General features: G+C 45.2%; 7 protein-coding genes and 2 pseudogenes across 10 annotated transcripts; 7 read left to right on the top strand and 2 right to left on the bottom strand.

The window, feature by feature from the left end:
• The first annotated feature begins 11,171 nt into the window (after positions 1–11,171).
• On the top strand, positions 11,172–18,018 carry LOC125511586 (uncharacterized). Of its 2 annotated transcripts, none has more exons than XM_048676995.2 (15): positions 11,172–11,420; positions 11,739–11,833; positions 12,019–12,137; positions 12,209–12,267; positions 12,507–12,589; positions 12,800–12,918; positions 12,990–13,045; positions 13,373–13,458; positions 13,651–13,769; positions 13,838–13,890; positions 13,977–14,084; positions 15,084–15,236; positions 15,318–16,227; positions 16,976–17,114; positions 17,321–18,018. In XM_048676995.2, exons 1-15 carry the CDS (start codon positions 11,264–11,266, stop codon positions 17,519–17,521), a joined length of 2,457 nt encoding a protein of 818 aa, XP_048532952.2. In that variant the 5' UTR covers positions 11,172–11,263; the 3' UTR covers positions 17,522–18,018. The 2 variants fall into 2 exon arrangements, with proteins under 2 accessions (XP_048532952.2, XP_048532951.2); XM_048676994.2 differs by having other exon boundaries at positions 12,507–12,592.
• A 1,312-nt stretch (positions 18,019–19,330) lies between these two features.
• Positions 19,331–21,149, top strand: LOC125511585 (DNA-directed RNA polymerases II, IV and V subunit 9B-like). The gene is made up of 4 exons (XM_048676993.2): positions 19,331–19,487; positions 19,607–19,682; positions 20,108–20,266; positions 20,851–21,149. The coding sequence occupies exons 1-4, from the start codon at positions 19,459–19,461 to the stop codon at positions 20,929–20,931; spliced, it is 345 nt and encodes a 114-aa protein (XP_048532950.1). The 5' UTR covers positions 19,331–19,458; the 3' UTR covers positions 20,932–21,149.
• A 196-nt stretch (positions 21,150–21,345) lies between these two features.
• On the top strand, positions 21,346–23,277 carry LOC125511583 (2-oxoglutarate-dependent dioxygenase 11). Its single transcript, XM_048676990.2, has 4 exons — positions 21,346–21,627; positions 21,732–21,979; positions 22,352–22,676; positions 22,817–23,277. Exons 1-4 carry the CDS (start codon positions 21,403–21,405, stop codon positions 23,057–23,059), a joined length of 1,041 nt encoding a protein of 346 aa, XP_048532947.1. The 5' UTR covers positions 21,346–21,402; the 3' UTR covers positions 23,060–23,277.
• A 302-nt stretch (positions 23,278–23,579) lies between these two features.
• On the top strand, positions 23,580–25,425 carry LOC125511582 (2-oxoglutarate-dependent dioxygenase 11). Of its 2 annotated transcripts, none has more exons than XM_087522315.1 (4): positions 23,580–23,862; positions 23,951–24,198; positions 24,440–24,764; positions 24,871–25,425. In XM_087522315.1, the coding sequence occupies exons 1-4, from the start codon at positions 23,632–23,634 to the stop codon at positions 25,159–25,161; spliced, it is 1,095 nt and encodes a 364-aa protein (XP_087378441.1). In that variant the 5' UTR covers positions 23,580–23,631; the 3' UTR covers positions 25,162–25,425. The 2 variants fall into 2 exon arrangements, with proteins under 2 accessions (XP_087378441.1, XP_048532946.2); XM_048676989.2 differs by having other exon boundaries at positions 24,908–25,360.
• A 118-nt stretch (positions 25,426–25,543) lies between these two features.
• Positions 25,544–27,363, top strand: LOC125511584 (2-oxoglutarate-dependent dioxygenase 11-like). Its single transcript, XM_048676991.2, has 4 exons — positions 25,544–25,956; positions 26,133–26,380; positions 26,483–26,807; positions 26,945–27,363. Exons 1-4 carry the CDS (start codon positions 25,744–25,746, stop codon positions 27,185–27,187), a joined length of 1,029 nt encoding a protein of 342 aa, XP_048532948.2. The 5' UTR covers positions 25,544–25,743; the 3' UTR covers positions 27,188–27,363.
• Positions 27,364–27,463: 100 nt separating this feature from the next.
• Positions 27,464–35,655, top strand: LOC125511580 (2-oxoglutarate-dependent dioxygenase 11-like; annotated as a pseudogene). The gene is made up of 6 exons (XR_015603079.1): positions 27,464–27,729; positions 27,868–28,115; positions 28,626–28,950; positions 29,052–29,801; positions 33,589–33,674; positions 34,272–35,655. The product of XR_015603079.1 is annotated as a 2-oxoglutarate-dependent dioxygenase 11-like (transcript).
• A 6,588-nt stretch (positions 35,656–42,243) lies between these two features.
• LOC125511579 (uncharacterized) lies at positions 42,244–49,031 on the bottom strand. Its single transcript, XM_048676988.2, has 20 exons — positions 48,850–49,031; positions 48,489–48,760; positions 48,302–48,395; positions 48,118–48,200; positions 47,799–48,019; positions 47,509–47,647; positions 47,195–47,277; positions 46,849–47,061; positions 46,407–46,763; positions 46,161–46,332; positions 45,731–45,922; positions 45,441–45,647; positions 45,253–45,345; positions 44,952–45,151; positions 44,310–44,837; positions 43,986–44,066; positions 43,809–43,894; positions 43,083–43,736; positions 42,828–42,978; positions 42,244–42,703 (listed from the first exon to the last, which is right to left on the bottom strand). Exons 1-20 carry the CDS (start codon positions 48,947–48,949, stop codon positions 42,610–42,612), a joined length of 4,020 nt encoding a protein of 1,339 aa, XP_048532945.2. The 5' UTR covers positions 48,950–49,031; the 3' UTR covers positions 42,244–42,609.
• Positions 49,032–58,409: 9,378 nt separating this feature from the next.
• On the top strand, positions 58,410–60,215 carry LOC147973987 (uncharacterized; annotated as a pseudogene).
• A 3,397-nt stretch (positions 60,216–63,612) lies between these two features.
• LOC147973986 (uncharacterized) lies at positions 63,613–64,703 on the bottom strand. The gene has a single exon (XM_087522314.1). The coding sequence runs from the start codon at positions 64,507–64,509 to the stop codon at positions 63,889–63,891; it is 621 nt and encodes a 206-aa protein (XP_087378440.1). The 5' UTR covers positions 64,510–64,703; the 3' UTR covers positions 63,613–63,888.
• Between the last annotated feature and the right edge of the window lie 3,780 nt (positions 64,704–68,483).

Here is a 68,483-nt window from a genome sequence, read left to right as displayed (position 1 = left end):
TGCCCTAATAGAGAAAAGTTTCACCTAAATTCATAGTGAATTTCTCTGAAATTCATAGAAATTTACTAGGAATTTAGGTTGAATTTTCTCTATAAGCGCACCTATTCTCATTTTTTAGTAAGTTAATCACAAACTTGTGATTCAAACAATTTTCAAAGAATTCAAATTTTAACTATTCAAATTTGAAAACTAATGGCACTAACAGAAAGTTTATAATTTTAACTATTCAAATTTGAAAACTAATAGCAACAATAAGTATTTTGTTGTAAGTAGAAACAAAATAAAATAAATAAAGCAACAAAGAAAACAAAAAAAAGTGTTTTCAAATTTGAAAACTAATGGCACTAACAGAAAGTTTATAATTTTTCTAAAACTAAAAGCAAAAAAGAATTAAAAAATAAAGCAAAAAACAAAAGAAAATAAATAATGCAGAAAACAAAACAAAAAAACTGGGAAAAAAATTAAATATAGCAACAATAAGTATTTTGTTGTAAGTAGAAACAAAAAAAAGTGCCACCTACTGGGCACCCACGGCCTGAATACGACTAGAAACCCTACCATGGGCCAGGATTCAGGCCCGCGGGAGGCCCAGTAGGCCCACAGGCACACATTGCACGGTTAGGCCCGAAAGCCTGGTTTAGAGAGGAGCTCGAGAGGGAAGGCGCACCGCACCTTATAAACAGGTGCGGCTCCCTCTCAACTAGCGAGGTGGGACTAAACATTTGGGCGCGGGGCGGCACAAGGCCTTTGGTCCCGGTTGGTGGCACCAACCGGGACTAAAGAGGGCATTGGTCACGGTTGGTGCCACGAACCGTGACCAATGCCCCTCTTTAGTCCCGGTTGGTGCCACCAACCGGGACAAAAGGCCACCGCTTCCCGCCCTTTGGGCTGCTGAAAATTGGCCTTTGGTCCCGGTTGGTGGCACCAACCGGGACTAAAGGTGGCATTAGTCCCGGTTGGTTTCACGAACCGGGACCAATGCTCTTGCTATATATACACACTTAGCAGTTTTTGACCAAATCACTCACTTCTCCCCCGACGCCCCCTGCTCCTCCTCGTCGCCGTCGCCGCCCAACGCCCCTGCTCCTCCTCGTCGCCATCGCCACCGACGCCGTCAGGCTGCTCGCCTTCGCCGTCGCTGCCGCCACCGACGCCGTTAGGCTGATCGCCTTCGCCGTCGCCGCCGCCCCTGTGAGCACAACCCCTCCCGTCCCGCGCCCCTGCGCCCCTGTCCTGCGCGGCCGCCGCGCCGCCGCCCCTGCCCTGCGCGGCTGCCGTGCGCCGCCCCTGCCCTGCACTGGCGCCACGCGCCGCCCAGCCGCCACTGCCCTGTCAGGCCGGCGCCGCCCCCCCCCCCCCCCCCCCCGATCTGTTTTTTCATGTATATATGGTGTTTTTTTCAGATTATATGTATATGTGTGAGTATATGATTGTATGTATATATGTTCCCTGTGTATATATATGTTCATGTATATATGCAAAATATAGATGCTTGTTTTATATATATGCTTGTTTTTTATATATATGTAATGAGTTTTTTATAGAATATGATGTTTTTTTCATAGATGATCCCATATATGATGTATGCACAAATGTGGATGAAATATAATGTTTTTTTGTTCACAGAACATGATGTTTTTTTAATTCACAGATTTTTTTTGTTCATGATCAGGCGGGACGTTGAGGGATAATAGATGTATTTTTTCAGAATTTTCTATCGTGCATAGACGGATTTTAGACCACGGGAGCACCCCCTCCCTATCGTTGCAAAATTTGCTAAGTGATATTAAGAAAGGAAGGAAAAGAAGGATAGGAAAGAAGAAAATAAGAAGAGGAAAGAAAGAACAAGAGGAGAGGAAGAAAAGGAGAAATAAATAAGAAGAAAAAAGAAGAAAAAGAAGAGGAAAAGAAGAAAGGAATAGTGGAGTAGAAGAGAAAATAGAATCGAGAACTAGGGTAGAGGGTCGAGGGTTCAAGGGTTCTATAGGGTCGAGGGTTCCAGGGTCGTATGGGGGTCGAGGGTTCCAGGGTCGTCGAGGGTTCGAGGGGTCTGGGGTCGCCGAGGGGTCGAGGGTCGTCGAACATGAGAGGAAGAAGAGGATAAAAAAAGAAGAGGAATAAGAAAAAAAGAGGAGAAGAAAGAATAGAGGAGAAGATCTCCTCTATTCTTTCTTCTCCTCTTTTTTCTTCTTCTTCTTCCTCTTTTTTTATCGGGAACGAGGGTCGTCGAGGGTCGCCGAGCGGTAGAGGAGAAACCCTAAATAGAAAGTATCGTCGGTGTGAGATACATGTACCGTCGGTGTCGGACACTACATCCACGTCCCACAAGTGGCGCGGGCTTCGACGCCCACGTCACTTGTGGGACGTGGATGTAGTGTCCGACACCGACGGCCACATGTATCTCACACCCACGATACTTGCTATTTAGGGTTTCCTCTACTGTTCGGCGATCCTGACCCTCGACGACCCTCGTTCCCGATAAAGAAGCAGCGTCGAGGCCACCCCAAACCCTAGAGAAGCAGCGTCGAGGCCACCCCAAACCCTAGAGAAGCAGCATTGAGGCCACTAATTAATATTAGTTCTACGTTTGCCACTAATATATCCATCTGTCATGTTTGAATAATAATTGCCATGTTGTCAATATTTGTAGAAACTATGGACACCGCCCGAGATGAAGTACAAGAAGAGTTGTTGGGGGACATAATCGCACGAGGAAGTGATGCCGTCTGCTTGTTGTTTCTCAACGACACCGATGGTCTGGAAGTAGCTGGCTATGATTATGATGGCTCCGGTGACCTAATGCCGACGCAAGAAGGAGACCGTGAGGACGGCTCCGGTGACCCAATGCCGGTGCAAGAAGGAGACCGTGATGACGTCTCCAGTGACCGAACCGAGTCCGGCCAGGTATATATATTAGTTAAGCTTCTGGTGACTAGCTAATTGATGCATTCATTGTTTTGGTATGTACACATATTAATTAAGTCTTTGTTCTTTTTTCTAGCCCTCCGGATCGAGCACAACTTCGGTAAAGAGACGAGGCCCGAAGAAAAAGTTGAGCTCGGATGAAAAGTTTGAGATCATAGCAATCGCGCCCGACGGCCAACCGATTGAACCCCTCCGGACAAAGAGCGCATTTGTTGCTCAGTGCGGGGTTTTGGTTAGGGATAAGATCCCGATCAGCATCCAGCAATGGTTTAAGCCGGCTACAGAAGACCCTGAGGTGTCTTATGTCAATGATATGCAGAAAAATGATCTTTGGACTGAGCTGAAGTCAAATTTCACCCTACCGCCAGAGGATAATCCAGAGAAGCCAGTTAAAGAGCAATTAATCAAGTCTTTTGCTCTTAAGAGGATGGCAGAACTATTCAGGAGGTGGAAGAAAGAGCTGAATAAGTTTGTCGAAAATAATGAGACCAGAATTCAAGGGCAGATATGAGAAGATCAGAGATCACTGGCCCGCATTTGTGGCCCACAAGACATCGAAAAAGAGTAAGAAGATGTCGGCGACAAACAAGAAAAATGCTGCGAAGAAGAAGCATCACCATCACACGGGGTCAGGTGGCTACCTCGTAGCCGGCCTAAGTGGGCCAATACTGAGAATGATCTGGTTGATAAAGGGATCGAACGAGAGACAATTAACTGGACAGACCGTTGCCGGACTTGGTTCTTCGGGGCTGGCGGAACCTTGGACCTTGTAACAGGGAAGTGCATTTGGACGAACGATCAAATGGACATACCAGTCAGGAAGCTTCAGCAGTATATCGAAGCAGCGCAGCAAGGGACGTTCTTTCCAGACAGAGAGAACGACGAGCTCACAATGGCCCTCGGGAATCCTGAGCACCCTGGACGGACACGAGGCACGCCAGGCTCCATTCCGTGGAAGGTTGGGTTTCCGGACGCAGGCGGTTACAAATCCCATGAGAGGAGGAAAAAAGTGCAGCAGACCCAAATGGAGGCACTGCAAGCAAGGGTACAAGCGATAGAGGAACGAGAAGCAAATCGCAGCAAACGTACTGCCGAAGCTTCCCCCGAAGCTACCCCGCCATCTCAGCGGAGAAGCAGCGTGGCTTCCACCGAGCTGCTTCAGCCGGAGCATGCCTTGACGGCTTCTGCCAGCTATCCCGTGGATGCTATCATGGAGTCTCAAAATTGCCACCTTATGACGCAATGGATGAATTTGAAGGTCAAGGCGGCTGTTGGCTCTGTTTATCCTACTGAACCTGGCGCAACTTTTCACTGCCGGCCGATTCCAGAAGGATATGCTAGGGTGATGGTGGATGAAATAACAGAGGGATTTGAGAACCTCCAGCTTGACCACCCTACCGGTGAAGGGGAGACTAGGCTGGGGTCTGCTCTGAAGACTCCATGCCTATGGCGGAAGGAGCTCATCAACCTTCCGAACTGGACGCCTCCGCCGCCTCCTCCTCTGGCAAGTCAGGGCAATCCGCCTCCTCCACCGCCTCCTCCTCCGGCGAGTCAGGGCACTCCACCTCCTCCACCGCCTCCTCCTCCGGCGAGTGACGATCAGGGCACTCGACCGGCTCCTTCTCCAGCGCGTGGCGGCACTCCGCCTCCTTCTCCGCCTGCGCCGACGCGCCCGAGCAGCCAGCCTCCTCCTTCTCCGCCTCGTCAGCAAGGGCGGAAGAGACCTGCCGCCGCTCCGGCTGCTCCGGCGCGTCGTAGTCCTTCTCCTCCGCCTCGTAAGCAAGTAAAGAAGACAACCGCTCCGTCTGCTCGGCCGGCGTCTAGCAGTACAGCCAAAGGCGGGAGGACATACAGATTCGGTCCTTCTCTGAAGACTCCAGAGAAGTTACCATACGAGAGGACCCCGGAGGAGAACGCCGAGATCGCGCGAGCCGAAGTGGATGACTGGTTTCAAGGGTTGAAAGCAAAGAGACATCCACCTCCGGAGGAGAAGGTAGATCCGGTGAAAGTGAAGCGCACTCTGGCTGCCCTAACAAAACCACCCAAGTCTCCGCCGAAAGGAAACTATGAGCGCACTATTGGAAAGGAATTTGCCAAAGCAGAGCGGTCGGGAAGTACGGTCAGTGATCAAAGGCTGAAAGAACGACGAGCTGGGAAACAAATTGTTGGAAATATGCCCTAGAGGCAATAATAAATTGGTTATTATTATATTTCCTTGTTCATGATAATCGTTTATTATCCATGCTAGAATTGTATTGATAGGAAACTCAGATACATGTGTGGATACATAGACAACACCATGTCCCTAGTAAGCCTCTAGTTGACTAGCTCGTTGATCAATAGATGGTTACGGTTTCCTGACCATGGACATTGGACGTCGTTGATAACGGGATCACATCATTAGGAGAATGATGTGATGGACAAGACCCAATCCTAAGCCTAGCACAAAGATCGTGTAGTTCGTATGCTAAAGCTTTTCTAATGTCAAGTATCATTTCCTTAGACCATGAGATTGTGCAACTCCCGGATACCGTAGGAGTGCTTTGGGTGTGCCAAACGTCACAACGTAACTGGGTGGCTATAAAGGTACACTACAGGTATCTCCGAAAGTATCTGTTGGGTTGGCACGAATCGAGACTGGGATTTGTCACTCCGTGTAAACGGAGAGGTATCTCTGGGCCCACTCGGTAGGACATCATCATAATGTGCACAATGTGATCAAGGAGTTGATCACGGGATGATGTGTTACGGAACGAGTAAAGAGACTTGCCGGTAACGAGATTGAACAAGGTATCGGGATACCGACGATCGAATCTCGGGCAAGTATCGTACCGCTAGACAAAGCGAATTGAATACGGGATTGATTGAATCCTCGACATCGTGGTTCATCCGATGAGATCATCGTGGAACATGTGGGAGCCAACATGGGTATCCAGATCCCGCTGTTGGTTATTGACCGGAGAGTTGTCTCGGTCATGTCTGCATGGTTCCCGAACCCGTAGGGTCTACACACTTAAGGTTCGATGACGCTAGGGTTATAGGGAATAGATATACGTGGTTACCGAATGTTGTTCGGAGTCCCGGATGAGATCCCGGACGTCACGAGGAGTTCCGGAATGGTCCGGAGGTAAAGATTTATATATGGGAAGTCCTGTTTTGGTCACCGGAAAAGTTTAGGGTTTATCGGTAATGTACCGGGACCACCGGGAGGGTCCCGGTGGTCCACCAAGTGGGGCCACCAGCCCGGAGGGCTGCATGGGCCAAGTGTAGGAGGGGACCAGCCCCAGGTGGGCTGGTGCGCCCCCCCCACCAAGGCCCAAGGCGCAAGGGAGAGTGGAAGGGGGCAAACCCTAGGCTCAGATGGGCCTAAGGCCCACCTAGTGGTGCGCCCCCCTCTCTCCCCCCTTGGTCGCCCCCCTAGATGGGATCTAGGGCTGTCCGCCACCCCTAGGGGTGGAAACCTAGGTGGGGGCGCAGCCCCTCCCCTCCCCCTATATATACTTGAGGTTTTGGGCTGCCATAGACACGAGAACATCTCCTTCTTGGCGCAGCCCTACCTCTCTCCCTCCTCGTCTCTTGCGGTGCTTGGCGAAGCCCTGCTGGAGTACCACGCTCCTTCACCACCACCACGGCATCGTGCTGCTGCTGGATGGAGTCTTCCCCAACCTCTCCTTCTCCCCTTGCTGGATCAAGGCGTAGGAGACGTCACCGGGCTGTACGTGTGTTGAACGCGGAGGTGCCGTCCGTTCGGCACTAGGATCATCTGTGATTTGGATCACGACGAGTACGACTCCATCAACCCCGTTCACTTGAACGCTTCCGCTTAGCGATCTACAAGGGTATGTAGATGCACTCTCCTTCCCTCGTTGCTAGATTACTCCATAGATTGATCTTGGTGATGCGTAGAAAATTTTGAATTTCTGCTACGTTCCCCAACATAAATTGCCCAGCTCGGCGAACAAGCGAAGCAATCGTGCCCCCCGCTCAAGGTGCCTAGTGATAACGTCGCTAATGATCCGAGGATGGTGCCCGGTTATAGCAATCTTGCCGATTACCTGCCCGACGATGTACATTATGAACCCATGGAGGTGCAGATACAAAGATACGAATACGGGAAGCCTCTCGTCAAAGATGAAAGATCTCTATCAACGATGATGCGAAGATTGCATGATTGGTACTTGAAAATCTGCAGAGACTCTGGGGGGAGGAGTACTTTGTATGTGAAAGTTAAAAAGGAGCATGACCTCATTGGAATTGAACTGTTGCCTGTTTCATTTGAGGAGTTCTTTCAGTTTTTCAATCAATTGGCCCTCGATAAAACAACGGTCACCTGCTACTGTCTGTAAGTAGTACTACTTCTGTCATTAAGTCTCACTATATAGCTCAGCTCTTTCATTGCATGTATTTATAATCATCCTCACTATATTATGCAGATTGAAAATCGACGAATTGAAGAAAAGACAAGTCGGTGATATTGGGTTCATTAACACATATCTCATAGATGTAACTCAGGTTAAATTTCATGCCGCAGATACCGAGGCCAACTTGCTACGATCGTTGGTAATAAATGAAAACAAAGATATAATACTCTTTCCTTACAACTTCAAGTGAGTGTTACTGTCTTGTGCGTATTCGGTTTCCCTTATATATATATATATATTAGTCAAGGTTATAGTAATGTAATTGATGAGTTATGCACGTGTGTGCAGTTACCACTATATTCTCCTAGAGATTAAGCTTGAGCAGGGACTAGTAACTGTCTTAGACTCAAAACGAAAAGATCCCCAGGACTATGCGGACATGACTGAAATGCTCGAGAAGTAAGTTAAATCGATCATTATCCACCATATCAGCAACTTTGTTCATTTCCTGATATATCAAGTAATTGTTTTCTTTGTCTGGCAGGGTTTGGAAAAAATTCTCCAAAAAAGCTCCAGGACTCCCGAAGAAGCTGCAATTTAGACACCCGAAAGTAAGTACTATAGTAGCATGTTCCGCACATCTCCTATTGATTTGGCATTCTTGCTTATCAGTTTGGTTGACCTCTATTTCTTGTAAAGTGGTTGTGGCAGGAAAAAGGGAATGATTTCTGTGGATACTACGTTTGCGAGTCCATCCGCCACACGACCTGTGAGCGGGGCTACACTGACGAACAATATGAAGTACGTAAATAACAACATTCACAATTTTATTTTATTACCATCATTTGTGTTGAGTTTCATTCATTCATATATATATATATATATATATATATATGTATTGACCCCCTTCTTCAAATTAGATGTTTCGGAAGCAGGATGAACTCCTAGCACCAGCTTGCATGTGAGCAATTCAAGAGGAATTGGCGGCATTCTTTCTTGACCACGTGATCGCTGAAGACAGAGAATACTATGTGGACCATGAGTCCGTATGATTATATTTGTAAGAGATAATTATTGTATATATGTAGCCGGTAGTGTCGGATAGATATACGAGAACTTGTTGTTCGACCAATCTTTCGGAGAAGGAGAGGTGGTCGATATCACTTCTCTCTGTATGCATATATGTTCATGACGATCTTCTGTTTCCTTCGTTTGCTTACTAGCTAGCAAGTGTGTCTAGTCCTCTCTATACGTATGTATACTACGTAGCGTCGATCAAGCATGGACATAAGAGAGGACACTTCTCTCTATTAATTATAGCTAGCTAACACAATATATGAAACACCTAAATTAACCCCCCAAAACCCCCAACCCCCCTCTTTCAAAAAAAACAAAAACCCCAGCCACAGAAATGCTGACGTGTGGATGCCTATTGGTCCCGGTTGGTGCCACCAACCGGGACCAAAGGGTCTCCTGCCTGGGCTCCGCGCACAGGCCACGTGGAGGCCCATCAGTCCCGGTTCTGGATTGAACCGGGACTAAAGGGGCAGGGCATTAGTACCGACCCTTTAGTCCCGGTTCAGGAACCGGGACAACAGGCCCTTTTTCTACCAGTGTTTCCCAGCTCGTCATTATCTTCTGTTACCTGCCCACTTGGCTTAGTAAGAGCTGTGATACGATTCTTCCTTCTCCTCATCGACGCTCTCTGCTGAAAATACTTTGTATTCTTGTCCCAATATGTAAGCCAATCCACTCTAGGCCTCTGCCTGTGCAATATCTCTTCCCGTTGGTACAGCTCTGCTAGCATGTCCGTTACCTTTATCTCTAAATGGCTAGGGCTAGTCCGGCCTCGTATATCCTTCAGAATTTTGAGCTGGCTCATAAGCTGTTTTATCTCCCTCTTAATGCTACCAAAGGTGTATTTGTCCCAGGTGTACAAATGCTCAACAAGTTCCTTTAACTTCTCCTGTACTTCTGCCGCCTATGACACCTTGTGTTCACCATTCCACTTGGCCTCAACAAAAGTATTTAAATCTGGGTGCCTCTCCCACATCACCTCACATTTAAAATTCTTTGATTGATGGCTCTCATTATTATCTTCCAACATCTTCAGAACTATAGGACCATGATTCGAACACGCCGCCATTTTGTTTACCACTTCTGCAAAGGGGGAAATCGAGTTCCACTCCGAATCTGCAACAGCCCGGTCTAGGTGAACGCGGGTGTATGATCCACCTGAGACCTTTCTCTCAAACGTCCACATCCTCCCTTTGTATCCAAGATCAGCAAGACCACAAATATCTAAGGCATCCTGGAATCCATCCATTTGTCCTTGCCCCCTCGGGTTAACTCCATCATGTTCCGATTGCAGGAACACTTCGTTGAATTCTCCTAGCGCCACCCACGGCAAATCTGGTGTTCCTACTATTGAGCATAATATTTCCCATGTCTTATAACGATCTATCACTTGGGCCTCCCTGTACATGCATGTTAGCCTCCAAGGTCTCGGTCCAAGCTCACCTATGTTAACATTAATATGATATCAAGAATAACCCTTGACGTCTAACTTTATTGCATCATTCCAATAGATTACAAGTCCACCGCTCCTCCCGGAGCTTCCAGCAACAAAAGATCTATCATAGCCAAAAGATTGAGCTAGCATCTCGTCACGTACGTTAGGTAATTGCATCTCCACTAAACACGGTATGGTTGGGGGCAAAATTGACCGTGAGAACATGGACCTCCGGGAGCTCCTGTTTGGCGCCTTAAGCGCCCGAACAGGTTCCTGGCGCCCGCTGCAGCGCCTTGATGGGCCGGATCGATAGAGAACATAAATCACCAAAAAAAGGCAAAACCGTGGCTGCTTAGGAATCAAACTCGGATCGATAGAAAACGCAAGGCTTGTTTGAGCTTACCTCACCACCACACCGATTGGTCACTTGTGATTTTTCTTGCGCGAACTATATATAAACTAGTATGGCCGCGAGATTTATTATCATTTTTTTATTTTACTTTTATAAAATTGTGAATTAAAAAACGTACATTAATTTTGAGACAAAAGTCCACAAACTTAAAAAAAGTTCATCAATTTTGAAAAATAGTTCATTAGCTTTGAAGAAAAGTTCAGAAACTTAAAAAAGTTCACCAAATTTGAAAAAAGAGTTTAAAAGTTCATCGTTTTTTAAAAAAAAGTTCATCAAAATTGAAAAAAAATCATTGAATTTGAAAAACATAGTTCACGAATTAGAAAAAAGTTCATCGAATTTGAAAAAAACAGTTCACCGAATTAGAAAAAAGTTCATTGAATTTGAAAAAAACAGCTCACTGAATTAGAAAATAGTTCACCGAATTTGGAAAAAACGTTCATCAAGTTAGAAAAACGCATTAGATTTTAACATAATCCACGCATTTAAGAAGAAAAAAGGAAAACAAAGAAAAAAGAACAAGAAATAAGAGAAAAGGAAAAGAATAAAAACGTGCACGCTTTGAAAAAACCCGATGAAGGAAATAATAAAATGAAGAAAAACGCAAGGTAGTGTTTCCACCTGTTACGTAGGAGGTCTGGGATTCCTAGTTCGACTCCCCCTCGCTGCGTCTTTTTTTAGGTGTTTTAGAACAAGGGAAAAAACGCCATATGGGCCGGCCCATCGCGTGCAACGCCCGTTTGCAGAATACACGTTAATGGGCGCCTGTAGCGTCAAATAGGATTCGCCACCCCCTCCGTCTTTTATTTTTTGAGAGTTAGGTCTCCTCATTAGCTATCGGGCCGAATGGCAGCCGCCGGCGCTGCTCGAACAGACGCCGCCCAGGCCCATGTGCAGCCCAGCCCAGGCCCTTTTCTCCCTTTCCTCTCCCACTGTCGTCTTCCCAATCTATTTCCGCAAGCGAAAAAAAGGTCAGCCGTCGCGTTCGTGTTCGTCCCGTCACCCAATTTCAAACCCCACTCTCTCCCCCCGCTCCACTCCCCACCTCATCCGATGGCCACCGCCGCCGTCGACCCGGTAGAATCGACGCCGGCCACCGCCGCGACGCCGCACGCCGGCCCCGCTCGGCCGGATCCCGCGCGCCTCGTCCCCGTCACCCCGCGCGAGCTAGGGTTTACGCCGTTCCGCGACCCCCCTCCCCCTCCTCGAGGTACGGCCGGCGCCGCCCTTCTTCCGTTTCCTCTGGGGCTCGAGCTCCTCGGCCGACTCGCGGCCGCCCGCTGCGCAAGACGCTCTCTTTCCCCCTTTTCTTCTTTTTCAAATCCCTCCGTGCTGTTCCGGGCGCAAGATTGGCCTTTTCTTGTTTTTTTTACCTGCCAAATCTTGGCCTGCTGTCTGTGTTGCTTGCCGGAGGCCGGATTCCTTCCCTGGGTTAGCTAGCCAGCGGAATTGTATTTTGGCCACCTGCCTTTCTTGCAATGAAATCAGTCGAGTGGTGGAGATAATTCAGAGAGCCTTTTGTTTGCAGAAGAAGAGGGGGCGCTGCCGAACTCGTCGGAGGGGGAAATTCAGGCGCCTGAGTGGAAATCTCTTGCCGGATCTCAAGCTGGTCCAGAAACCGAGGTAAACCCCTCCCCTCTCTCATCTCTCTCTGTATGCGTGAACAGATCATGTGCGTTCAGCTGTGTATGTCTTTGTTCTGCCCATGGGTCTTCCCTCCCTACCCAAGAGCTGTTTTTATTTTTCCATACTGGCAGGTTTATCATAATTGTTTTGGTTATATTGACATGGTTTATTATACTTTTTAGGGCGTGAGGACACCTGCAAGTTTGGTTAAGAGCACCCATGAAGCTTTGGCGCAAGAAGCATTCACCGATGAACGGCATGCGCAGTTGGATGCACAGATACTAGTCAATGCAGATCTTTGGTGAGTTATTATTACTTGCAAGTCTCAACAGTTATGTGAGTTTTTCCAATTTAATTTTATCTTCTTTGTAGCCAGGGAAAGCCACTAGCAAAGGCCGCCATACGCCCTGCACGCGACTCTCCTCCTCTAGGTACAGAGATGCCAGTCACTCGGCCTCTGCCTTTTAATTTCTGTCCGAACCTTGCCCCCTCTTTCTTTGGATGCAAATAGGGTTTTTTATAGCTGCCAAAGTTTGGGCTACTGATATTAGTACTTTCTTGAGGTTGGATTCCTGCCTTGCATTGGCTAGATTGCGAAATTGAATCTTGGTCACTTACCTTGCTCGAAATCAGTCCAGTCGATGTAATACAGTGAACCTTTTGTTTGCAGAGGGAGCACTGCCAAATTCACCAGAGGAGGTTCAGACCCCTGAGTGCAAACCTTATGCCAAATCTCAAGCTCTTCCAGAAACTGTGGTAAACCCCTCCCATCTCTGTATGCATGCACAGATCATGTGCATTCAGCTGTGTTTACTCATGTTTCACTTCCCTCCCACATGGTCTGGCTCCCTCCCTACTGAAGAACTGTTTTTATTTTTTAGAATTTATTTTTAATACTGACATGGTCTGTCATAATTGTTGTGGTTAGTTGTAATATATTGACATGTTTATCATAATTGTTAGCATGTGAGGACACCTGTAAGTTGGGTTAAGAGCACCCGTGAAGCTTTGACGCATAAAGCATTCGCCTATGAACTGCATGCACAGTTGGATGCACAGATACTGGTCAATCCAGATCTTAGGTGAGCTATTACTACTTGGAAATCTCAAAAGTTATGTGAGTTTCTCCAATTTAATTTTATCTTCTTTGTAGCCAGGGAAAACCACCAGCAAAGTCCGCCCTACGCCCCATGCACAACCCTCCTCTAGGTATGGAGACGCCAGCCGCCTGGCTTCTGCTTTTTCATTTCTGTTTGAGCCCCTCAATCGATAGCTTGTGCAGCGAGTTTGTGATTTTGCTGTGCTTGCTCACGTGCCCAAGTCACCTTTGCCGCCCCTCTTTTTTCTTTCAAATTCATATATACTTTGGGTGTAAAATAGGATTTTTTATAGCCTTCCAAAATTTGGGCTACTGATGATTTACCTGAGGTTGGATTCCTGCCTTGCATTGGCTAGATTGTGAAATTGAATCTTTGGCCGCTTACCTTGCTCGAAATCAGTCAAGCTGATATAATACAGAGAGCCTTTTGTTTGCAGAGCGAGCACTGACAGATTCATCAGAGGAGATTCAGACTCCTGAATGGAAACCTTATGCCGGGTCTCAAGCTGTTCCAGATACCGAGGTAATCCCCTTCCCCCTCTTTCCATCTCTCTGTGCATTCCATGCAGGTGTGTTTGCTCATGCATCACTTCGCTCCTACATGGTCTGGTTCCTTCCCTGCTGAAGAGTTTTTTCTTTCAGAAATTAATTTTTTATACATGTCAATCCTTTTGGTTAGTTGGAATATATTAACATGATTTATCATAATTGTTAGGGTGTGAGGACACCTGGAAGTTCGCTTAAGAGCACCTGTGAAGCTTTGGCGCATGAAGCATTCACTGATGAACAGCATGCGCAGTTGTATGCACATATATTAATAACTGCAGATCTTAAGTGAGTTATTACTTCTAAGTCTCAACAGTTATTTGAGTTTCTGCAATGTAATTTTCTTTTCTTTTTAGACAGGGAAAACCACCATCAAAGGCTGCCATGGTTCTGGCCTTTGGACAACCTGGTATGTGCAAATACATGTCGATGTAGATTCGCTGCTGTGCTCTGTGTTTACCTTTTCTACCCTTTAATGTTTGTGATAACACACAGTGGAGGGTCAGAAACATGCTTGGGAGGAGGTTTGGCGTGCTGCTGTTGACAGATACCAGAACCAAATGTCACCACTGGGCTTTGAGACACCTTTTAGTTCCCAGAATGGTAAGTTCGTTATATTTTGCGGTAGATCAACTGCTTATATTATTTTTGTTCCATCACTAAGTAAAACTAGCACAGTGGCACACACACATCTTTCCTGCAAAAAAATAGTTTCACATAGGATTTTAGTACCACCATATTTTCAAAAGACAACTACAGTTTAGATAACTGCAATAATTATAAGAGCGTCAATTCGTCTTATTTTTAAACTTTTTCTGCTGTTTTTGGTGCAGAAACTAAGAATCCATGAAATGGTTAATGATTTATGATGAAAAGTTAACATGAGAAATGTGCTGTTAAATTACCAATTATATTGTTTTGTTAGCTATTTTATAGAAAAGTTTTCATCATAAAATATTAACATCTGTCAGTGCCATCAAATTTAACAGCTAGTTTGCAATGTGTATCAGCTAGTTCGCAACTAGCTGTTAATGATTATGATGAAAAGTTAACATGAGAAATGTGCTGAGAAATGTGCCATCAAATTCAAAACCAAACAAGAGATCAAATATTCCATCTCAATGTGTATCAGCTAGTTCGCAACTACACATCGTGGTACATGTATTCTGTATTTCCAATTTTCCTGGGTTTTGTCATCTTGTTCTTTCATCATTTTTAGATAGTATTTCTCTTTTAATACCTCATATTACATTATTTTAGTCAAATATGTTGTGATTACCTCTTGAAAAAAAATATTTGGATAAATATGGGCACAAACTTCTGTGTACAACTTTGACCATTACTTTTATGTAAATATTTAGAACGAAATGTATAGAAAGTACTATATTTTTCACAGCAGATATACAGAGTTCTTGAGCTTTGGGATACTTGGACTACATGCTTTCAAAACTAGCTTCTACAAACAAACTTAACATATAATTTTCCGAATTAGCTGAATATCTTATTAGTAAACATACATATATTTGCAAGAAAGAATGAAATCTTCTTTAAGAAAAAATATCTTCACTAAACGTGCTGACAGAATGTGACATACCATTTTAGGCCCGTTAGAACCCTCTCCTAACAGCATGAAGAATTTTGAGGAGTTTGAGCTGAAGGAGGCACATTCAGAGCTCGTTGATGCACAGACTAGCAAATGGCAGAACCAGAAGTCACCAGTGACTGGCTTTGAGACACCCATCAAGTCTGTGATAGGTAAAGTAAATACCTTGTCTTATGTGATAAATCACATGCTTATATTGTTGTTCTATCATCACTAAATAAATGAGTTTGCAGGTAATTGCGCAGCTCAAGGTTTGGATGTTCAGAATGGCGGAGAGGTTCAGCTGGCAGTCAGTTGTGCTGACAAACTAGATCAAGAGCCACCTGATGACAGAAAGATAAATAATACAATCTATGGTGGGCTAGAGTCTCGTTGCGGCAGCACTCCCTTGGAAAGTTCAGAAAGCTTGACGGAACTGGACTCATGTGTGAAATGCGGTAAAGATGGGCAGCTGCTGAAATGTTCCAGCTGCTTCTTAGCCGCCCATGCTAGCTGTTTTGGTTCATCGGTGATATTTGATGACTCTGGCCATTTTGATTGTCCTGTTTGCTATTGCCGAAAAGCTGCTAAAGCAATGGAAAAGGCTAAGAAAACATATTCTGAAGCTAGGAAAAAATTATCTGTTTTCTGCAGCGGCTGGAAGCAATTTTCTAAGGAACACAGTGAGCTGATGAATGGCTTTCACACAGCTAAAAAGCAAGGTCAGTCTGAAGCAGCTGAGCTATGTCGCAAGGATGGAGAGCCTAGTCATCTGAAAGAAAATGGTACAAGTGATGCTTGTCCTGAGAAGGTAGTCACCACAAAGACAACCATTTTTTCGAGTTCTGAAAATGCAAAATCCCATGGAGACAGCAATAGCAATTTGTCTCGTGAAGCGCCATATTCAGCTCGGGATAGATTCAGTTCTGTTGCAAATCGCAACATTGGGGTTGGCAAAGAGAATTGTCTTATGAATTCTCCCAATTGCAATTTTTCTGATAGACTAGGAGCTATATCTTCGCGAAACATAAGCCGCCGCAAAGTAAGCTTTCAAGAAATGGGGACAGTGGCACCAAATAGTACTTGGAAAACATTGAGGTACCAGGATCAGTTCGTGCATTCACCAGCAAGGAAAAGATATTATCCATACCCACCCGAGCATTAGTAAGTGCTAAGTACTTCTTTTTCCAGTTGCACTCTTTGAATTGTTATTACTTATTAAGGATGCCTGTGACCTGTGGTTAATTTAGATTCAGATTACAGAAAACCCCCTGATTTATACTTGCAATTAAATAATGCTGTGCCATGGATGTTTGTAGGCTGGAACCTACCAAGTCACAGTTTCTCCTGCTTAACTGAATTATTTAAGGTTGTTAGTTCAGTATCATGATAGCATGATCCATTTAGCTTCGAGATGGTATAAGCCTGAGAAGAATAGAAATCTCTAGAGTGAGGGGTAACTATGCCATGTACTGGTACGAGGGAAAGTCAGTCTCTTCATTGATGGATAATTTTGGATTTGCAGTAGTTTTCACACTCGTGGTTAGTTCGAATGAATTTATATTTAGGACGGTGAAATTAGAGTGTACTCTACTCTGTACCTATCTGCATATGACGCTGGCCGCTGTGGCCTGTGGCATAGGTATGGACATGTTGTTACTGTTAAGCAGTTTTGCGTAGGCACATAAAGTAATCTGCATGGCAGTGTACCCTCTGCTGTGCAGTTTCACATCTGACGGTGCACGTACCAAAATAATCCACACACATGGAAAAGGGAAGCACACATTAAAATTTCTTTTACAATAGCAGTGTTTCGAAATGCAGACGCCCCATTTGTTGTGAAAATACCCTTGTTTCCATCTAATGTGATGATACATGCTCTGTTTTCATAATCTCAAAATCTGTGTTGCAGCTACAGTCCACACACACCAGCTATGAGGAGTCCGCTGGCGCCAAGTAAAACGCCTTTTACAGGTAAAACGCCTTTTACATCGACAACCGCGAGGCGCAAGATGATCTTCTGGACCGAGGCAGAGGAGGTGGCTCTGAGGGTATGCATCTTGGTCGTAATTTCATTGGAATACACACTGATCGATATGATGGATGGCTCAGGGAGGCTACCATGGAATTTCATTGCTAACTCTGAACCACCTCGTGATTGAGCTGGGCCAGCATTTTTCATTCAGTTCCCTGGTTAGTAGGTAATGTGCATGTAAACTGTGCGCGTATTCACGCACTATTTTTCCACCGGTTTCAGGAGGCGGTGGCGAAGTTCGCACCGAAGGGGGAGGCCGCGAAGGAGAAGAGGTCCATCTCATGGGTGCGCATACACGAGTACTGCAGGGAGTCAATCCACCCCACGCGCTGCCCGGACGACCTGCGGAAAAAGTGGAACCGCATGAAGAACAAGCTGGGTGTGTGTCCTGAAGACGGCAGCGTAGGAGACGGCTGCTTCTGAAACACCAATCCTCATCTTGCTGTTGTAGGTGGAAGGGAAGAGAAGTGGCCGCGCCCTCAGCGCTCTACGGGCGAAACGTCTCTGCCCTAGAGGTTTGTTTCGCCCTCTGTTGTATATGTGGCGCGGCGGGCGATCGTCTGTCTATATTTATGTTGAGTTGGTGACTCCCTCCGATATATGAACCAACAACGTATGTGGACATGCATGGTGGCTGGGGGGAGAGGTTTCAGTGAGATGGATGTGCATGGATGATGATGATGGCAGCTGGGAGGGAGGGGAACTGCACATCCGCCATGTGGACAAGACTCATGCTCCAGGCTATGTGTTGATGAACTGTATGATGGAAGACTTGTAGTCTCAGCTAATTTAATCTTATGTACTGGAGTACTAAGGATGGATTTCCATGCCTGACTGACTGACAAAAATTGTTGTTTCCAGCGGCTGTGCTGGGAGTGTTATATTGTTGTCTAATAATAATGGACAACTTGTTGTTCTTCTCCCTTTTGCTGACAGGCGAAACTGCTCTGCGAATTCCCGCAAAAAAAAAAAACTGCTCTGCGAATTTCCGCAAAAAAAGAAAAACTGCTCTGTGAATTGATTGGTAGTACTGTTTCTTTTTACTCTGCATATTAGGTTTGTCTTGAATCAAGCTTTATAAAGTTTGGCCACATTAATATAGAAAAATATTAACATCTACAATGCCAAATAAATGCAGCATGAAAATATATTCCATGATGGAACCAATGATGCTGAACTGGTATTGTGCATGTTGGCATTTTTTCTATGTAAGAAAACCTAATGCGTGAAGTAAAAAGAAGCGGAGGGAGTAGTAATATGTTGCATTCTCCTTTTGGACCCGCCGAGTTAGTTTCTGCCTCGTTCGTGCTGGGTCTGTGTGGGGTAAGCAACAATGATTGAAGAAATAAAGATATACAATATTATATCCTCTCTCCGGTCTTAAATATAAGTTTTTTTTTAGAGATTTCAATATGAACTACGGATCTATATTTATATTTAGGAATGGAGGGAGTAAATAATAAGAGAAGAAGACAAGAGGGGCAAAGTGGTCACACAATGCTGCAGAAAAAACCAAAGCATCTAACTTTTGAATTAGCAACCCGTAGGTGCAGGACAAATTATCAAGTGGAAAAGTAAAGTGTGGGTTGAGATCTGATATCCCATCGGAAAGGAGAGCCAAGGACACCTGTTTGTCCATGTAGAAATGTAAAATTATGGACGTTGACATGTCCTAATAAAAATTGACCGTTTTGTGTACTGGATTAGGGTCCACTCGTCCGGCCTTCGCCTTTCTCCTTGGCTCGACGGTCCACACGTTTCAGACCATCGTCGGCGGCTACTCCTGGCGGCGGCGTCGAGCGACTTCCTAGCTCTGGTGGGCGACACGGAGCAAGTGAGGCGCGGCATGGCACGCTACGCGTCGAAGAGAGGCGGTGAGCTTCAACCACTCTGTCTTCATGAGGAATGCTTTGCAGGGTTCGGCTTGTGGCATTCATTCACAAAGTAAAGGAAATCGATGGAAAATAAAATTTTCTCCTTTTTTTTTCGTTCTAAAAAGAAGATATATATAGAGAGAAAGCAAAGGGGTAGAGAAAAATACTCCCTCCGTCACTTTTGTAAATCGTTTCAGACAGCTTAAAAATAGGCTGTTTTGCACATTATCTGAAATATCTTCAAAGTCTTATAAAAATGAATAGAAGGAGCAATAAACAAAAGGGCAAAGGGGTAAAACCGGAATAAACAAACAAACAGAAACGACCTGGGCAAAAGACGGTGAGAGACCGACTCGCGTCCCGTCCCGTCCGTACATAAACCCGACACGACCAAACCCACGAGAGAAGAAGAGAAAAAAGAGACTCGGCTTGCTCCATCAGCAAGGAGGAAGCGGAACGCGCGAATCCAACTCCGCCGCCGCCGCCATGAGCGCCATGAAGTTCTGCCGCGAGTGGTACGCACCTAACCGACGCGCCTCCCTCCCTCCCTTCTTCCTCTTCTTCCTAACGACGGCCGGAGTTGATCGACCGGTCGATTTTGGTTAAAAACTGACGGAATTGGCGGTGGCGGCAGCAACAACATCCTGTACCCCAAGGAGGACAAGGAGCGGCAGGTGCTCCTCTTCGCCTGCCGCAACTGCGAGCACCAGGTACCCCCACCCTTCCCCCTCTCGCCGCCGCCCCCTTTACGCAATGCCGCGGTTCATCCTCGACGCCCCCAAATCCCAGCTAGGGTTTTCGTTCGGCCCCAATTCGCCGCGGCCTCGATCGATCGTACCCGTCTCACAGACCAAATCGCACGCACGTGTCACGTCTCTCGAATGCTGGCCGGCCGCGCGATCGATCCCCCGCCCCAATCTCCACCGGTTAAACATTTTTTTTTTGTTCCTGTCAAGATTGATAACCGGCCGTGTCATGCTTGCATTTCCCCTCCACACAACAGATTATCATTTACCGTTGCCCTACGGACAAACTATACCCGAAACAAACGTCCTCTGTTTCACCAATCTGCGGAAACTCGGAAGCAGAGCAAGTGTGTTTCACAATTTCTTGCTTGCTTGCTTGGTTGGTCCAGGAGGTGGCCGGCGACAACTGCGTCTACCGCAACATCGTGCACCATGAGGCCGGGGAGCGCACGCAGGTCCTGCAGGACGTCGCTTCCGACCCCACCCTTCCCCGCACCAAGGACGTCCGCTGCGCCGCCTGTGGCCACGGCGAGGCTGTCTTCTTCCAGGTCCATGCCACCAACCTGTTTGTTTATTTGCCTCTTATCTCTCTCTCTCTCTATATATATATATATATATATATATATTTTATATATATATATATATATATATATATATATATATATATATGGCTTCAAATATCATACATGATTCGTCATATGGCGCTGCACACTTTTTTTCTTGCAAAACCCGCACCTTGTTACTGTTGCTGTCGTGCACCAAATGTTGCCCATTTTGAACTTATGCTGAGGCATGCATCTATAACTCTTTACCCCTTGTATTCTATAGCCCCCATGTCTGCAGTCCAAACTGCATCATATCTCTGGTTTGTGCCTTAAATGATATGTTTATGCAACACTGCTAACTGATTGACCACAGGAACATAGCACTCAATCATGTACGTACTCTGTAGAATGAATGCAACTTTAACGAAGTTGGCTGTCAGTTATTTTTCCTCTGTTTTTATGGTACATCAACATCTACCTGCCAATCTTGAATGTTCTTAGTTACAAAATGCCCTTTGTATAATTTGACTGAACATGGCTGAATACAGCAATTATTAACTTGTTGCTGTGTTTATGATGATGTGCAGGCTACAGCAAGAGGGGAGGAGGGGATGACTCTGTTCTTCGTGTGCTGCAACCCCTCTTGCGGCAACCGGTGGAGGGAGTGAACGATTCGCATCTCCTTCCCGCGGAGGCTACCGTCGACCCGTGCCCTTTAGGATCATGCTCTGGAATTTAGAGTTTCCGATAGCTAGCGGTCTTGTTAGAGCACAAGAGAGCTGAACTTGTGAAACATATAACTGTGGTTTCAGTACTTGCTCGTGACCATGTACTTAATTTACAAACCCTTATGTCTCTAATCACATTTTATAGGTTGGTTCTTGCCTATCCACTGTTAATTCCTCTGTTTTTGATGTCCTGCACAAAGTGGGTTATGATCGTCATCGTGCAATTGATTCAATTTTGTATCCAGTGCGACTTCCCAGGAAAGAAAAGACAAGCTGGTTTGTAGTATTCTGTGATTATATGTGGACTGGATTTCTGAATGTGAAAGTACTGGATGCCTTGTTACCACCATCTAGATGTGTCAAAAGAGGTGAGGTAGACAGAAGACTTGAGCTATCCTGAAGAAACAGGAGATGGCATCTCTCCCTGTCCCAAGTGTGCAGGCCATGGTGGCGGCCACCGGCGGAGTCGACGTGCCGCCAAGGTATCTCCGCCCGGCTGAGGCGGTCGCTGGCGACGCTGAGGCCCAGATCCCCATCATCGACTACCAGAGGCTGCTGCTGGAGCAGGAGCTGGACCGCCGTGGCGAGGAGTCTGCACTCCTTCACAGGGCTTGCCAGGACTGGAGCTTCTTCCAGGTCAGTTCCTTGGCTCAAAATTTCCATTGCTTCATCTCTGTTGTGGTGTGTTGCCTATGTTTCCTCAACCCAAGAGAACTACTTCCAGTAACTGGTGTTTGCAGCTGATTAACCACAGCGTGCCAGACGATGTGGTGGAGGGAATGAAGGCCAGCATCCAGCAGTTCTTTCAGTTACCCATGGAGACGAAGAAACAGTTTGCTCTGGAGCCAGGGCAGCTGGAAGGCTACGGTCAACTATTCGTCTTCTCGGAGGATCAGAAGCTTGATTGGGCTGACATAATTTACCTCCACACGCAGCCACATGAGAGCAGGAACATCAAGCTCTGGCCAGACCAGCCTGCTAGCTTCAGGTATGATTGCGATTGTGATTCTTTGCTGCCTGCGGCTCACACACTACTGTTCAGCCTGATTACAATGATGGCATGATACTTTTTATTCGTTGTCTTCTTAATTGTTTTGCCCTACCTGGGAGGGCAAATTGGGTGGAAAATAACAGTTTTAAAAACATTTTTTGTTGACTGTACTTGTCTCAGTCTCTCAGATAACTTTTTGTTGTCTCTAATTTTTCCTACTTGAGAGCGTAAATTAGGTAGAAAAACTATAATATAAAATAACATCATTTCTAGCGCAAATTGTGGTTCCAAGTCTTACGGTACTAGATGGAACATTCTAGTGCAGTTCTTACCCATGATGTGTGTTGTTGCACTTTGAATCTCATTCAGATCGACGCTGGATAGATATTCTGATGCTGTGAAGGACGTATCAGACTCCCTTTTGGCCACGATGGCGAAGAACTTGGGACTGGAAAGAGAAGTGATCACTAACAAATGCATTCATGGAATGCAGTCTGTCAGAATGAACTACTACCCCCCATGCGCCCAAGCAGAGAAAGTCGTTGGCTTATCCCCGCATTCTGATGCTGGTCTCCTAACCCTTGTCCTCCAAGTGAATCATGTACAAGGCCTGCAGATCAAGAGGAATGGCAGATGGCTTCCTGTCAAGCCTGTCTCGGGCGCTTTCATCGTCAACATCGGAGATATGTTTGAGGTGAGCTCGCGCAGCCGAACACCGATATGCTGCTGTCTGCTGATGACTATATGTTGTATGGCGCAGTATGCTTGCAGAACTAACATATCATCAGCCAAATAAATTCATTCTCATTGTTTGTTTTGCTTTGACGAGGACAGGTCTTCACGAATGGGAGGTACAAGAGCATCGAGCACCGGGCGGTGGTCGACCCGAAGGAAGAACGGCTGTCGGTCGCGGCGTTCCACTTACCAAACATCCACGCCATGATAGGTCCTCTGAAGGAGATAGCGGCACATGAAGATGATGCCTACATGACGTTGGACCAAGAGAGCTTCATGAAGCTTTTCTACGGGACAAAGCTTGAGGGGAAGAGCTTCTTGGAGCGGCTGAAACTAAACTAGCTGGCTAGCAGCTGAATGCTCCCATACATCAGGTAATAAGCCATGTTGGTGCAGGTGGTTTGCAACCGACCATGCTCCGGAATTTAGTTTCCGATAGCTAGTCGTCTCATTCGAGGCAAATAGAGCTGAACTTGTCAAACATATGTTGTGGTTTCAGTGTGTGCTTTGCAAACCTGTATTTATGTCACCTAATCGCATTCGGTCCATTGTTTCTACTAGCCTATCCACTGTTAATTCCTCTATATGCTGCTTGATGATTTTTTGTACAAAGTGGATTATGTGCTGTGCGGTCATGAGGTAGCTCTATGGTTTCAGCTTCCATCCAGTGTCAAGTTGATTCCCATGAGATAGAAGAAAGTTGATCCCCAGAAAATAAAAGAAGAAGAGGAAGAAGAAAACAAACAAGTTGGCAGTTTTCTTTATGGTTGCTGTAGCTGGACTGAGTTTCTGAATATTATATTACTGGATGATGCGTCGTCTCCATCTATGTATGTGCCAAAAGGCGGAGGTAGATAGAAGACAAGACTGAACTATCAGAGGAACTAGTGGCATCTCAGGAGCAGCTACAGGAGATGCAATCTCTCCCCGTCCCGAGCGTGCAGGCCATGGTGGAGGCCACCGGCGGAGCCGATGTGCCGCCGAGGTATCTCCGGCCTGCGGAGGCGGTCACCGGCATCGTCGACGGCGAGGGTGAGGCCCAGATCCCCATCATCGACTACCGGAGGCTGCTGCTGGAGCTGGATCGCCGCGGCGAGGAGTCCGCGCGCCTCCACCGGGCCTGCCAGGAATGGGGCTTCTTCCAGGTCAGTACCGTTGGCTCACAGTTCTCAGTTGACTTCCTCTTGTAATTTTGCCTGTTCCTGATACCAAAAAAATGATTGGTGCTTGCAGCTGATTAACCACAGTGTCCCACACGATGTGGTGGAGGCAATGAAGGCCAACATTCAGCAATTCTTTCAGCTACCCGCAGAGACAAAGAAACGATTCGCGCAGGAGCGAGGGCAGCTGGAAGGCTACGGTCAGCTGTTCGTCGTCTCGGAGGATCAGAAGCTTGACTGGGCTGATATGCTTTACCTCTACACACAGCCACCTGAGAGCAGGAACACCAAGTTCTGGCCTGACCAGCCTGTTAACTTCAGGTACGATTGCTATGTATGTGCCTGTACTTGTCTTGTTACTGTTCAACCTAATTACAGTGAAATGATGCTTTTTTGCTGTCTCCTTGCCCTACATGGAGGGCAAAAATTGGGTAGGAAGTTGATTAAAAAAACATCATTAAGTGCTAACTGCAAACCTGTTGTTTCCAGCTCTTGCCTTACTAGATGGAACATTGGGTTCTTAACCGTCATAATTAAGTGTTGCACTTTGAATGACATTCAGATCGACGCTGGATAGATACTCTGGTGCTGTGAAGGAGATAGCGGATTCCCTTTTGGCGACGTTGGCGGAGAACTTGGGACTGAAACAAGAGGTGATTGCTGACAGATGCGTGGGCGGAGTGCAGTCTGTCAGGATGAACTACTACCCGCCGTGCGCTCAAGCAGACAAAGTCGTCGGCTTCTCCCCGCACTCTGATGCTGATCTCCTGACCCTCGTCCTCCAAGTGAACCATGTCCAAGGCCTGCAGATCAAGAGGAATGGCAGCTGGTTCCCCGTCAGGCCCGTCGAGGGCGCTCTCATCGTCAACATTGGGGATATCTTTGAGGTAACCGTGAACTCAATGCTGCTATCTGCTGATGAACAGATATTATGATAAAGTTCCTGGTGCCATACAATAAGAATTTGTAGAATTAATCAACCGAATAAACCAGATTCTCTTTGCCTGTTTTGCTCTGCTGAGGACTGCAGATCTTCACAAATGGGAGGTACAGGAGCATCGAGCACCGTGCGGTCATCGACCCCAAGGAGGAACGGCTGTCGGCCGCAGCGTTCCACTCCCCGAACATCCACGCCACGATAGGCCCGCTGAAGGAGCTTACGGCGGACGAAGACGAGGCATACAAGACGGTGGACCACGAGAACTTCATGAGGCTTTTCTTCGCGACGAAGCTGGAGGGGAAGAGCTTCTTGGATCGGATGAAGCTGAAGTAGCTAGCAGCTGATTGCTACGAACCCAGCATAGCAGGTAAACTGTGTTGTTGGTCCTCGCATTGTTGTCAGATATTCAGGTAGTTCATGCTGTGTAACCAGCCTTAATGAGGCCCTAACAGATCATGCTCTGGAATTTAGTTCCTGATGGCCGTCTTGGTAGAGCGCAAGAGAGCTGAACTTGGCAAACATAATAATATTGTGATTTCTTCAGTAGTTGCTCGTGAACCGTGCTTGTGTTCTGCAAAACTTTGATAGATTTGTTCCTGTGTGCTTGATGTCGTGTACAAAGTGGGCTATGTGCTGCTGTGTTATTTCAGTTTCTGTCCAGTGTGAAAACAGTTGATTCCCAGAAAATAAGATAAGAATGGAAGTTGATCCCCAGAAAATAAAAGAATGAGAAAACAAGCAAGTTCACACTTTTCTATTTCCATGGTTGTGGCTGGACTAATTTTCCGAATATTACATCACTGGATGATGCGTGTTCGCTACCATCTGTATCTGCCTATCTGTGCCAAAAGACATGAGGTAGCCAGATCAGAAGACTCTAGCATCCGACGAACCAGTAGCATCTCAATTATCAAGAGCGGCAAGAGATGGTATCTCTCCCCGTCCCGAGTGTGCAGGCCTTGGTGGCGGCCACCGGCGGAGACGATGCGGCAGCAGAAGCGGTCACCTGTGACGGCGACGGCGACGGCGAGGCTCAGATCCCCATCATCGACCACCGAAGGCTGCTGCTGGAGCTGGACCATGGCGGCGAGGAGTCTGCGCGCCTCCACAGAGCCTGCCAGGACTGGGGCTTCTTCCAGGTCAGTTCGTTCGTTGGCTCACAATTTCCATTGCACACCGGCCTCTGTTGCAATTGCAATGCCTATAATCCCCTCAACGCAACAAACCTAGCAAAGACAGTTAACTTCCTCCTCTGGTACTATATATGCCTCATCATCCTGATACTAGCTAGAATTGCTCTCCTGTTTATTTGCAGTTAGTTAACCACAGTGTCCCAGACGATGTGGTGGAGAGCATGAAGGCCAACATCCAGCAATTCTTCCAGCTACCCGCAGAGACGAAGAAGCGATTCGCTCAGGAGCAAGGGCAGCTAGAAGGCTACGGTCAACTATTCGTCGTCTCCGAGGATCAGAAGCTCGACTGGGCTGACATGCTCTTCCTCTACGCACAGCCACCTGAGAGGAGGAAGACCAAGTTCTGGCCTGACCAGCCTGCTACCTTCAGGTATGTAAGATTGCGACGATATTCTTCGTTGCCTGTACCTGGCACGCCGTTTTTGAGCCTAGTTATTACAATGGAATGATGCTTTTTGGTCGGCTCATTCAGATCGACGCTGGATAGATATTCTGGTGCGCTGAAGGATGTATCAGACTCCCTTTTGGCTACAATGGCCAAGAACTTGGGACTGAAACGAGAAACGATCGCTGACAAATGCATCCGTGGAATGCAGTCTTTCAGAATGAACTACTACCCCCCATGCGCCCAAGCAGAGAAAGTCGTTGGCTTGTCCCCGCACTCTGATGCTAATCTCCTAACCCTTGTCCTCCAAGTGAATCATGTCCAGGGCCTGCAGATCAAGAGGAACGGCAGCTGGCTCCCTGTCAAGCCTGTCCCGGGCGCTTTCATCGTCAACATCGGAGATATGTTAGAGGTGAGTGCGCGCAGTCGAACACCGATTCGATGCTGCTGTCTGCCAATGACGCCGTATGCTAGATTTTGCAGATCTGACATATCATCGACCAAATGAACCAATTTCCGTTGTTTGTCTTGCTTTGACGACGAGGACAGGTCTTCACGAACGGGAGGTACAGGAGCATCGAGCACCGGGCAGTCGTCGACCCCAAGGAAGAGCGGCTGTCGGTCGCGGCGTTCCACTTCCCAGACATGGACGCCATGATAGGTCCTCTGAAGGAGCTGACCGCGCATGAGGACGATGCCTACAAGACGTTGGACCTCGAGAGCTTCATGAAGATCTTCTTCGCGACGAAGCTCGAGGGGAAGAGCTTCTTAGGCCGGATGAAGCTAAACTAGCAGCTGCTGAGTGACAGTTAAACTCTGTTGTTGTCGGTTACGAATATCCGGTGCATCTGTGGTGTCTGTTATCGTTTCAGTTCCTATCCAGTGTGAAAAATAAAGGAATAATGGAGGTTGAGGTTGATCCCCAGAAGAAGAAAACAAGCAAGTTGGCATGATTGTAGCTGGATTTATTTTCTGAATATTAAATTACTGAATGATGCGTCCTCACCATCTTCTGTCTATATATGCCAAAAGACACGAGTTAGCCAGAACAGGGGAACCAGTAGCATCTCCATTCTCAAGAGCGGCCAGAGGGGATGGAATCTCTCTCCGTCCCGAGTGTGCAGGCCATGGTGGCGGCCACCGGCGGAGTCGATGTGCCGCCAAGGTATCTCCGGCCAGAGGCGGCAGCGGACGCGGTCACCGGTGCCGGCGACGACGACGGGGAGGCTCAGATCCCCATCATCGACCACCGGAGGCTGCTGCTGGAGCTGGACCGCCGTGGTGAGGAGTCTGCACGCCTCCATACAGCCTGCCAGGACTGGGGCTTCTTCCAGGTTAGTTCGTTGCGCACCTGTCTCTGCTGACTGCAACCTCTGTTGCTATGCCTGTGTTTTCCTGAACCCAACATTCAGTTAACTTTCTTTAGTAGCTGCCTCATCATCCTGATACTGGAATTGCTCTCCTGTTTGCAGTTGATTAACCACAGCGTCCCGGACGACGTGGTGGAGGGAATGAAGGCCAGCCTCCAAGAATTCTTCCAGCTACCCGCGGAGACGAAGAGACGATTCACACAGCAAGAAGGGCGGCTGGAAGGCTACGGTCAGCTGTTCGTCGTCTCGGAGGATCAGAAGCTCGACTGGGCCGACATGCTCTTCCTCTACGCACAGCCACCCGAGATCAGGAAGACCAAGCTCTGGCCTGACCAGCCTGCTACCTTCAGGTATGTAAGATTGCGATGGCATTCTTCGCTGCCTGTGCCTGTCACGCTGTTCTTCAGCTTAGTTACAATGGAATGATACTTTTGGTCGCCTCTTTTATTATTTTGCCCTACTTTGGAGAAAAAAATCAGGTACTCCCTCCATTTTTATTTACTCTGCATATTAGAGCTGACTGAAGTCAAACTTCATAAAATTTGACCAAGTTTGTAGAAAACAATATAGACATTTATCATAATAAATTTATACGATGTGAAAGTACATTCAATAATAAATCTAATGTTGTTGATTTGTTATTGTATATCTTAATATTTTTGTTTATAAACTTGGTCAAAGTTTGTAAAGCTTGACTTTGACCAAAGCTAATATGCGAACTAAATAAAAACGGAGGAAGTACTAGTAGAAAACAATCTCCAACACATCATCAAGTGCTAGCTGCAAATTAAACTTGTGGCGGCTTCAAGCTCTTGCCCTGCTATCGACTTCTCAAGTGCTGCACTTTGAATTTTATTCAGATCAGCGCTGGATAGATATTCCTGCGCTGTGAAGGAGGTAGCGGATTCCCTCTTGGCGACGATGTCGGAGAACTTGGGACTGAAACAAGAGGTGATTGCCGACAGATGCATCGGGGGGCTGCAGTCTATCAGAATGAACTACTATCCGCCATGCCCTCAGGCAGACAAAGTCGTTGGCCTCTCCCCGCACTCGGACGCCGATCTCCTGACTCTCGTCCTCCAAGTGAACCACGTCCAAGGCCTGCAGATCAAGAGGAACGGCAGCTGGTTTCCCGTCAAGCCCGTCGAGGGTGCTTTCATCGTCAACATTGGAGATATCTTCGAGGTCGAGCACCAACCATAGAAGGGCGATGAATGGATACTGTATATGCTGTATTTTGTAGAACTAAGCATTGCGTTGCCTGTGTTTTGCTCCCCTGATGACAGATCTTGACGAACGGGAGGTACAGGAGCATCGAGCACCGCGTGGTGGTGGACCCCGAGGAGGAGCGGCTGTCGGTGGCGGCGTTCCACTCTCCAAACACCTCTGAAGGAGCTCATGGCGCGTGCCGACGGGGAGGCGGAGGCCTATGCGACGGTGGAGCATGAGAGGTTGAGGGAGCTCTTCTTCGCGACGAAGCTGGAGGGGAAGAGCTTCTTGGAGCGGATGAAGCTCCCGAGTACTAGCTGAACCGAATGGTGCCCGTCGCAGCAGGTAATACTAGCAAACCACCGAATTTGTCGCTGTTTTCAACTTTTCCTTTGTGGGGAGAGGTGAAGCATTGTGGTGGATGATACCCTGCATATCCATACATACATGCATATATGGGAAAAGAAAACAGCTGCTGGGCTGATAATTAAGTAGAGTAGTAGGATGCATCTCATCTAGTGTCTCCGAGGTTTCGGGCTTCACTAGCTAGCATCATTCTATCGGAGGCTGAGGGAGCTCTTCTTGGCGACGAAGCTGGAGGGGAAGAGTTTCTTGGAGCGGATGAAGCTCCCAAGTAGTAGCTGAACTGAATGGCGCGTGTCGTAGCAGGTAATACTACTAGTAAACCAAACTTGTTGGTTCCGAATTTGTTGCTGTTTCCAACTTTTCCTTTGTGGTGTGGTGAGAGATGAAGCATTGTGGTGGATGATACCATGCATATATATGGGAAAAGAAAACAGCTGCTGTGTGATAATTTGCATTGCCAGGTACTAGCTCTGTTCACTTATATAAGACGTTTTAGACGTTCAAACACTGTTTAAAATAGTACTCCCTCTGTAAACTAATATAAGAGCATTTAGATCACTACTTTAGTGATCTAAACACTCTTATATTAGTTTACGGAGGGAGTACAAAGCAAGATGTCTTATAAAAACAAACGGAGGGAGTATAAGTAGAGTAGTAGGATGCATCTTATCTCTAGTGTCTCAGAGGTTTCAGGCTTCACTAGCTAGCATCATTCTATCTGACACTACTAGCTGATGAATTTGTGAGAGAAAGAAAGAAGAGTCAAGATTGGGGTGGGTGGGACGGGGGTCATATTAATTGCCTCGAGCCCTCCAATGCAGCTAGTAACGAGTTCACTTTCTGTTTGGTGAGAAAGTTGGCCGAGGGTAATACTAGCTATTATACTATCTTGTTTTGTTTTGGCTTATACGAAACAAAAGTAGTGCTCTATGAGGGAACAAGCTGCGGAAAGAAGCTGAGTTTGTTTCGCTAATTAAACCTGTGTCCGTCTAGTCTGATCTGGTATCTTAGATAAGGGTGGTGGAGGTACCATATGTAGATAGATTAATTGTATGAAGCTAGAGTAGTCCCTCCGTTCCGTAATAATTGTTATGGTTTTAGATTAAATTTGAAAATGCAGAAAGAAGCCTCGCTCGTCGTCGTCCCCTGAACTTGTCTGTCTGTCTGGTCTATTAGACTTTTTTTTAGAAAAGGAGGATGCACCCCCGGCCTTTGCATCTCGACAATGCATACAGCCACTTTATTAATTATTAAGCACAAAAGATCTTACAAAGTAGTACATCAGTGAGCCTGAAGTCACCACCTAGACAACACTTGTCGCTACTCCTATCCCCTTGATGCAGTGGTGCCGAATGTCCGAGCCTAATACCAAACAGACATCGCACCAAATCCTAACATCTAATGCTGAATGCCCCATTCTAGCCACATACCAGGACTGGATCACACACCGGTCCGGCACACTCACCGAGGCTACCGCCGCCCCACTGATCCATCTCCAGAGCAGGTACTGACGCGCAGACCTTGCCAGGCCTGCCGTCGACACCACCATGGCGCTAGACAGCTCGACCACCCTGCGCTCAACTCAACCTGACAGTCAGGTTTGACCGGGTCAAGCTTTCCCAGACCCGAATATTAAACGGGTATGCAGTCTTACCCATGACCCTGCCCATGGGCAAAGAAGAAGACCCATGCCCGAACCCAACGGGTTACCCGACCCAATAGGGCACCCATCGGGTCTAATATTTTAATTCATTTTTATCTTACCGAACTGACTGCATGTGTTCCTCCCTTCCTTGTCTGCTTTATAGCACAACCCAGCCTACCGTTCACTCATGCAAGCGAGGTGGGACTAAACGAGCTACTCCTTTGCTCAGTTCACGGCAAGCACGCACAACACACTGCACACGCCTCACGCATGGGCTTAAATCATTGGAGGCCCAATAGACCGAAATACTACACCATTTCCAAGTAGTAGTAGTATATATGGGCCTTACCATTCTGGAGCGGTCGGCAGGAAATAAGAAGCGAAGCAAAGATGCATCTCTACCGGCAGTGCTTGGCTGTGCTAAAGAAATTAATTAGCATGTATCTTTGCCAAAACGTCCACACATCATGTAAAATAATCAATATATTTTACTCACTAATATTAGTCGGGTGACCCATCGGGCGACCCATGGGCAGAACCCCATGCCCAAACCCTACCCATGACTAATCGGGTTACCCATCGGGCTTACCCATGGGTCAATATGCCGACCCATACCCTATCCATTCGGGTCGGGTGCCCATGGGCGCGGCTACCCATGGATCGAATTGCCGGGTTAAGGCTCAACCCACCAGAAAAGGAGGATCGAGAAGAACTCCTTGTAGATCTCCAGACGCCGAATCCGACGTGGCCAGCGACGATCATCACCACCCCGCGGCGGCCGACGGAATCTGAAGAAAGGATCCAGATGGATCCGATCTGGATCCGGCGGCACCCGCGACCACCGGTCAGGCCAACGCAGCCACCACCTCACGGCACGCAGGTCGCCACCGCCGTGCCGCGCACGACGCCGATGGAAGAGCCGCCCGCCGCGCCGCCAGACCCCACGTTCGCCCGGCGTTCCTCTGGATCCCGTTGTCCTGCGCCAGCCAAGACGGAGAGGATGGGGAGAAGCCCCGCCGCCGCCCAGCCGGCCAGGCTTCGCCCGGCGACGCTATGGACGGCGGCGAGGAGGGGGAGAGGAGGAGGAGACTCGAGGGGCGGGGGCTAGGGTTTTCCCCCAGGTCGCCCGCGGGGGCGAGGGGGGAAGGAAATATTCATTTTCTTTATATGCAAGTTCCAAATTCTTTTGAAGCAAATTATCATTTGTTGGATGCAAATGCCAACTGCTTCAGAAGCAAAGTCCCAATTTAACCGACAGAGCTACGTTGTTGTTGTTGTCAAACTATATTTTGTAAACAATTCTGGTTGTTGTGGCCATGGAAGCAATTTATAGGATGTGTTGAAACTATCAAGTTATAAATAGATCAAAGCAATCCCTGTTTACAGTGGAAGCAATATTTTACGGACGACTCAAATACACAAATTCTAACTAGATCGAAGTGATTGCTGGTTGTCCTGGAAGAACTTTGTGTGAAGGACCGAAGCACAGATTTCAACCAGATGTAAGTAATCTCCAGTTGCTTCGGAAGCAAATTTAAAGAGTGTTGAATGGAAACAAATTATCAAGGCGATCGTGAGTTGCTGTGGAAGCAAAAAAAATCGGCTGACTGAAGTAAACATATTCTAACCTGATGGAAGCAATCTGTATTTTCCATGGAAACAAATTCATAGGCTGGCCTAAAAAGGGTCACGTGTAGAAGGCAATTAAAGTTGGGATCATCCAAAAAATTATATGGAAGCAAATGGCATGCATGAAAAGCATGGCGCCTAATCAATTTGATATGCCCTGAATTATAGGAGCAGTTATTAGGAAGTAAATTGATTGAAATTAGTGTGGGATGACGCATGCTGCATGCAAACGACTGGGGCTGTACGTGCTGGATCCAATGGTCATCATGGCTCTCATCCTACTACGGTGGATATGCGAAGGATCAGTAGTCTGATCCCAATAAATTTTCTCAGGGGCCAAAGAGTAATTAAGTTTGAATGATGGTCATTTAGGACATATTATTCATGTTCTCTCGTAGTATGCGATCTTGGACTGGACGCATCTGGAAGACGAAAGTTGCGGCGCCACTAGTAGCTTGTGTGCTCTCCGTCGCTACCGGCACCACCACTGTACTTATTCCACTCTAATTAAGCAGCCTAGCATGATTGTGTTGCGTGGTCAAGACGTGGTGTATCACTCTCAGGCTCAGGCTGAGGCGGCTGGCGTGACTTGTCTACATATGGTAATTTTTTTTTTAGAAAAGGAGGATGACCCCCGGCCTAATCTCTACTCCTAATGAAGCAGTTGGTAGTCTCGCTTCCAGGTTTTCTTTAGTCCCACCTCTCCTGATTTTTTTGGTACCTCCTCCCACCTTTGACTTATCCACTAGAAACCGGAAAAACCTCCTCCTGAGGCCTCAACCCACACCCATCTATGGTTCTAGAAAGTTGTTTGTGTGGATTTGGGAAATCAAAGGGGAAAATAAATTGGTCATAGAAGAATCATCTATGGTTCTCCTTTCTCAGTTCTGGGAAAGAGTTCACTTCAAGAATTTGCTTTTCTTTTTGTTCACTTTCAATTCCCCTTTGTCAATCCCTCTCTCATTTGATTGCAGGATACAGGCTTTCAAAGGTGGGGCATGGGCTCAGAGGTGAGGCCACTAGCGGTTCAACTTTGCACATACAAGAAAATAAAATCAAGGTTCTGCTGCTGAATAGATATTATGTTGTAAACTTTAATATACACACACATGGATAAGTCAGTTAACGATTGCCTTCTGTGATCAAATTGGCTTGCTATTGTGAAGGAAATGAGTTGTTTGCTTCTGCTTCTGTGATCATGGGTTAGTTGGAATTCAGAATGTACGATTAATTATTAGAGAATGTCGCTCACAGTTAATTTCTATAAATCTGCACTACAAGCTAAATGTGTGCAATTTCTGTTGGGTCCGATCCAATATAGAAATTTGGACAATATATAAGGATCAATACAAATCCTGCTGCCTTCCTATGAATAAATCTTTCAAAGGACATCTTCTAATACAGCAGCCACACATTGTTCTTACATATAAATCATATAAATGGATTCATTCAGATTTATTTTGTTTCATGTCCCTGAAAGTTCTCTCATCTTTTGATGTGTGTTTATTGTAGGGACTTACTTGGTGTGAAAATTATGCTCCTGCTTTAATAGCTGATATCAGGAACTATGTTTTAGTGTTTATTCCTTACCACTTCCAATATACTAATGTGCCTACTTTTGTACAATGTTCTTAACTGAAGTCGATTGTTCATGTAGGCACAAATTGGACGGACAAATGTTGATAGAGGAGGAGAACACCATGCAAGTACGTATGTGCCAAAATTGATAGATTTACCTCTAGGCATTGCATTATTTGCCGCAGTTTAGGTGTACTCTTTAAAGAATTTGTAGAAGATAGCAAAGGACTAGATGAAGGATCCATTCCTTTTAGAAACAGGTGGAAAGTATTCAGTTTAGTAAATATTGTATATACCCTTCTCCTGAAAAGTTAAATGTTGTTGCTTGGGAAAAAGGAAAATGCTCACAGATCAAATCCTTTGGTACAATGATTACTTTTTAGGGATGCAAATTTTAAACTTCAGTCATGCTTTATTGGTCGTTTTTCTCTAATAATTATCTTCCATGTAGTATAAACATCTGGAGGTACTATTAGTTTTTATTTTATTTTGTACTATAAGATAATAACAATGCATACAGGAGACTGAATTAGCTTAGGACATCAAAGGAAGTTCCTTTTGTAACTTGAAGAGTGTTCTTTCATACGTGTTGATAACAGTGTGCCTCCAATTAGTTTCTAGACATCCTTTCCAAGTCTCATACCTTTTATATTCCTCTGTTTTCTCCTTTTAGTCCAATTATTTCTTGAGAACTAAAATAATCATATACTCCCTCCGTCCAGAATTACTTGATGCTGAAATGCACGTCTAGATACATCCATTTCAGTGTCAAGTAACTCTGGACGGTCATTTCTCTTGATTTTTGAACCAAGTGTTATCTTGTTTTCTCGATAGGCAAGAAAGGTCCAACTGGCAAAAGCATAAGAGGATGTTTCTGCACTTCTCTTCCTCTATTGAGTTTATAATGCATATAAAAAAATGTATATCTGTTTCTGTTCTTGCACCTACATTATTCATTTATGCTCCTTCGACTCCTTTTGAATGTCTTATACTCTCTGCAATCACCAAACTGGAAGACATGCGCTTTTTAGGACATCTTCAATGCAAGACTCTTATACACGCGCTTAAGAGAACTAATTTTTTTGTAAAATACAGTAAAAAGAAACACCCAAGCGCAGATCTATTTTAACGCAGACGGTACCTGATGCTAATATAATTTGCCGGCGTAGCAGCGATCCATCCAACACGCCAAGAGATACCTAGGCACTCGGTGCTATTTCTCACGTCAATGCACCCCCTATGCCGGGAATCGATGGCTCAACCGGCAATCGAGCAGGATGGATATCCTAGCGCCTCTATATTAGCACCCACAAGGAAAGTAAACATAGGCGCATATTGTGTTCAACGTGATGATACAAGCGAGAGTTGGCCTACGCCGCCAACTGATCTGCGGCAGCATGGAAGGAGTGTTCAAAAGCAGCATGAGCAGTTGTTCTACTGCTGGTCGGAGGGAGAGCTTGGCAAGGGAGATAGAGGGAGCTCTACAACCACGATCTTGGCATACAACCCGATGGCATCGTGCCCACGTAAGCTTCTTCCATGTTCCAATTCTTGCACTTGTTGGTCTTTTACTGTCAAAGCTTACGAAATCTTAGATGTTGCTGACAAAAGACCGAGATACAATATTTCAATTACAGGCTATATATTATTCAGCAAGTACGTTTGCAAAAAAATTGATCTCAGCAGGTTGGTGTTCATGTACAGGTTGCCATATGAGAATATACTGCGTATTGGTCAAATCTCAAAACAAATGGCCCATTCTGATCATAACTATTCCAAAAGCATTGATAGGCTTTTTAAAACATCAAGCTATCTGTATATTGATCTCAGCAGTGTCCAAAATCCAAATGGTTATGTTTGTTCAGATTTTCCTCATTTTTACGTTCTTTGAATTAAAGTAGTGCTTGAGGTTAATAATAAATGATTGTTGGTAACTTAACTAGCTCATGAGAATAATTTGTGATATAGCTTGCTCCTATATGTGTCATTGACAATGTTCTAATGTCACAACTTTTTTTATCATGCACTCTTACAAGGTCATTTCTTCTTGTTTGTTTTTGTGAGCAGAGCAACCTCCTTTTCTGGATGACAAAAGAATTAGGTCCAGATAATTTGTTCTTTGAGCAAAGCAACTTTGTTGGGGATGCCAAAAGAAGTTTCAGTTTTCTTACTAATTAATGCGGCAATTGGTAAGGATAGAACAATGTCAGTTTTCCTTATGTTGGTTTTGTACTAAACATAATCATTTATGAAAGACCTTGAAAGAACTCTATACAGTATGTTAATCAGGAAAACCATGTACTCCCTCCGTTCCTAAATATTTGTCTTTCTAGAGATCTCAAATGGACTATCACATACGGATGTATATAGACATATTTTAGAGTGTAGATTCACTCATTTCGCTCCGTATGTAGTCACTTGTTGAAATATCTAGAAAGACAAATATTTAGGAACGGAGGGAGTAGCTTTTTGGGCGTTTTCTCTTAGTATTACAACCTTAATCCTTGTTGGGTTTGAAAGAAATTGTGTTAAACATGGTTATGAGCTTATTGGATCTTAAACAAACTACTCCCTCCATTCCTAAATATAAATCTTTTTAGAGATTCCACTACGAACTACATAGGATGTATATAGACATACTTTAGAGTGTACATTCACTCATTTTGCTCCGTATGTAGTCCGTAGTGGAATCTCTAAAAAGACTTATATTTTGGAACGGAGGGAGTACATTACATGTGTAGTAATTTTAGTAGCTAGACATGCATACTCTGCTATGTTAGATTTAGGAGAAAGAGTTGTTTTATTCATTCATCTGGAATTTTTTGTCTATAATGCTGATCTATTTTTTCATCTTTTGATCTTCTTTGCTTCAGTTGTGCTCTTGTTACATTAACTCAGCATGACGGAATGTTTCGTGCTAACATGGTTCATGGTTGCAGGCTGCCGCGACAGAAAACTGGGAGCCCCCTAGGAACAAAATAAAAAAAGGTCCCAACCTCCTGTCGATGCTTATCTTAATAACTTGGCATGAATTTTGTTTCTTACATATATTTGTCCATGGTTACCTTTTTCAAACAAGCTTTAGCTTCTACAATGGGATAAGGCCTCACATGAGTGACTGAAAAATCGTCCCTTTTTAAAATTTACCTGATAGTGTTGGGATTTAAATATTTCCTTTTCGGTAACACATTCATGATTCATGTGACATTCTAAAGTAATGCAAATTTGTAATGAATGAATTACACTTTTGTGCAGTACAGAAAGATCCTGCCTTTGCCCTTAATACACCTGATGGGCAATGTCATCACCAGCATGAGTTTGGTCTCCTTAACGCACCCGATCGAGGCCATGGAGTCCATCTTCCCTATTCTACTATCTGTCTTGTTCCTCGGGCAGGTATTTGGTTTCAGACTTTATCAAGTGGTCTGTCCTGACAAATGAAATGTGATGAACACCCAGGGAATAATGTACCTATATAGGATTAGGAATCTTTTTGTATCAATGAAATTGTTGTGCATGCTCGTAGGTATATGTTCTCCTATCTTGACAAATGAAATGAGTGATTACAAAACTATTTTTGATCGATGAAATGGATGGATGTATGGACATCTTGTTATGCAAATGTCATGTGTGAAACTCTTTTCAGTTGTATTGTCTTGACCCGTTTAGGATGGCACAACCAGTTTCTACCACAACTATTGTGGTATCAAGTATCAAGGCGAGGCACTTATATGTGATTATCAGTCAACATGAGCTATAACAAGTTGAAGGTCCAGCTATCTCCAGGGGTTCACTACCACAGACCGATGGGTTTGAATTTTGATGTGTGTGTGATTGGGGTGTAAGAGGAAATTTGAGCTGACTGCATCATGCACAACTGCCAGAGGTGGCAAGTTTGGATAGATGGTGGAGAGACGAAAATAGTGGATGAAATAAGAAAAAGAAAAGAAGATGAAGAGTTATTTAATGGTCAAAGAATTGTCGATAACACCACCCTATTTGCACGAGTGTCCTAAAGGTTTATATTAAACTACAAAATATGTATGCTCTGTAGCAACGGATGGGCAATTAACTTGCGATGGATTCAGGGAAAGACCATCCAGTTAACGTCTAGCGGGGGCGAGCCAAGAACGTGGTTGCACAAGACACCAATTTACCCGGAGATCACCCTCGGCACCGAAAATCGACCTGGGAGGGCCAGGTCGATGACACGGATCGCCCGAGGTAGAAATCGTATAGTATGAAGCCCATGGCACCAGAAATCGCCATGGGATGGCCATATTGATGTCGTCGCTGAATCCGGCTACTCACCGTGACATATATGTGCTCACCGCAGCTCATCAGATCTGACCAAAACATATAACTGGGGAGGGGATGGGCGACATAGCGATTGATGGAGGGGAGGGGATGGTGAGCGTGGATGGGAAGGTGGCAGCGACATGCCACGATTGGGAGATATGGTGGCAGCAACGCCGTGGCAGAGAGAACGAGTGAGAGGGGTGGTTGCGGTGAGAGAATCGGTTGCGAGGGGGACACGAGGTCCATTATGCTAGAGTCAACACGAGGTTAGAAGTTTTGCGACAAGGAAACTATCCAAACGTTGGCAACATTATTTGATAGCTGGCTTGGGATAGACAACGACATCTCATCGTGCAACATGATAAGTAAAGTATTTTGTCTATTGTTATCGTGGTTTATTGTTGTTTCTAATAGCTCCACATGTAGATTTATCTTCCCTATGCATCCATCGGCCGATACATTTTATACGTCATCGACAAAGAGGCACGTCGTCTATATATTATGGAGCCTATTCAAACATCATGATCGTTAGAGGATAAAAATTTAAGGCATGCACTGAAATTAAAAAGTTTTGCAAGGGATTTCAAAGAAGCACTCGAAATAAAGCTACCTGGTTGAAATTCTGATATATCTAAATGGCAACATTTATTTCCGTTTGGTATTTCAACGAGTATAGATGGGTAATGAATTCATAATAAAAACATTTATTTTTGTTATCACCATATTCTTTATATTATCAATTTAAAAAATTGCAGGAATGTGTCTAGCTATTTTGTTTTTAATTTTATGCTCTGGTGGAACGGTAAAGAATTGGTAAGCCGGTGTGCGGGGTGAGTATTGTCCGTTACATGTTTTAAGACCTTCGGCGTGAAATTTTCATACCAACTACATATAATGTTTGTGCAAGATGGGTATGAGTTGAGGAAACAGTTTTTATTATACTTGCTAAAACATCGTGGGAATGAAGCTAAAGGCAACTTTTCTGATATTGTGAAAGAATTTTTTAAACGCATCATCTAGATATTGATAGTTTTGTAATAGATGTTAAGGTCGAACATCGCTCAGTTTGTTACATGCACATGTCATTAATCTTTTTTTTGTTATCAATTTACATTGCAAAATTGGACTTCAATTATTCAATAATTGTGTTTGTGTTATATTATTTGTATGTGTGAAATTTAACATGTAAATCTTGCAAACTATTTCAAAAGCCCGTGGCAACGCACGGGCACTCTACTAGTCTACATATGGTATGACTGCACTGTACTTATTCCGCTCAGTTAAGCAGCCTAGCTTTGACTGTTGACTGCATTGCATGGCCCAGCCGTCGTGTATCATAATCAACATTTTTTATGTCTAACTTATGATCGCTACTCTTTATCTCTTTATCTCTACTGAAGGAAATACGCCCTAGAGGCAATAATAAAGTTATTATTTATTTCCTTATAATCATGATAAATGTTTATTATTCATGCTAGAATTGTATTAACCGGAAACATAATACATGTGTGAATACATAGACAAACAAAATGTCACTAGTATGCCTCTACTTGACTAACTCGTTAATCAAAGATGGTTATGTTTCCTAACCATGAACAATGAGTTGTTATTTGATTAACGGGATCACATCATTGAGAGAATGATCTGATTGACATGACCCATTCCATTAGCTTAGCACCCGATCGTTTAGTATGTTGCTATTGCTTTCTTCATGACTTATACATGTTCCTATAACTATGAGATTATGCAACTCCCGTTTACCGAAGGAACACTTTGGGTACTACCAAACGTCACAACGTAACTGGGTGATTATAAAGGAGTACTACAGGTGTCTCCAAAGGTACATGTTGGGTTGGCGTATTTCGAGATTAGGTTTTGTCACTCCGATTGTCGGAGAGGTATCTCTGGGCCCTCTCGGTAATGCACATCACTTAAGCCTTGCAAGCATTGCAACTAAATGAGTTAGTTGCGGGATGATGTATTACAGAACGAGTAAAGAGACTTGCCAGCAACGAGATTGAACTAGGTATTAGAATACCGACGATCGAATCTCGGGCAAGTAACATACCGATGACAAAGGGAACAACGTATGTTGTTATGCGGTCTGACCGATAAAGATCTTCGTAGAATATGTAGGAGCCAATATGGGCATCCAGGTCCCGCTATTGGTTATTGACCCGAGACGTGTCTCGGTTATGTCTACATTGTTCTCGAACCCGTAGGGTCCGCACGCTTAAGGTTACGATGACAGTTATATTATGAGTTTATGCATTTTGATGTACTGAAAGTTGTTCAGAGTCCCGGATGTGATCACGAACATGACGAGGAGTCTCGAAATGGTCGAGACGTAAAGATTGATATATTGAAAGCCTATATTTGGACATCGGAATCGTTCCGGGTGAAATCGGCATTTTTCCGAAGTACCGGGGGTTACCGGAACCCCTCCGGGGGTTTATTGGGCCTACATGGGCCTTGATGGAGAAGAGAGAAGGAGGCAAGAGGTGGCCGCGCGCCCCTCCCCTTCCTAGTCCGAACAGGATAAGGGAAGGGGGGCGGCGCCCCCTCCCCTTTCCTTCCTCTCTTCCATCTCTTTCCCCTCTCTCCTTGTCCAACTAGGAGTCCTACTCCCGATGGGAGTAGGACTCCCCCTTGGCGCGCCCACCTTGGTCGGCCGGCCCCTCTCCCTGGCTCCTTTATATACTGAGGCAAGGGGCACCCCAGAGACACACAAAAAAGTTGATCCACGTGATCTATTCCTTAACCGTGTGCGGCGCCCCCAGCCACCATAGTCCTCGATAATACTGTAGCGGAGTTTAGACGAAGCCCTGCTGCTGTAGTACATCAAGATCGTCACCACGTCGTCGTGCTGACGGAACTCTTCCCCGACACTTTGCTGGATCGGAGTCCGGGGATCGTCATCGAGCTGAACGTGTGCTCGAACTCGGAGGTGCCGTAGTTTCGATGCTTGATCGGTCAGATCGTGAAGACGTACGACTACATCAACCAAACGCTTCCGTTGTCGATCTACTAGGTATGTAGATCACACTCCCCCCTCGTTGCTATGCATCACATGATCTTGCGTGTGCGTAGGAAATTTTTTAAAATTACTACGAAACCCAACAGGTACACCACAGAGGCACTCTTTATCTCTAGCGTTTCACGGGCACGCAATCAGCAGGTTGGTACACCACGGAGACACTCTTTATCTCTAGCGTTTCACGGGCACGCAATCAGCAGGTTGGTACACCACGGAGGCACTCTTTATCTCTAGCGTTTTACGGGCATGCAATCAGCAGGTTGGTACACCATGAAGGCGCAAGGCGAGACAGCGGCTCCCCATCAATCGCGCACTTCCGTGCCAGAACAAGAAGATGAGAGGAATCGATCCTGATGGATCAATACATGTCTCGTTCGATTCTTCTTGTTTTGATTAAACTAATATGCTAATCAATTTTGTTAAGTGGCTTTCATGCATTCGGAACAAGACCAGGAAGCCAACAACTATGTCGCTCCGGCGCTCGGCGACATCAAACCAGCGGTGGCCTCGTCGAGGACGCATGAACAGCCGCGGCGTACTTTTTCCTTGGTGACGCTCGACGCCGTCCACAGTGGTAAGTCCGACCGACTACGACCAATATCGGTGGTATTTGTGTTGCGACGGACGACGACACCCTCCATGGCAGCCAGGTCAACACGGTGGCGTCTTCATGCTAGTTTCAAAAAACGTCTTACATTATGGACTGAGGGAGTAGTTTGCACAACTGAAACAGAGGTAGTAGCTGCCATTTATACTTTTAATGTCTTGCCGGCATTGAAATAGATATTACATTCAGTATTTGTGTTTACCAATGTAGGGAAATTTGACAGGGATTAATTGATTCACATGGTTGTCAAGTGGAGAGTAGATCCAGATGAGAAACGACTTGAGGTTTCTCTCTTCCATTCAATCAAATCAAGCCAGCCTTCAATGCCACCAGATTTCCAGATCGCTGACTGTCTATAATTCATCCCCTCTCTCAAAAAGAGCTACACATCAAATGGAGTTACAAATCATCCAAAAAAACAGACTGCGCACCCTCCCGCCTGCAGTAATTCCACGACGCGCCTTCAGGCTGTTCTCACGCTATCTTCATCGAGTCGTCTTCAGGCGGCGAGAACTCAACCATCTGCATCCCTCTTCCTGCAACGGCGATGTGGTATATCCCGCTCCCACTGACAAGATAACAACAATCACCGTGAGAAAATCGTAAAGATGGAACTACGACAGAGAACATCACGTACACATTTTCATCGGCCAAGAAAAAAGAACATAGATGATGCTGTGAAGCCTCCTCACCGGTCATGGAAAACATCCAGAGTTTCCGGCTCGGGCACGCTGATGATAACATGGGAATGCTCCATGAATTTGCCGGACGGGCCCATCTTCCAGCATCTGATTCTCTGATCAAGCCCGGTGGAGAAAGCCCAGGCACCGTCCGTCCAGATACCTGACGGTAAAAGCGCAGGTGCTTGTATCATCAGCTTACAAGGACAGTTGCTAAACTGAAATACTAATTAAACCAAGCCGTGATATTAACAGTGTCAGACATACCTTTCACTGCTGATCCGTGAGCCGATGGAACCGTGTGTTGGCCAAGTATTTGAAATCCACCTTTGTCAGGAGGCGAGATTATGTTTGACGTATTAGTTGAGCAGCCCTGTGGGGGTCCTAATGTGAAAACAAAACACTGAACCGCCTGATCATCACCGCCACTTACGATGCAGTAAAACAAGCCAGGTGCAGAGCTTGATCGCTGCTCCATCTCTGAAACATGGAGGCAGTTGACGCCTGACTGGTGAACACCGGAGAACATCTGCAATGGCTGCAGCTCAGGTATATCACATGACTGGGTACTTGAAACTGTGTCCTCAGTGTTTTTTATGGCCTCAGTTTCTGCCACTCCTGAAGTTTCATGTGGACTCTCTGCAGCAGCGCGCGAGCTACTCAGATTGTTCTCACTGGGGAGCAATGCTTGTTCATTACCCTTTTTCACAGAACTGTTTGCCAGTGGTCGCCACCGACGACGACCACCCTGACTCCCTCTTCCTGTCTTGGGCCGCTTTTGGCAGTCGATAACCATGTGCGGCTTAGTCTCTGATACTAGTTGCATAAAGCCATGAATGGTGTCTGTTAGGTCCCACAATGTGATGCTACCATCTGTAGATCCACTCACAATAATGTACCTATCGCCATTATAAACATCACCTGAAAGCAAATGTGTGAATTTCATTATGCTTAATAACATTATCAGAACAAATAAGGAAGAGTAGAACTGACCTTCACAGTGGGCACCAGAGGCGACAACAATATGCCGTAGCACAAGAACTGGTGATGCCTGTGGGACCAACAAGGCAACATCAAACCTGTACACAAAGAAAAGGAACAGCTAACTGAAAGCCCCAAGACTAGTACAGATAAATAGGAACTCCACTTCAGAAATCTCATGTTGCTTACCATAGCCGAGAAGGCAAAAGAAGCGCACGGACAATAACTGTTGCATCAGAGCAAGCAACAACCACAAAACAAACTGTCAACCTGGCACAAAACAAAGAGCTTAGATTACCCTCATTTCTTGCAAGAGCTAATAAGAAAGTATTCTAGACCCTATATTTGTGAGCAACTCATGAGTCATTTCTTGCAAGAGCTGAAACAGAGAGTGCCCTAGACCCTATATTTGTGAGCAATTTATGAGAGATATTTCTTCCAAGAGCTGAAACAGAAAGTACCATGGGCCCTATATTTATGAGCAATTCATAAGAGTGCAGTGCCAAATCTTACTCGGTAGCCGGATGTTTCAAAAGAAATGCTGTAACAGAAAGGTAACGCCAGTCATTTTCCATCTGATCCATAATAGCCAGATTGGGTTGAGCAGAGGAATTTCCTTTCCCGCCTTCCTCGAAGTTCAGCTTTACATGATCAGCTTTCAACCTCTTGGTGCCAAGCTTTGGTGGCATGTGGGTAGAAAGCCACTGAAATGTAACGGCTGAATCACTATTGTCTGAGCATTCTGAGCCTTGCTTGGTGTCTAAATCTAGACCACTCGAGCACACTTGTTTGTTGTTCTCTGCAATCCTAGGTTCTAGAATCCAAGCCGTCAGAACTTGCTTTGATCCAACAGATATCAATATGTAAGTGGTGTCCTTGTTTTCGACCCAAGTGTCGGCAGAACTGACACTAGAGTTGCGCGATTTATCTGCTAATGTGTATGTTTTTGGGATGAAACACGTATCTCTCACAGCTGACCCGCCAACATGCTCCCCAAGCAGCTTGGATGAGCACCATTTTCCAGCACTACTAGCCGAGTACCTGTAACAAAGATCAAGACAACATATATCATATGGTTCATAACAGAACCTGAAATGAACAGGTGTATTTGATTAACCCTTGTTTGTTATTATGCATGAATAGTAACTTATTTACCCTGTAAGCCGGACGGTTCCATCTTCACACCCGGTTGCAATCCACAAATCTGTACTCCTCTCAGGATGTGAATAGCTTGCTGGATCTATGAAGCAAAGAGAATGCACTTCTCTTCCATGGAACTGGGTATGAAAAACTTGAGGAAGCAGCTTCCTATCTTGAGCTGGTGCCCAGTGTCTGTGGACATGAATACTGTGGTCCTGCTAGGAAGTCAATTCTCATGAGGTGTGTAAATTTGCACAGAACAACAGTGAAGAAAACACTTCCACAAACATCGCTAAGCAAGGGCTGGGCAGCAAACCTTCACGAAGGCAAAACAGTTTTGATACTCAGGGACTGTCCCAAGATAATAAGAGTAAGGGCGCCGCCATCCTCCGCAGGATATTTGAACCAGCTATAGAAGGGCAAACAAATCCAGAATTATTAGATTAGCCCAACCGTTGCCAAATTCAAATTTCCAAACTGTCCAGTTTATTCAGTATGTCTTACCTTTGTATCATTTTCAAGGTCCCAAATGATAAAATCCACAGAGGTGAAACCTATTGCATAGGTACCAACCAATTGGTTACCAGAGGCATGATTTGCGTAGATGGATTGAATGGTGCCTAATTCTTTCAATTGTCTCATTCCAACAAATTCAACTTTTTTGACATGTCTCCCATACTTGAAGAAGCAAATACAGCCGTCTCCCCCAGTCTGTAAAATGTTCAGAGCAGAGGAGTTTATGTCAGGCCAAGCTCATGACTTCAATAGAAAGAACAACAAAACTCTGTACATACAGTGTGGATTTCAATATGATCTGAAGCTGAGGTGATTATCTGAACACTTGTGACACTAGAAATGCCATGAGCTCCTTTAAAACGGTCACGTAAAGGTATCTTCTGTTGTGCCTCACTGCTGTCATGTGCTGCCAATGTTTTATGAAAAGGAAAGGCAGCGATGTTACCCTTCTTATCACCTGTTATAAGGATCTGCATAGAAAATAACATGTACTTTTTTTTTACATCAGAGAACAAAATATATTCTTTGCAGCAAACTGTAACATTTCTCTTTTGATAGTTATTAGAACATCAGGCACTGGTATTCTATAAACAATTAGTGTTCCCGTAGTCATAATTATGGAACGTCTCATATTCGCGTGAAATATTATATAAGCCACTGTTATGGTTTTGCATTCAGTGAGAAACAGAGCAAGTTTATAAGAATTACCTCATCCTGAAGTGATACATCTAAACACATGATTCGAGCCCCAAAGGGAGATTCAAACATTGCAACAAGTGAAACCTCCTGAGCTGTAGTAATCGCATGGCCATTTGACAAAAGGGCATTCCTTACGTTCCATAACTTAAGAGCGCCTCTAGGATCAGCTGTGAAAATGTGGCTGCGAGGGGAAAAAACTGTTGAGAACAATAATTACCTGCTAACCAGAAAGTAAATAGGAAATAATCCACATACCTACATTCAAGGGACTTGCACCAGTATAGTCCTAGTAGTTGCCTATCCTTTTCAGCTGGCCAGGTAACAGATAAATCTATTTTAGGTTCAAGACTGGGACTGCTTAAACGGACGATAGTAACATTTCCTCGACCGTCTCCAAGGGCAATTATATCCTCCTTATCCAAAGAAATGTCTGAGCACCCTGTCATTACATCCATACATATAATTGGTGCTTTCTCAGTGACCTGAATAACCTCAGTCCATCTTGGATCTTTTGTATCAGAGAGCTCAGCATGATGCAGATATCCATTGTTTGTGGCAACATAGAGAACATTTTCTTGCACAAAATGTAAGCATCGGACATATTCGCTTTTGCTGTGATAAACAAAAAAACAATCACTCACACTATATCACAATGAAAAATGGAGATAATACAAGAAAACACGGAAGCACACCATACCTATCCAAGGCACCATGCTGTCCTGATACTATAGGAGAAGATATTTCAAACACCTCAGAATCGTATTTCAGACCATCCGGGGCCACGTTTTCTTCCAATATGTCATGAAAAGAGGAGTTACGTAGGTGGTGCACTTTGATTGCAGAATCAAACCCAGCGGTGATCAGAACTAGTGAGCTTGGATTATATAAACATCGCCATAATCCTCGGCCACTGTAACAATAGATGCAGCATAGAAAATTAAGTTTTACTAAGGGAAGCACTTGTTGCAAGTCAAGGTAGTCAAACTCCGACATACTTAATTTGCTCGCCTTACACTTTATCTAAGTTGATCTTCCCAACTTACATGTGTTCTTTGAATGTTTTGATTAGCTTTCCATCCATGCCCCAAATGCAGCAAGTACAATCCTCACCAGCAGTTATAACTATCTAAAAGGCAAGTTGAGGTGAAAACAGTAAGCTGTATTTCGTCTACAATAACAGCTAGATGATCAAGTTCCCCTTTTGTCGCAAAAAAAGCATTAATGCAATAATATGGTATGTGTCCATGACAGAGTTGTGAGTAGAAAAGAACTGAGAAAATGGCCGTCGCTAAACAAGCATAATGGCAAATCCACCTTCAAAACTGAAAGATGAAAAGGCAAAGTGCAACAAACTTACAGAATCAGATATGCAACAATCCCAAATTCTAGCACTGTGTCCGAAAAGTGTCAGTTTGGGTATAATGTCCACATCATCAATTTTGGCTGTTTGATTGGTAAGATCCTGTGGCTGACAACTTAACATCCACATGCGAGCACTGCCATAACAATGAAGCCAAGCACATAAGATCAATATTACAAAAGACGGCCATTTGAAACAATAAAGTTCCAGAAGCTAGATACAGATACTTCAGCAAAGGAAATCTGACACAGATAATGCAGAGAAGTGAAAGCCAGAATGAACCTGACCTGCGATCATCAGAAACGGACATGAACTTTGATCCATCAGAGGACCAAGCTATTCGAAATATTGAACCTTCGTGTTCCTTCAGCCTTCCAATATGAACAGCCATGTATTTATTATCACTAAGATGAACATTTTCACTGTTATCTACACCAGTAGCACCCAACTCGTCCGAGCTTAATAACGAAGTACTCAGGGTTTCGGGTACCAATTTCCAAATAAGAATCTGAAAACAGATATGATGGAGTTAATGAGTTATGGTAATGTTCATACATAAAAACAAAACTCTGTGTGTCTCAAAATTTTGTTGCATTATAAGATTACCTCGTTTAGAATGGTACCAGACGCCACGAGGAGGGATTGAACAGAGTCCCCCCACATTCTCATTGAATACAGAAGGCACTTCTCTGCATCCACAAAACACACCAGAAGCAAGTATATCAATACAAATTCTGGCGTAGAGAATATAGTTTCGAACCTTAGGGCAACACATCGATTGTCGTCGAACCTGGAGAATTCACTCGGGTAACAAACACATGGTCCGTCAAATCCCACAATGCCACTGAATTGTCGCTCAAACCGATCGCAAGCAGCCTGTCCACCTGCGCCGAAAACAAACGAACATGAATGGCAGAGGAAAACGAAGCTTCCCTGCGCGAATGCAGGGACCGGACAGCACGACCGAGCGTGCATACCTCGAGGAAGCAAGCGTCGAGCACCCAGTGGTCGAACCCGGGGAGCCTCTGCTCCAGCTCCAGCCGCACGGCGACCGCCCCGCCATCCTCGGCGTCGACGCGGAGGCTGAGGAGCTTCACCCTCCTCTCGCCGAAGACGGCGAGGGTGAGCCCGTCGGCAGGGGGCGAGCCGCGGGGCTGGATGCCGTGGACGCGCACGCCGTCGAAGACCCGGAAGGAGGCGACGAGCCTGGCGACGTCCACGTCGTAGACGAGCAGCTCCGACCCGGTCCCTGCGAGAGCGCGCGGCGTAATAGCTGAGCTGAGCGTACGGAGCGCAGGGAGGGGGAGGGGGAGGGGGAGGGGAGGGAGGGGAAGTTACCGGCGAGGAGGAGGGAGCGCAGGGAGGAGGGGAGGAAGGAGAGCGCGGAGACCTCGCCGAGGTAGGAGCCCAGCCGGAGGCGGCGGTCGCCGGCGGCCATGGCGGGGCGGAGGAGTGGGAGCAGAGGGGAGTAGGGTTTTTTTTTTTTTTTGAAGGAAGGGAGTAGGGTTTTCTTTTCTGGCGGTTTAAGCTTTTGGGCCCAAACGAGATCGCCTTCGGAGGTTTTTTTTTATCAAACGGCGGTCAGTTAAAACGGAGCGGAAACAAAATGGGCACCATGTTTGTCTTGTTTTCATATACTTGTTCAAATTATTCAAATACTCCTATGTACAAACTGTGAACCCCTCAAAAAAACATGTATTAAAATGTTGAATGGGTATATAAAATAAAAATGTTTAACAAGCTTTTGAAAATGTTGAGTAAGTATTAATAACTTGAACAAGTATATGAAAAAATGTTGAATAAGTATTTGAAAAATGTTGAACTTGTATACAAAAAATGTTGATCACTTGTTACAAAAAATGTTTTTGACATGTGCGTAAATGTAGAGTGAAAATGACAACATAAGAAAACACCAAAGGAAAACAAAAAATCGAGAAAACAAAACAAAAACCATAGAAGAAAATGAAAAAAAATGGAGAAAATCGAATTATAATGATGAATAAAACAAAACCGAAGAAAAATAACAAGACCAAACAAAAAACCAAAGAAACCAAAAAAGGAAAAATGAAGAAATAAAAAAACCTCCAGTGTTTTACCTCAAGTAGTGTGCCCCTCGTATCTGAACGGCTCTATGCTCGTTCGTAAAACCCAAACCTAGCCAAAGGGGCCGGTATTGTCGGGCCGGCACGATAGCCCGCTTGCCTGGCCCGTCACGAGCCGGCACGGCACGTGACCTAGTGGGCCGTGCCTGGGCTGCCTTGCCAGGCATGTGCGCCAGCACGGCACGGCACGACTAGCACATTTCTCTTGAGCAAAACCTACTGCTACCTACGTATACCCGGGGAGCTCCTAACGGGCGCCTTTTGCGCTGGTTACCATACCTGGCTCATACAGGGAAGCTTAGTGGGCTTCTCTTTCGAAAGCCAGTCGGAAGTCATACCATTCTACAAGCGTTCGGCTAACCGCTACAACATGTTGTTACTAGTGATCAAATGCAGCTCCAACACTTTAAAAACTACCTTCCCATACATGATTTTCTTTCAAAAAATTAAAACTTCACAGATTTCGGGAAAAAGTTCGTGAACATACAAAAAATGTTGCCCCTATTCAAGGAAAGTCCATTGAATTTGAAAAACGTCAATCAATTTAAAAAATAGTTCATGAAAAATGAAAAAAGTTCATAAAAATTTTGAAACAAATTCATCAATTTTGAAAAAAAATCATAAATTGAAAAAAGTTCATCAATTTTCGAAAAAAGTTCTTTGATTTTGAAAAAAAGTTCATTGATTTGAAAAAAGTTCATCCAAATTGAAAAGGTTCATTAATTTTTGAAAAAAGTTCATCCAATTTGAAAAGGTTCATCGAATTTGAAAAATAAGTTTGTCGAATTGAAAAAAGTTCATCAAATTTGAAAATCATGGATGAACTTTTTTCATTGAAATTTAGAAAGTTCGTCATATTAAAAAAATTCATCAAATTTGAAAAAAAAGTTCATCGAATTTGAAAAAATGTTAATTTGTTCTTTTTTCTTCACAAAATTGAAATTTTTTCTTCAAATTTGGGGAAAAAATATCTTTTCTTATAACTCAAGAGTTTAAGAAAAAGTTCATCATCTTGAAAAAATGGTTCACAATATTGAAAAAAAAGCTCATCGATTTGAAGAATTTTATTGCGAACATAAAAAAGGATAAAGAAAAAACAAATCAAGCTGAAGAAATAAGAAATGAATGAAAAACATGTACTTAATCACACGTATGTGAGCAGGTCGGGTGGTATTGCGTCTATCGTAGAACTAAGGCAACGGTTGTTCGAATCCCAGCTTCTGCCCATTTTTTTTGAAATGGGCCGGCCCAAACGTGGCGAGGGGTGTGCGCCGTTTGGAAATTAATGAAGGAACGGCCGCCATTTAGGAAACACCGTATACCCGGGACAGGGGGGCAGCCAGGCAGGGACCAGGGGGACGTGCCTGCCTGCAATTCTTTATTCCTGCAAAATCGATGTGCCTCTAGCACGACACAAGCTCAAGAGCGCACTGCAATTCCTTATTCCTGGAGTCGCCAACCATCATTTTTTCTTCAGCAATGCCAATGAGGCAATAACGATTGATGCTGCGCGGCTGCGCCCGTGCCTCGACGTGCCTACTCGGGACAAACGGGCCGACGTGCCGACCCATGTAGTGAAGGGGTCGTGCCTGGGCCAAAGAGGCCAGCACGCGTGCCGGGCCGAGTACTTAGCGTGCCTGGCCGGGCCGTGCTGTGCTGTGCCTTGCCCGTTGGACCCAGGCCGGGCCGGGCCGGCCCATTTTGGCCAAGTTTGCTCGCACCCTTGTTTTCTTGAAAGGTTTTTCTATTTCGTTGTGCGACAGTGGGCCGGCCCGATAATCGGAATGCTTCAACGAGAGAAATCTTTAGACTCGCTGAATGCGAGAAACAGCTCCCGCGTTTGAGCAATCCATTGTCAACTGGGTGAAAACGGAGTGGGCTGATTTCTACCATATTTTACCTCCATTTTCATGCCTTTTACCAGATAATTATATTGTCTCGAAAAGCAAATTATTCTAATCTAAGAACCAAAAAAATTAGCACTAGTGAAAAAAAGCCTAAGCTCAATAAATTCAAAGAACCAACATTACAAAAAAACAACCCAAACAAACAAGAAATCAAAAACAAACATCTGGGGTATCTCCGACAACAACCTTCAGGACAAGGCGATGGCGCGCCGGTGCCGACGTTGCTCCTCTGTAGAGCCGGCAAGACTTTTTATCTTGCGGTCAGGAAGTCAACCACCTACGGACGAACCAACGCCCTGGAGCAGTTACCACAGCTGCTTCCAGGGGAAAGGTGACCAAAGGACGCATGGACGACCACAGGTCTTCGATCCAGTGGCGAAGCTATGTTGAGGCCAGGGGGACCCACCCACCCAACTTTGGAGAAAAGTGAGAAGATTTTTTGAAGGGCCTAGATGAGAGGAAAATTAGTGTTTTGCCCCCAGATCTTTGCCATCTACCTTTGCCCCCCAGTGGTTTTTGTCTTGCTCTGCCACTGCTTGGATCCACCATCTTCTATCGAAATAGACTGCCAAATCCTCAAGCTTGGACGCCGTCCGGGAGCGAAACTAAAATTGAAAGCACGGACATTTTTGAAAAAAAAGAGAGAGATTTTTTTAAACTCTAAATAAAAGCTTTGAAAATGCTAAAAAAATGCGTATGTGAACAATTTTTGAAGCCCCGTTTTTTGGGGAAAAGGCGACAATTTTTCTAAATTTGTTAACAAAATTGGAAAACAGGATTTGTTTTGAAGTTTTGAACAATTTAAGAAAAACACAAACATTTTTGAAAATTTACGCTTCTTTTCAATAAGCTCAGTAAACTTTTTTAAAAAGAAAATAAACATGAAAAAAGAAGAAAATGGAAGTGACAGCCGCCGGCGTGCTTGTTGATCGAAACGGTCATTAATAGCTTTCTTTTTTGAAGATACAGGGTGCCGAAAGAAAGAAAAAGAAACAGGAAAAAACTAAAAAAGAAAAAGGAACAGGAAAAAAACCCGCTTCAGGAACCTCCTAGAAGGAAGATTCCCAAACCGGGGAAAAAATCGGCTAAACCTTCCCAAAACCGGAATGGTTGAAACGTTTAACGGGCCAGCCCATCCTGAACGCTCGTCTTTCTCCCAGTAATGCTACACGTACAAAAGGAAACTGGTGATCCAATGATGCTCGAAACTTTTGCATGCAGTGAAGCTCTTGCCCTAGCAGATGATGTTGATATTCAGAATATGGTAGTAGCATCAGACTGCCTAGAAGTGGTAAAAGATATCAACAAGGGGACGGGAGGTCCTAATGCGGCTATCATCCAAGTGATCGCGGCGCGTAGATCTTCTTTTTTTTTGAAAGAAAGGGGGTTGCCCCCCCCCCCCCCGCCCCATTTTATAGAATGAAGCAGAGAACACCAGACACCAGTTTTACATAATAGCATCCGACTACTACAGAGCAGCTAAATCAACGATAAAAGCCTAAAGTCATATAGCAGTTTAGAGGCTAGGAGCATAATTTTACTTATTACAGAGCACCAACAGAAATGAGAAACGACGGAAAACGAAAGGAAGATCTTCAAGAATGATCCGTCATCTCCAGCGCCTAGTTTTTCAGTTGGTCTCTCCCAGCATCATCTCCATGCGATCCGGAGGAGTTCCCCACGCCGTTTGTCCAACAGAAGGATGCATCGTAGCAGTAGAGTCGCCTGCCCATCGTCGCAGAGAACATTCCATTGGTGTAAAAAGCAGCTTAGTTTTGCAAGAATGCACTTCATACTTCTCCATTTGCGCCCCTGAAAGCAAAACTCATTTCTTAGTCTCCACAGGCTCCACAGGCTCCACAAGGCAGCAGTTGTCACCATATTCAAAACAGCATTTTCCTTATGCATATGCCAGAGGGACACAATATTTTCAAAACAAGATATTCTATCAATATCAAAAGCTTCTGCAACAAATTCCCAAACTTGTTGGGCCACCACACAGTCAAACAACAGGTGTTGAACAGTTTCAAAGTCAGAGCAAAATAAACAGGAAGGGTCTTCAACTCCCCTCCTTTTCGCAAGATTATCTCTAGTAAGAATCTTATTGTGAACACATAACCAAAGGAAAATATGGATGCTCTGCGAACATAAAATTTTCCACATTTTATCACTAATAGCAGGAACTATCCCACTAAAATTGATTTGTTTATAAAAGGATTTAACCAAGAAAGTCCCATTGGATTCTAAGCCCCAAATCAGGGTATCCACTCCATCCAGAGGAGGATTTTGCTTGATCACATAAACAAGTTGTTCCCAGCGGTTCATACCACGAAGATCAACACATCTTCTAAAGGTTAATTTTAAATCATTACCATCCCACACTTGGGCTACTATACTGTCAGTTTGGTTACAAATACTAAATAAATCCCAAAATTGTACCTTAAGGGAACAATCCCCCACCCACACATCATGCCAAAAACTAATGAGTTTTCCATCGCCCAGCTTCCATCTATAAAAGATTTTTGCAGCAGCCAGGGCCCAAGTTATGCTCTTCCAAAAGGTAGAGCCCCCTTCACTTTTAGCCCAGAGCAGATTAGGAGAGTTAACTCTGTACTTGTACAAGAGAAGTTTAACCCAATCTAAGTCAGGATTATTAAAAAATCTTTTACCCCAAGAGGCTAGTAAATCCATATTATACTCTCTAATGTTAGGCACCCCCAAACCTCCAAATTCCTTCTTCCTAGTAATTAGGCCCCAATTAGCCAGGTGGTACTTGTGTTGGTCTCCTATATTTCCCCAAAAGAAATGAGCCATTGGGAGTTAATGGCATTAATTGCCCACTTAGGAAACTTGATCACAGACATCAAGTAAGCAGGAATGCTAATCACACAAGCACATAGTAATATAATTTTCCCTTTATACGTGAGATATCTCCCCAACCAGCCAGATATGCCCTTAATGATCCTATCAATAATAGGCTGTAAATCCTCCTTTTTTAACTTATCATAGTGCAGAGGCACTCCCAGATATTTAATAGGGAAAGAGCCTTTTTTACAGCAAAATATTTGAGCAAATTCCTTAGCAACTGCATCATCCACATTGATAGTCATGAGATCACTCTTGTGGAAATTAATTTTCATCCCAGACAGGTTTTCAAAGCATGACAAAAGCCATTTAAAATTTCTTGCTTTTTGAGTAGAATTCTCCAAAAAAAAGTATAGTGTCGTCTGCATATTGCAGACTAACCACACCTCCAGGAATCACATGAGGCAGAAGCCCAGATATTAAATTTTGAGAAGCAGCTTTTTTGAGCATTTTAGTAAAAACATCAGCAACCAAGTTAAATAATAGAGGAGAGTGCGGGTCCCCTTGTTTGAGACCTTTACCTCCTACAAAGTAGGGACCAGTAGTGTCATTTATTCTCACACTAAACGTGCTATTGATGAGAGTACTTTTGATCCAAGAAATCCACCTCGGACCAAAACCTCTCGAATGAAGCATATCAAATAGGAACTCCCAACTAACTCTATCATACGCTTTCTCGTAATCCAATTTAAGAACTAAACCCTGTGAGCCTGATTTTTTAATTTCATGGATCACCTCATGTGCCATAACCACACTCTTCAAGATGTATCTCCCCTTAATGAACGCAGTTTGATTAGAAGAAATCAATCTACGTCCTACGGGGGATACCCTATTGGTCATGGCTTTAGAGAAAATTTTAATCCCACAATTGCTCAGACTTATAGGCCGGAACTTCTTCATTTCCCTGGCATCAGGTTCTTTTGGAATAAGAACAATCAAGGCAAAATTCAAACGTTGTAAGTCTAGCTTGCCCTCTTCAAAATCTCTGACCAGGGCCATGAAGTCAGTTTTAATAACCTCCCAAAAGGTTTGATAAAACAGAAAAGATAGTCCATCTGGGCCTGGAGCGCCATGGGCATAAGACCCAAAGATCGCCTCTTTAATTTCTTCCTCAGAAAAGTTTTTTTTGCAAATGGTCGTTCTCTTCTTGAGTAACCAACTCATTTTTCTCCCAGAAGGAAGGACCGAGACAAATATTGTGTTTATTTTCAAAACAGAACAAGTTTTTATAATAGGTGGTAGCTACCCCCAACATTTCCTAAGTGGTGTAAACTGGACCATTATCCCCAACTAACTCGGGAAGATGATTCTTCCTATGTCTATGGTTGGCCAATGTGTGAAAATAAGCATTATTCTTGTCCCCATCAATAATTCGACGATCTCTGGATCGCTGCCACAAGGCAGTTTCCTCTTTGCTCCAGATTTGAGCAAGTTCTTTTTTAATTTCCTCCATCATGATCCTATCCCTATCATCAATCTGGTTTCTCTCAGAGAACACGTCAAGAATGTCGAACTCGAGCAAAAGCTCCCTCTTTCTTTTTTTACTAACTGCTTCAATGTTAATACTCCACCCTCTAGCTTTCTTCCTAAATAGCTTACTTTTATTCATCCAAATATCTATAGCTGTTTCTCCAGGAACAAGGGTGTTCCAGGTGTCAATCACCATTTTCTTAAAATCAGGGTGGTCAAGCCACCATTTCTCAAAACGAAAAATCTTGGGGGAGGTAACCCTCCGTGCCCCTGTGTCCAAAAGCAAAGGTGCATGGTCACTCCCCACCCGAGGAAGTGCAGAAACTACTGACAAAGGAAAGTGAGCATCCCAGGAAAGAGAAGTAAAAACTCTATCTATAGTGGCAAAAATAGGTTTGTCTTGGTTATTACTCCAAGTATACTTCCTATTTGCCACATTGATCTCCATAAGAGACCATTTGTTAATCCAATCATTGAAGAGGTACGAAAACTGATTATTAATAACACCATTATTCTTGTTAGCCGTGGACCTGACTAAGTTAAAATCACCCCCAAGTAAAACTGGGTAAGTGAGCCCCTCCATAACCTCATGCAATTCAGCAATGAATTCTAGTTTAAATTCATTATAAGATGTACCATATACAGCAATAAGATGCCAAATGAAACCATCTGCTTTATTTTTCAGAGTTGCAACAATGCAAGATTTCTTATTAACAAAACCAATAACTTCAAACAGATCATTTCTAAGACCCACAAGGATCCCACCAGCCGTGTTAATCGCAGGCAGATAATGCCAATCAAAGATTATCCTGCCAGCTATGCTGTTAAGGATATAAGTGTCAATGATTGCTCTTTTGGTTTCAGAGAAACACAAGAAATCCACATGGTTATTACAGATAAAATCTCCTAGGCACTGAATTTTTCCAGGTTGACCTAGACCGCGAATATTCCAAAAAGCTCCTATCATTTAACTTTAAATGGGTGAGATAAGCCACACGGCTTTTTCTTATTATTCAAGATTGGGCATTCCATAACTGAACCAGCAGTGCCAACCGATCCAGTATATGGTAAATCCTCCTTCCTAGGAACAAAGGTAGGAACACTCAGATCCATCAAATCTAAATTGTCAGGGAGAACAATCTCTGGATTTTCATTAGCAAATTGCAGACATCTAATTTTTTCCTTGTCAATTAGGTCAAGGATAATATCTTTTTGCTCTTCCTTACTATTACCAATACAAAGATCCACTTTAGTAGTATAAGAAGCAAGTTCATTAGGGTCAAGGGTAGCAAACGATTTACCTTTAAATGTAGCTGGTATTCTCGCCCATATGGGCCCTTTATTCGCCGAAATTGGGCTGCAAAGTGGGCCAATTTCGACGCCTGGGGGCGACGACTGGGCGCAAAACCGCCCCCAGCGCCGATTGTATCGCTGGTTCGCCCCCAGGGGGCGATTTTTATGCGTCCTGGGGGGGGGGGGGTGGGGGGGGGGGGCAACGGCTGAAGATGCCCTTATACATCTAGAAGCTACACACTCGAGATGGATGTTGTAGAGGCGGACATGGACGCCGGTGAGTGGGTTCCAACGGAGATGACAGGCACATTGTACGTGAGCGACCGTCACTCAACATATGTTCCTGCACTTAGTGACGAGGAGGATGGATTAATCTGCTACTTCGCACATGTACATGACGTAATAGACCAAGAGTCTCAAACCCCAAAAGAAATAATTGGGAGGATGTCAACGTGGTTTTTCCCACGAGAGTTAGTTGTTTAATTAATGTGATGTTTATTTTTTATTCATAATGGAGAACTTGTTATTTGTCTATACATAATATACGTGCATCTGCAACAATTATGAGTTCCAAAAGGATGTGATAGGGACAATCCATGCTTAGAGCAACTGTAGAAAATTCTCATTAGGGTCCACTTTATTTAATACTCCCTCCGTTTTTATTTTTTCAGTATATTAACTTTTACCTCAGTCAAATTTTCTAAAGTTTGACCAAATTTATCAAGAACAATCTTAACTTTCATAATAAAAAATATAAATGGTATGAATATATGTTGAATGATGATTCTAATGGCATTGATTTGGTATTGTGGATGTTATTTATTTTTTACAAACTTGGTCAAAGTTTGGAAAGTTAGACCGGAGACAAAACCAATATACGAAGTAAATAAAAACAGGTGTTCAAAAAAGAAGTAAATAAAAACGTAGGTAGTATATGACTTTTGGCGCACAAAAACAAATAAAATAAACCGCAATTCTCTATAGATGCACGTTTAGAGCCGGCAACACATCATCACGGGAGAGAGATATAGTCCATCTCATGATTGCCCGTGGTTTGAAATAGCATATATTTTTTTCAATATATAACCTGGTCGAGGCCGTCTCTTAACCTTGTCCGTCTCGACGTGGATTTTTACAGATTCCCCATATCGATCGGATCTCCTTTCCCTGTATCTATATTTATTACCAACGCATCTTTTATCTCTGCGCTGCGCTAGTAGTCGAACACCGCCGCTGGCGCAGCATAAGATCGACTCCAACCATGGCGTCGGCTTCGCGGCCTTCTCAACGGTGGGCCGATCTTCCGTCGGAGCTCCTAGGACTGCTCATCGGCCGCCTCTCCTTCCCCGACGACCGTGCCCGCTTCCGTGCCGTGTGCCGTCCATGGCACTCGGCGGTGCGTGACCATGTGCCTCCAGGGCTGTCGTGGATCATCCACGCAGACGGCATTTTCATGGACTACTACTGCGGTTTTCACCGGCGTGTTCCGTTCCCAGACAACACGGGATTCATAGGCGCCCACGGCAGCTGGCTCGCGCTCTACCGCTCCGACGCCATCACGGGGCGGCGCAACTATCTTCTGCACAACCCTTTCACCAACGCCATCGTGCCGCTCCCTGGGCTGGACTCTGTCATCGGAAAGGTCTCGGACAGCTTCGAGATCCGCAAGGTGCTCATGCGGTCTGACCAAGATGATCTCGTCGCCGTGACGACCAACAACAACAACTATCCCATTATCTTGTGTCGTCCAGGAAAGTCTGGTGTATGATTGCCCGAACGGGGAGAGATGCCCTATTACTCCGTATTTGACGTCGCTTTTCTTAACGGCGATCTCTACGGGATCATTGTTCAAAGGGAACTTGTTGTGATGTGCCTTGACGTGGATGAAGATGGTATACCTGATGTTATAGGTGTTGAGTATGTTGTCGGTGGTGACAAGGCGTATGCGGAAGACGATGAAGAAGCATGGAGCGGTGAGGAGCTGGAATACTGGGAGGCGTCAAGCCCCAACGAGAAAGGTGAAGATGATGGTGAAGTGTCAAGCAATGCTGACAAAGCTTCAAGTCTTAATGTGGTGGTGGGTGAAGAAGAATTCGGTGTCATGGACTGGTCTGACTATGATAATGCAACAATGAACAAATATGAGAACGGGAAAGATACATTCGAGGACAATGCCCATCAAGAAGTCGTGAGCAACGAAGGCGAAGAAGATAACATGAGTGTTGAGTGTTTTATCGGTGGTGATGAGGTGGAAGACGATGGAGAAGTGTGGAGCAGTGATGAGGAGGAGGACGTTGTGGAATACCATGAGATGTCAAGCTACAACGAGGAAGATGGAGACGAAGGTGAAGTGTCGAGCAATGACATCAGAGAAGAGGTGGGTTACAACGAGTTGTCAAGCCTTAATACGGTGGATGAAGAACAATTCACTGTCATAGATGGGTCTGGCGATGATAGTGCAATAATGGACAAATACGAGAACGAGAAAGATACCTTCAAGGACAATGCCCATCAAGAAGTCTCGAGAAACGAGGGCGAAGAAGAGTCGGGGAGCGACATGGAGTTAATTGTCCTAGATGGTCTTTATGAGTATGATATCGATGATGAGGCACCATGGCAACCTGTGGATGACGAGACCAATTATTACAAAGGTGGTTGTTTGATGCCAGAGTGTTGGGAGGATGAGGAGGATTACGAGTACGATGGCATGCCCTGTGAACCGAGGGACTACATAATGACCACTAGACATCTCATCAAGTCGAATGGCAAGCTGCTCATGCTAAGGCGGAAACAACATATATCACATTTACTCAACAACTCGTCCACGCTCGAGGTGGAGGTCCTAGAGGCAGACTTGGATACGGGCAAGTGGGTGCCAACGAACGTGACAGGCACACTCTACGTAAATAAACGTCACTCGAGATACATTGCTGCAGTTAGTGACGAGGATGAACTGATATGGTACTTCGTGAACAAGCATGACGTGATGGATGCAGAATCTCAGACCTCCAAAGAAAGAATAGGGAGTATGTCGACATGGTTTTTCCCGCAAGAGCTTGTTGTTTGATACACACCAATGCTTTTTCACCATCGACAATGGAGAAGTCGATTAAGTGCAGCACATGTAATTCTTACATTGCTTTGTTTGTTTTATCTGTTTTTACTGCTCGTTAGTATCTCTCTAGAAAGTATTTAACTTTATGGAGAAAAATTGGACACCACCAGAAATTTGAGTCAGGTGTAAAACAAAAAAACTGAAGGAAAGGTGTGAGTATATTGCATCGTCAGATTTGCTTGTTGGGCTATCACCCTTCATGGGGGCCTGTGTGACGCATGTAGTGAGCAATAATAGGCCAGCGTTGTCCGAAGCAGCCATACATGGGCTGACACATGGTGCGGCCCATTAGCATGTATAGCTTGTTTTTTCTTTTATATAAAATCTCTAAAACGTACATATATTGTTTGTGAGGAGACTTTTAATACATACGTACCTCACTATTTTTATATAATCATGCGAAAAATAAGAATCAAAATGTTTACGTATACCAAATAAGTGTCTGTGTATATTATAAAACATGTCCATATTTGTTTTTCAACATTGACATATGTGGAAATAAATATCCTTGTATTACAAAAATAAAATTTTCACATATATCAAACTAAAACTTTGTGTATTCAAAAAATGTTGTAAAAAAGGTCTAGTGTATCGAAATATTTAAGCATGTATAAAACATGCACTCCAAAAAAATAAAATATTTTTGTGGAGTCTTTAAAAATAAGCTGGTATGTGACAAGAAATGTTTATAAAATAAAAGAGTAGCCCACGTTAAAAATGTCACGTTTTCCAAAAGAAGTGTTATGCATTTGTCAAATACGTAGAAGGCTTAAACTAAACTTAATCTTGTCAACTGTATTCACTATATATATTATTGCGTTTTAACATATACATTTGTTATCATATAGAACCAACATTTTTCTATGCGCGTGCACCTAATAAGACTCTGGTTGAAACAGATTTCTATGTGATTTGGATGTGTTTTATGTTTGAAGTCATTAAAAATCCCAAATTTTTTTAAAGAATACTAGTATAATTTGTTTAACAGTCTTTTGTAGTGTGGAGTATAACATTTTTACATGTGGCAATGTAAGTTAATATCAAACAATTGGATGGTAAAATTGTCTATTTTCAACAATTGTCTGTGCTTAGGACATTATTACGTTTTGCTGTTGTACGGGCACCAGCGCCTTGTTGCTCTTCGTCTCGGAGAATATAAGGGTGTTGGTGAAAAGCTTGACCAATGAATCTGAATGCACTGTCCAGTAGTACACACAAAAATAATACAGTAGGACATAGGGATCTGAATCATACAAACATTTTGTGGGAGGTAGCCGTGAAGCAAGCCGCAACTGGGCGACAAAAACAATTCCCAAAGTGTAGTGTAGGTGCGCTACCAACCCCACCACACCACTGTTGGAGAGGAGAGGAGGAATGCAAGCATGATTGGGCCGGGATACCTGAGCCAAGGTGAGAGGCCAATTGGATTCCATCTCTCTCAATTATAGTTCTATGGTACTCCACATCCCATGTGACAATGTGGGAGGAGCTGAGATGATATAATTGGTGCCCACTGATTGAATTGAATAAATACAAGCAAAAAGTTGCATCATGCTGCATAGTATGCTGGTGTCAAATTCACAACCACCCTCCCCTAGCAGCAGATGCCAAGCTAGCTAGTGTGGGTGTTTTATACTTATATAGTACTCCCTCCGTTTTTGAATACTCCCTCCGTCCCAAAATTCTTATTTTCTTAAACAAGAATTTTGGGACGGAGGGAGTATTTGTCTTTTTAGAGATTTCAAATGGACTACCACATATATATGGATGTATATAGAGTTATAGACAGATATATTTTAGAGTGTAGGTTCACTCATTTTGCTCTGTATGTAGTCACTTGTTGAAATCTCTAGAGTGACAAATATCCTACCCTCATTTTGCTCCGTATGTAGTCACTTGTTGAAATCTCTAGAATGACAAATATTTAGAAACAGAGGAAGTACATGTATCTATCTATCTAGGGTGCATGGTTGGTTGATGATGGATGATGATGTGCTAGTGCTGCTGTTGTAGGGTTTATAGAATGAATGATTCTGCATCGCTCAGGGCATCTCCAGTCGTTCGGGCCCCCAGGGCGTCTAAATAGAGCGGCCTGGGGGCGTGCCGGCGCTAGTTCGGCCCCTGGGGGCGACCTAGCTCCCAGTCACGCCCCCAAGCGCCGGCCCCAGGATGCGGGAAATTTAAACTTGGTCGTTTCCGCTCTCAAAAAACGCCGCAAATCCGGCGATCGGACGTAGTCTGGCGTTACAAAAAACAGAGCGCCGCACGCCGCAAGTTCGCGTGCGCAATGATTCACTTGGCGGGGTCCTCCTCCTCCTCCTCCTCGTCCTCCTCCTCCTCCTCCTCCTCGGGTTCCTGCGCGTCCTCGCCGTAGACGTAGCCGAGCTCGGCCTCCATGTCGCCGCTGAGATCCACTACCTCGGTCGGCGGTGGCTGCTTCGCGTCGCTGAACTTCCACCCTCCACTCGGCGTTCGACAGGCCCGGTGGCTTCGATGGCGGCGCCCTCGGCTTCCTCTGCTTCGGCTGGGCCACGGCGCCAGTCGCGGTTGCCGCCGTGCGAGGCATGACGTACTTCTTCGGCGGCATGGCGGCGACTGGAAGGCGAGCGGGAGGGGGTTTGGCGGGAGAAAGGGAGAGAATGGCGGGAGGAAGGCGAGCGAGCGGAAGAGATGAGAGGGAAAAGCGTCAAGAAACGGCGGGAAAAGGCCCTCGGGTCGCCTCCAGGGCGGGCCCACGCGCCTTTTTCGCTTGTGCCGGCTCCCCAAGCGCCCCCCAGGGCGCCGGGTTCGGCCTGGGTCCGCCGGCACCAGTTTTGGCCTGAGCCGGCGAAAAACGGGCTTCTGGAGGCGCGACTGGGGCCTTTTTTTGGCGCCGGCGTGGCAAAATCGCTTGAGGAGGGTCTGTTGGGGACGCGGCTGGAGATGCCCTCATGTCAAAGTCATGCCTTCTTCTTCTTTAATCAAGTGCCTAGTTTGTAGTATATGTGCCGCCATGTTGACATCACACTCTCACAATGGGCTTAGCAGAGGTAAGTATTGTTTGGGACCTTGGCTGCCACATTGAGGATAAAATACTCCCTCCGTTTGTAATTACTTGTCTCGGAAATGGATGTATCTAGAACTAAAATACGTCTAGATACATCCATTTCTGCGACAAGTAATTCCAAACGGAGGGAGTATTACTTACTGTATGTGTGGATTGATTCCAGATGCATGAAACCAATACAAAACTCTTGCAGATCTCGATCCTCTGAGCTTTGGCAGATACTGTAATTTTTGTGAGTTTTGGTATATAATTTTGCAAGTTTTGATGAATAATTTTCAGTCAACAGCAGCAAACACTCGAACAAATGAAATTGAATGTATTGAATTCAATTCGGGCAGTATCCAGAGTTTCAGACATGAACAGAGGGTTTTGTTTGGTCACTCTGAAGACCAGACCAGACCAGATGGATGCAGGGGAGGATGCATGGCAGCTGCTGGAATGGCAGGAGCTCATCGATTAGGACGCGCGCCAGTGATCGACGGGGATTAATGGATGTTGACCATCATCGGTGGCTGTGGATCGCGCCGGCCGGCCGGCCGGTATGCAGGCATTTTCTTCTTCTTGTTGTTGAGATGAGGTTCAGAGGTCGAGGAAGCCGGTCTGGCGGAGCACGGCGTTGCGGACGCGGCAGAGGTCGCGCCCCTTGAGCGTCCGCCCGGCGCCCTCCAGCACCGACGACGACCGCGCGTGCCGCCGCGCCGCCACCACGTGCGGCGGCACCATCTCCTCCCCGCCCTCCTCGTCTTCCTCGGACTCCTCTGCCTCCTTGGCGCCGCGCTTCGCCTTGTCCCTGGGCCTGGCCGCCTGCCCCGGCCACACCGGCACCCTCACCGGCGCCGACTGCCTCGGTGTCGGTGTCGCGGCGCCGTGACCCGGCCTCGAAGGCACGGCCAGGGCCATCCCCGCGTGCAGCTGCTGCCCCTCGACGCTGCCGCCGTCGCCCTCGGCGAGGAGCGACGACAGCCCGAAACTCTGTGGCACGGCGTGCGCCGAGCGGCGCCGCGCGCTGGCGCGCCGCGGGGCCACTGCAGCCTCGGCCACCGGCGCGGCCTCCCACCCGTCCACGTCCCCGCCGCCGGCCGGCCACATGACGTCGCTCTCGTCCAGCTCGAAGCAAGCGCCGTCGTGGCCCGCCTCCGGCTGCTTGAGCAGGCCAAGAAACCGGAACGCGCCCGCTCCAGGCGACCTCGGCATCTCCATCGACCGGCCGACCGTCACACGCTCACACCAAGCCCGCCTCAGCAAACAAGAGCTATCTCCCCGTGATCCCCCTCTCCTCGCCGGACGCCGGCCACGGCACGCCACGCTCCCGGATAAGTATTGGGTCTGGCCGCTACCGCTAGCTAGTTTTAATTGCCACGCTCGGCCTCGGGTTCACCACGCTTTGGCTATATAAAACCGTGGGCTTTGTGGGGCTGGGGCTGGAACTGTAGAGGAAGGAAGGAGAGCGACGGTGGTGAGCCACCCCACCGGAGGGGGAGGGTGGGCCTGAAGAATCTCCTTCCAGCCAGGTGGATGCATGCAGTTGGGATTCTTTCCTGGATTTGGATCCACTCTGCTACACTTAATCAGTAGGAGTAAAATAAATGGTGATGAGATGTTTATTTTTGGTTTAGCAGGATCCGATCGCCGAGCTGCACTGCACATGTGGCAATTGCCTCACTGGCTCTTCACCAGTAGTGTTCATTGGCTCGAAGAATCTTGGTGCGTAGCCTAGTCATTTACACCACGTTCCGCAATGCAATTCTAGTGGTGGAGTGCGAATCTTTGGTGCTCGTTTTAAAAAAAGACATATTTAAAAGTTTCAAAAAAAAACCCGTGGAAATTTGTTTTGTTCATCACTACAGATCCATGGAATTTTGTTTTGAAAAAAAAGTAATTTGTAAGCTGTACGAAACAACAAAAATTCTGGCCCAACAAAAAAAAGAGGCCCATTTGAAATTACATATTTGTCTTTTTTCTTGTACTCCACGAGTGAAAGTAAAATGTTATACTACTTATTCAACATTGTTAGACCCTGATAAGTTTCAAAATGAAATTGATAAAGGAGCTATGTGCTACTATCTTTATCACTTATCTTGTGGCTCTGGTGATGATGAAAATACTTGGGAGGAACTTAACTTGGCATAGTGAGCCTAGCAGTCCAATACGATTGCTTGCATTTCTCTGGAATTGAACTAGTCCTTGGGATTTTACATTTACATAATATACATGTGTGTTTACAAAAAAAATTAGGCCTTTTCTTTTGCTTGTGCCCGTGCACCAATTTTCATGAGAAGTTCTTCCTTGTTTTCGACCTATTACTCAATTCGCAGGCCATGTGCATGTTCCTGGATACTCAATTTGTTCAAATAAAATACTACGTCCATTCCAAAATATTGGATGTTTTTGTAGGCTAGTTTAGCTTCCAAAATGTCATATATTTTGGAAACCTGTCATCAAAATTATATCCAAAATATATGTTATATGTCAAATTGTCAAAGATTTTTTGAAGTTACTGGTGAGGTTTCAAAACATATAATTTTCATCGCAAATAATATATGTTTTGTTAATGAGTCAAATTGCGGACCTAGAAGCGCACACACACATGCGCCCGGACGGAACTGATACTTGGTTGGTGCTGGGCATGTCCAAGCAGACCCCCCCCCTCCCCGCGTCTTCCGCTATGGGAGACTCGGGCGGCGACTAGGGTTTCCCCGTCGCGCCGCCGCTCCCTCATCCTCCCTCCCTCGCCGCCACCTGAGAAAGCCGCCGGATCCGCTCGCGCGGCCGCCCGTGATGGTGGCGGCGAGGCCTCGGTCGCTCCTTTCCTCGAGGCCGCCGTCGGCGGTGTCACGAGGTTCGGCATGGCTGTAGGCGTCCCCGTCGGCTGCCTGGTAATGCTCCTTGGTGGCCTGTCGGTTTACTTGATGCCTCTGCTGCCTTTCTTCAGTAACTTCACCTGGTGGTTTTCCTGCAGCTCTTAGGCGTTCTAGGTTGTGGCGATGCGCCAGTCGCGGAGTGCTCGAATGTTCAAGTGGTGATGTGCTACGGCTGCTCCAGGTCCCGAAGCTGGCACGTCCCCTGCTCTAGGGTGACACTAGTAGAAAAAGGGTCAAATGTGAGACACATTAGTCCCGTTTTGTAACAGAACCGGCACTAATGTGTCCATTAGTGCCGGTTCCAACGGCTAGGCGGGAGGAGCTCTTTAGTACCGGTTCATGGCGAACCTTTAGCACCGGTTCGTGCCACGAACCGGTACTAAAGAAAGTGGTGGCAGGATGTTGTCAGAGTGGGGCCCCTCCAGCACCTTTAGTACCGGTTCGTGGCACGAACCGGTACTAAAGGTCGTCCTATATAAACCCTTCGTCCACCCGCACTCTGTTCTTCCCCCTCTCCCTCTCCTCTGTTCTTCCCTTCTTCCTCTCGAGTTCATCACAAATTTTGCCCAAAATTTGTCAAGATTTGCAGGCCCCCATCCATTCAAGACCACAAAGGTTAGCAACTTTGTCCTTTCATCTCTCATTGCTAGATTAGCTCTTGCATTGGTTTATATAGTGATTAATTGTGAGTTTTAGTAATTTGGGAGGAATTATATGTGGTAGTATTTGATTTATATGCAAATTGAGGTCAAAATAACACTTAGTTTGCATATGTAGGTGTGGTTTACTTAGTGCTTTCTAAATCTCCGTCGTAACCACCGTCGATCGCCCGCACCATCCCGTCGCCGGCACCACCTTGTGGTGAGCCTCTTGTTCATGAAATTTTATATAAAAATTGATGTTTGTGTGATTTGGATATATAGTTACTCGTGTAATTATCTTACCCGTACGTTGTTTGTTATACATAGTGCCATGGTTTTGATATCCGTCCCCGTCGGCCCTCGTCCTTGTTATGATTCGGATGTGGTATATTCTCTTTTAAAACTATTTGTTGCATTTCGTGTTTATGACAAATTATGCCCATCAAGTTGACATAGATATTTTTATCTAGGAGGTATGTGAACCGGAAATTCCAACCGACCCTATTATCGAGAGGTTAAATTTAGTTGAAAGAGAAAACGAGTATTTGAAAAAAAATTTGAAAAGAATTGAGGGGGAGAAGATGGAATTGGAGTTGCATGTTGCCGATGTCGTCGATGATCACAAGATCAAGATGGAGAAAATGCGCTTGAAGATTAGAAAGATTAGAAAATATGCCATTGATAGTGAGGCTTGGTATCATTATGCTGTTGGATCAATTGTTACCTTAGTTGCGATCTTGATCGCATTTGTTGTTGCATTTAAATGCTTTAGCTAGAGAGTTATTTGTTTGTTGCATTTAAGTGTTGTATGAACTATATATATGTATGAACTTGTATTAATTTGGTCTTTTCGGTGTTGTGTAATGAAGATGAGCCGACAATGGATGTATGATGACCGATGCTCTCCTGAGTTCATTAATGGCGTGCATACTTTTCTGCTTGCGGCTGAGGCAAACAAGCGGGCGGATGGTTTTATGCCTTGTCCATGTGCTGGCTGTAAGAATGGTCACAATTACTCTACGTCAAGAACCATTCACGTCCACCTGTTTGAGTCCGGTTTCATGCCCCACTATAATGTTTGGACCAAGCACGGAGAAAGAGGGGTTATGATGGAAGACAATGAAGAAGAAGAGGACGACGACAGCTATCCTGGCCATGGGTTCCCTGAATACGATGATACAACAATGGGGGAAGAAGCTGGGCTGGTAATGCGGGAAGAAGCTGAGCCGGCAATGCGGGGAAGAAGCTGAAGAAGAGGCATCAGATGAGCCCGTTGATGATCTAGGTCGGGCCATTGCCGATGCAAAGAGAAACTGCGCAAGTGTTGGAGAAGAATAAGTTGCAGCGCATGTTAGAGGATCACAAAAAATTGTTGTACCCGAATTGCGTAGGTGACAAGAAAAAGCTGGGCACCACACTGGAATTGCTGCAATGGAAGGCAGAGAATGGTGTATCTAACAAGGGATTTGGAAAGTTGCTGGTAATGATAAAGAATATGCTTCCAAAGGACAATGAATTGCCCGAGAGTACGTACGAAGCAAAGAAGGCTATCTGCCCTTTAGGGTTAGAGGTGCAGAAGATACATGCATGCCCTAATGATTGCATCCTCTACCGCGGTGAGTACGAGGATTTGAACGCTTGCCCGGTATGCGGTGCATTGCGCTATAAGATC

Source organism: Triticum urartu, chromosome 5A (genome assembly GCF_056163025.1).
Source record: "Triticum urartu cultivar PI428250 chromosome 5A, HENAU_Tu73, whole genome shotgun sequence".
NCBI lineage: Eukaryota > Viridiplantae > Streptophyta > Magnoliopsida > Poales > Poaceae > Triticum > Triticum urartu.
Note: the sequence above shows the minus strand (reverse complement) of the source record. Positions and strands in the feature narration are given on the sequence as shown.

Coding starts and splice junctions, on each gene's coding strand:
- LOC125511579 (XM_048676988.2), bottom strand. CDS start 48,949: ATGGCCGCCGGCGACCGCCGCCTCCGGCTGGGCTCCTACCTCGGCGAG. Junction 47,062..47,194: donor AAAACATTCAAAGAACACAT/GTAAGTTGGGAA, acceptor CTATTGTTACAG/TGGCCGAGGATTATGGCGAT. Junction 44,838..44,951: donor GGAACCGTCCGGCTTACAGG/GTAAATAAGTTA, acceptor TCTTTGTTACAG/GTACTCGGCTAGTAGTGCTG.
- LOC147973986 (XM_087522314.1), bottom strand. CDS start 64,509: ATGGAGATGCCGAGGTCGCCTGGAGCGGGCGCGTTCCGGTTTCTTGGC.
- LOC125511582 (XM_087522315.1), top strand. CDS start 23,632: ATGCAATCTCTCCCCGTCCCGAGCGTGCAGGCCATGGTGGAGGCCACC. Junction 24,199..24,439: donor GACCAGCCTGTTAACTTCAG/GTACGATTGCTA, acceptor AATGACATTCAG/ATCGACGCTGGATAGATACT. Junction 24,765..24,870: donor ACATTGGGGATATCTTTGAG/GTAACCGTGAAC, acceptor CGAATAAACCAG/ATTCTCTTTGCCTGTTTTGC.
- LOC125511584 (XM_048676991.2), top strand. CDS start 25,744: ATGGTATCTCTCCCCGTCCCGAGTGTGCAGGCCTTGGTGGCGGCCACC. Junction 25,957..26,132: donor AGGACTGGGGCTTCTTCCAG/GTCAGTTCGTTC, acceptor GTTTATTTGCAG/TTAGTTAACCACAGTGTCCC. Junction 26,381..26,482: donor GACCAGCCTGCTACCTTCAG/GTATGTAAGATT, acceptor CGGCTCATTCAG/ATCGACGCTGGATAGATATT.
- LOC125511585 (XM_048676993.2), top strand. CDS start 19,459: ATGAGCGCCATGAAGTTCTGCCGCGAGTG. Junction 19,488..19,606: donor ATGAAGTTCTGCCGCGAGTG/GTACGCACCTAA, acceptor CGGTGGCGGCAG/CAACAACATCCTGTACCCCA. Junction 19,683..20,107: donor GCCGCAACTGCGAGCACCAG/GTACCCCCACCC, acceptor TGGTTGGTCCAG/GAGGTGGCCGGCGACAACTG.
- LOC125511583 (XM_048676990.2), top strand. CDS start 21,403: ATGGCATCTCTCCCTGTCCCAAGTGTGCAGGCCATGGTGGCGGCCACC. Junction 21,980..22,351: donor GACCAGCCTGCTAGCTTCAG/GTATGATTGCGA, acceptor AATCTCATTCAG/ATCGACGCTGGATAGATATT. Junction 22,677..22,816: donor ACATCGGAGATATGTTTGAG/GTGAGCTCGCGC, acceptor TGACGAGGACAG/GTCTTCACGAATGGGAGGTA.
- LOC125511586 (XM_048676994.2), top strand. CDS start 11,264: ATGGCCACCGCCGCCGTCGACCCGGTAGAATCGACGCCGGCCACCGCC. Junction 12,919..12,989: donor CTGGTCAATCCAGATCTTAG/GTGAGCTATTAC, acceptor TCTTCTTTGTAG/CCAGGGAAAACCACCAGCAA. Junction 13,891..13,976: donor TCTGGCCTTTGGACAACCTG/GTATGTGCAAAT, acceptor GATAACACACAG/TGGAGGGTCAGAAACATGCT.